Genomic DNA, 67055 nt, shown 5'->3' on the forward strand with positions numbered 1-67055 from the left:
ACAAGCACTTGGAAAGCTGCTCCTTTTCCTCGGGCAGAGACAGCCTCTTTTCACAGGTCAAGCACTCCAGCTTGTGACCATCTTGATTCTTCAAAAAGCTCTTTGGTTCTGCTCATGGTGATGTCCTGGCTGCAGATCTACTCTATGCAAAGTCATCTTTTTTCCCCGAGCCAGCAGAACTGTATTAGTAGTTGCAGGTGGCTGCACTGAGTTGCATAACTGTAACCACAAGTAGATATCAACTGAATTCTGACATGACAGTGATTCTGATTCTGGAAATTCAGAGTTGATCTCCAAAGCAGAGGCATAACTATTAATAAAGAAAAAAAACATGTGCAAAGCAGCTGTTGTAATGGTGCATTTGTCTGTGAAGTCTTTAGGTTGTAGCAAACCATTAGCCACTAGTCATTAAGCAAATTGATTGGCACTTAGTTATTTTGTCCTGAATGGCAGATATGCTTACTTTAACAATATAATAATAATAAAAAAATAAAAACAGCTATTGCTAACTGCTGCTGTCACTCACAGAAATGTTCAGAATGATCTGCACAGTCATGGAAATTAATTCACTCCCTGAAGCATTTGAAATGGAGCTGGGCAAAATCTATACTGTGTTTTGTGAAGAAAAGGCTGAAATTAGACTCCTGAAAAATGGTGGTAAGCAAGAAGTAAATTAAGTCTATAACTGCAGATAAGTCTTTATCTTTAGCATAAGTTTTTTTTAATAACTTCAAAGATCACTTATTTTCTTAGCTAGTATGCTTGAGTTTAATGACTCAAGTTTCAAAGTAAAAATAAAATCATATATTCCAGCGTTTTTAATTATTTTTTTTTTGCTTTTAAATCCGATGAAAAATGTGCATAAGTAGCATTTCATTTGCTTAGAAATACATTTGTTGTCTTTGAGTTTCATTTGTCTTCATTAATACCATTTCAGACTTTTGCAGAGTATCATTAGATGCATTTTTTTCCCTAATAGGCAAGTTCTTCTGAGTTTGGTGTTGCATATCTGACAAAATGCACAAAATGCACTTGTCCCAGATAAATCTATTTTTGTGCAACTTAATTTGTCGAAATACTCCAATTTCCAGATGCATAGTCCTGAATATTTAGAATGAAGATTATGCTGTCATATTTTTGGAAAGATCACTTCTTTTTTTTTTTTCTTTGAGTGCTGTATTTCTCCTCCTTCTGTGGAGCAGGCAAGGGAAGGAGAATAAATGAGACAGTGTCTCAAATTGAAAATCTCTCCCGTAAATAATTTTATCTCTATTCTTTGTTTCACCAGTAATGGAATTTAGTGGAATTATTTACGAGGTGCCTAGTTCACCTTAATATAACCACAGACATTATTTAGACAGCAGCATAATTGTGAATAGCATTTTCAGAGAAGTAAAGGTCACTGTCTCTAGCAAAGAGCTTCTAATCTAAATTAAGATGTGAAAAGGGAAGTTATTAGCCTTCAGCCTCTCCGTAACTAGAAGAGTGAAAGCCGTGTGTACAGACACTCTTACAACTCCTGCCTCTGCTTTCAAAGGAAAAACCTGGGAGAAGGAAGTGCATTTTGGAGAAGAAACAACAAATGGCAAATTACAGTAACTGGGGAGCAGGGATGCTAAAGCGCAGATATGGCATGCTAAGGCAAAGGCAATTTAGCATTTTTGACAACTGGTAGACTCTGTGTGATTGCAGTGTAGCTAAGCCTGAACTGGCAAGCCCAGCTGCTAATTCAATGCAAGCCAGCTTGCCTTGGTGCTGAGCTGGATGCTAGAAGCCCGAGCTAAACCCCAGTTTGCTGCAGCTCCTCTGCTGTGGGTAAGCAAGCTGGTGTGTTTGCCCAGACCTCTTACAAGCAGCAGTTCAAAAAGCACTGTACGCCAATCCATTTCTCTTTAACTGGCACGTATTTCCAAAGACTATTCAGATCAACATCATCACTTCCAGGAAGTTTATTTTCTTTCCTGAGTAATCGTTAATGCCTAGAATGGCATAATGGTCCTTTATAGTTATTAGCTTATGAATCAATACAATCAGGATTTCAGGCCAAAATCTTTCCTGATTCACAAACAACACAATCTCAGTAAAGCAAATGAATTTCCATGGGGAATCTATCAGGAGCAGTTTTGGCCTTGAGTTCTCCTATTAAGTAGAAAGCAGTGCCTAGAGCGATGCCTCTTGGCAGAGTCCAGCATTCCATCAAAGAGACAGACAATTAGCGAATTATTAGTATTCACAAACCACAAGAAGAAGCCAAAATTCTTTTCTAATAGGATACAATGACCTTCTTGGGGTAGCTTTTTGCCAGAAGGACAGTTTCAGTGTCGGGCTGATGGTGCTGGGGGGCATCTCCTGGTGACTTGTCAGAGACAAACCCTTTGCAGGAAGGTGACTGTGCCTTTACTTATGGCAGCAACAGGCAGGCAAGCGCTGGGTGTTGTGACAGTGGGCACGACCCAAATACTCTTCTGTTGTGTGAACTGTAGGGTGGGTCATTCTGTTGATGCATCTTCTTTTGTGACTGGATGGCTCTGTTTATGCATTAATTAAAAGCTTCCTTATATAACAGAAAGTGTAGACTAGGCCCTAGAGGGAACTTAGGCATTGCAATGCTTGGCAAAGTAGTGCATATATCCAGGTAGTGACTTCTGGACTACAGAGCTTGCTCCATGGGTTTCTATATGCATTTTAGACTAAATATTCCACTGACAAAAAAAAGGCATGAATAATCCCTAAAAGAAAAGACTGGAACTCAGGAATCCTCTGCCAAGTGAATGATCTCACAAGGCTATGGAGCCAGGCTTATTTCTGTTTCCTTTACCTCAACCAAGAGTCTTGAATTCTCTTCCATGCACTGGGCCAGCTTCAACAGAAAGCATGAATAATATGTCAGCTCCAAAATAACCTCTGGTCTGAAGGCTACAGGGATCTGTTGTCCTCAGAAAAACTGTGTCATAAAAACTAGGGTGAGGAGCACTTCTTCCCTGGTGAGTCTTCATCTTGAATCAGATGCCAAGCTGCACAGCTCCAACACAACCAAGGTCCTTCTGGACTACAGGGCTCCATCAACATGAGTGCATGAAGGAAAATCAAGTCATATACACAGACACTGAACTTGAATCTCTACACTGGTCCTAGGTATGATTTAGATGCAGCTACTCTGTTCTGGAGCTTGTGAGAATTGACACAAGGCCTCTTATGTGCCAGTTGGCCTCAACAATATAGAGACTTTGGAGTATTTAATTATATGTACATCTACTCTGGATGCTGAAGATGGACAGATTGACTAAATCACTGAGAGCTTCCTACTGGCACTCAAAATAACCTAATGGGTCAGCCGAGAGCAGAGAGCTACCAGTATCTTTCTATAGATGTTGAAGGAGCACGCAGGGACCCTTGAAATAAGATGAAAATGGGTGCTCCTTCTTGCTGTTATTATTGGTTAAAAGTATGCAGACTTTCAATGGCATAGAAAGACAGTGAGTTTGAAGCTGATAAAAGAACATTTTCTTAAATTATACTGAATGCTAGAGGGAGAGTGTGAGCATCCCATGGCATCACTAACCCTGACAAATGAAAATAAATAAATAAATATACTTTATTTTTAAAAAGCTTTTGTGCTTGAAATTATGCATCTGAATTCATACTCGGGTATTTGCACTGAGTAGACTTTTTAACATCCACATTAAAAATACAAGCCTAAAAAAATAATTTGTTGGGACATGATTGGTAGTTCTGATAGAGAAGACAAGCGTTGTCATTGAGATATTGAACCAGCTTTTTCCAGGTTAAGGAGGAATTTATTTAGGGACAGAATTGGCTACATGTGCAGCTCTGTTCCCTAACACCTACAGCACAGCCTGTCACCGCTGCACTTTGTTACTAGCTCTCTACTAGCTCGTTACCTGTTACTCAGTGCTCTGTTACTGGTGTGGTCCTGTGGTCTTGCTAACTGGCTGGGGCATCTGGAGTCAGGAGCTGTCTGAGTCTCAGGGTATTCGAGTAGTAAGCAGAGAACAGGAAGCACTTGAAGTTTACTGATAAGAAGCACTATTTAAATGCAAGGTATTAGCGAAAAGACAGGGCACTGTCAAAACATTGACTGATGCCAGACCTAGAACAGGGGCTGTGCAAGAACTGTCCCTCTGAGAGTTCCCAGAAGCAAGGGGAACGTAACAGACTTGAGGATAAGCTTCCCTTTGCTACTCAGTGACCTTACCCAGCAATTCAAAGGGATCCTGAAACATCTATTCTATTCTTTACATAAAGTATTCATATCCTTCCTAATTACTAATCTATTCCCACAAGCATCTTAACTTCCTTTTCTTAATAACTTTCTGGATCATTTCTTATTACAGCAAATAGACACCGAAACAATGACTGCTGACACTTTGTGCTGGATGAAGTATAAAAATAGAATAGGAAGCAAACCCTTATTTGGAAGACATCAAGATCTAAACAGATTAAAATAAATTGTGGAAGGGGAAACACTGGGGAGGAAGATGAAGTGACTTGCCTAATTACAAAATCAGTCAGTGGTAGAGAAAGAAAAAGGATTTGTAGATTCTTACCCTTGGGTATCAAGGATAGTTTATCATTTAACTTGCTTTGTTTATGTTACTCATTCTTTTGAACACATATTCCCTTCTTTCCACAGAACAAGTGCACCTACCCAATGTGCCAACAATTCCACAATATTTTCTGGCTGAGAGGAAAAGACTGACTGTTCCTTCTTCCCCCCCAGGTTGTGCTGTGCAGCTGTGATACCAGATCTTTAATCATAGTGACAAGCAGAGAGGCTCTATGCAAATGTAAGCAAATAGTGTTTGACATTTATATGAAGATGATAAAGACAAACATTGGGGGCTGTTTTGAGGGTGGAGAACGTTTACACTATTAGTACAAGAGAACATAGAGATTTAACCAAGCAATACTCCCAGGTCTGAGCTGACAGGAGTTCAAAGATGGAGTGACCTTGCTGGCTAAGTGGATGCTCCACGGGCTGTTAAATACATTAAAACTGAAGAGGAGCATCTGGTTTAGTATCACTCTTTGCAGTATACACCTGCCTTTGTCCTCCTTCTTTTACTATCTTTTCTGGTAAGAGATCTGTTGCATTATGTTAAACCCCATATTTGTATTGTTGTTTGTCAATTCCTCCCATGTGAATTTAAAGAAAGAGACAGAAAGGAGTTATGCATAGCTACTGCTTGTAAAATTCAGAACATCTGTGGCTTGATCTAAATGCTATCAAAGCATCTTCCTTTTTACTTCAGTAGGGACTACCTTATCCTATTTATATAGTATCTAACACGGTCGTAGACAGATCTCAGAGGAAATATGTAGGCACTCCTGTAATACAATAGCAACAATAAAAAAATAATAGACTCTCTGAATTAAATATATTTAATAGAACTAGCTACATGGGTATGGATTTTTCAGCTGCTCTTTTTCTGTAGATATTGCTGGTTTCTGTGTTTCTGTTTCTAACCTGAATATGAGGCAGAGAAGCTGAATATCAAAATAATGTTTGCACAAGTCTTCTTGATGGAATCATAATTAAATGCCTGTCTATGACCAGATTAACCCCCTTTCTCCTCCAATATTTCTTCAGAGGTAGCTGCAGTGTATACCCCTGCATTTGTAGTTCTGTCCTCTGAGTGCTGAACAGTGGAGAAGGCGTGAGGATAAGGTTTACACTAAGATCCTGTTAGTTTTGTGAATCCCACAGGGCACTCTGGGTCTTGCATGTACAAAAGTAAGTCTAAGATAACTCAGCTCAGTGAAGTAACTTTAATTTGGTTTGCAGTGATTGACCGGAATTTCTCTAGATGGTTTTATTTCTGTTATCACAGATGAGAGAAGATTTCAGTCATGAATCCTACATCATATTCTTTATGTCTAGAGATTTGCCTGTTCTTCTCCACCTTACTTCATTAACCTCTTGTTCTCAGCAGTTTATGTGTCATTTCCTGCAGAGATGGATGCATTACCTCAGAAATAGTAGGATGCTATCAGATGTTTAGATCCTAGTTGTGTTGCAGGGTTCCTTATCAGGAAGTATTTGCTTTTTCTCAGGGAGCAGGTAGAACAACCAAGTGGCTGGAAATGATCATGGTGTAACATATGCAACAAATGTTATTTATTTTTTAAAAAAAATCCATCTATTCCCACAAGGTGAACTTTTAAAAGCCCTTATTACTCGTTGCCTAGGACGTGTCATTGCAACCAATGGGTGAGCACTCTTCTTGCATTTAACTGCCTCATCTCCTCCTCCTTGCCCTGGTGCCCACTGATCAGTCAATGCAGGTGTGTTCCTGAACACACACCATGTTATTGCTTTAACAAGCCCATGTATCACGTACCTATGGAAAAGTGCCACCACCTACGAGTAAGAGAGAGGCCTGGTGTTTATTGGAGAAGCCAGAGGAGAAGAAAGACAAGTGTAACTCCAGACTTCCCTGCCTAGCATTTCTCTCATTCACCTGTGAAACTGTGACAAAATATAGGTCCTCCACTTTGAGTCTTTTGACTTTAACACCAGGGCAGAATTATGTGCATTTCAAGCAGCTATTATTTATCATTCAAGGAACAGCTACTCACTTGGTACCAAAGCCCTGGTCACCCTGGTGTGTAAGCTGACTTGCAAAATCCATTCTGACCATGCAGATGATGTCCCTCGTTATATGCATGGAGTTGCTAGCTAGGAAAATAGATCCATAATACTATAGTAAATATACTTTGTGACAGAGCAAAAGTTATGGAATCTGGTTTTCTCAGGTACATTTAAATTATTGTATTGACTGCATTGATCACATAGGAGAAAGAGGCAGTGTACCAAGCTGGAAGGCAACTCAGTCGTTTAGATAAACAACACCCTAATATGCACAGGAGAGCAATAATAGGGCAATGACTCACAGCTCAAAGTTACAGCTGAGGCTGTGAGTTAATAGATTGAAGGACTATAAAGAGATTAATGCAACTGAAGATATAAAGGCACACATTCACTCTAAGGTAGTGCTTCTCTATTCTTACAGAAATATGTTTCCAGAGAGCAATTCAGCTCATCATGGATAAGGCAGGTGGAATGAATCACCCTGCAGATATTTCTCACTTTCTCTTTAAAATAGTGGAAACCTTGACAATTAGCTTTGATTACAGAACCAGCTTTAAGATACTAGATCTCATGATGATCACAAACTACTGAATGGTATTTGAAGAATATTCAATATGAAGAAAGGGCAGTGACCTATTCAACTGGAACACATGTAAATTCAAGAAAAGTAAGAATTACAACTAAAGGTAGTCCACTAAATACACCCTTTTTCTGTGGCTCTGTGACTAAATTATATTATTTTAAGGTTACAGTTTACAGATGCTTTTTAAAATAACTGACCCACAGGAGCTTTGCAATGTCTCTAAAGTAGCTGTTAGAATCTATTACAGTAGATAACCTGGCAAAACTTTAGTTCACAAATCAATGTCCCAATAAAATCAAACAACTTCTTTTCTAGTTGTCATAGTTTATTGTATCAAGGCCCAAAGGAATGTAGTTTTAGTTGGTGTGTCATTGATCCAATTGATTGGAATGACTTGTCTTGAGCTTTTAATACTCACTAGATCTTTGTGCAGGAGAGGCATTATTCCTGAGCACTGGAGTATACAGTAAAGTGTAATTCTAGTTACTCAGGAAAGTGATTTGTTTGGGGTTTTTTACATCTGGTTTCAATGACTGTGAGATCCTTTATGGTATCATGTGCATGCATTAAAACCAGTTGTAGTTTCACTGAAGGTAGAAGCACTATCAGTTGTTTGACTAATATATATAAGGAATAGATATATAATACATATATAAGGAATACATATAATATATATAAGGAAGAATATAGAAGTATTGAATCTTATATGCAGGGAGGGAACTTGCAGTGATGTTGGTTTTAACTTGCATTGTCATCTAACTTCGGTCACAAGCAAGACTGGAACTAGGAGGTGGAAAAGAGACCTATGGCTGGTTTACCCTTTTATCTCTGAGATTCATCTTGGATGTGGACTGTGGCTGGAGTGGCAGAAGGATGTATTAAGCCATTTATAAAAAACTTGTTCTTCACAATATTATTTTAGACATTCTAACTGTGGATTAGCCAGTGAAAGCAAAATCCTTAGGGCTTTTGGGTTGCTCTGGATTTCATTGACTTACTGTTGTCTCATACCCCAGTAGAAATTCAGAAGCAGATTAATCTAGGAAAGGTCTCAAAAACTGTTTCATTTCCATCAGGCCATAGCTGAAGAAAAATGCTAGATGTATATAGGCACAAATAATTTCTTATATTACTCAAAACATGACCAGTTATTTGAACTGTTATTTGAACTATTAAAAAGCTGGATGTGTGGAAGTGGATATAGCCTCACTTGGATTTTGGTATAAGCCATAGAGACTGCAGGAAACTCCTATGATATGACTTATCTCAACTGATTTAAGCCATCTGCAGGTTAAACATAGTTTGTTAGTCATCTGGGCTCCCTGCAGACCTTCTGAGGTAGGTAGTGATGGGTGATGACAAGAACCTCTCTCTGGAGGTGTCTGTTTTCTCTGCCCTGATGATGGAGAATGATTAGGCATCTGTATTTTAGCCTTCATTAAAAAATGAATGACATGTTTCAGTAACTCAAACTGAAGAGATGCTTCCACAACCTGATAGAAGTATATTGAATTTACAAGAATTTGTTTCCTGCTATAGATTGGAAGAGCGTGGGATGAGGCACAAGAAATCTCTTTGAGCTGTAAAAAGTCTTCAGGCAAATTCCAGATCACTTTCAAGCATAGATAAGCCAAAATATTGGGAAATCCTAAATTTTTACAGCTTTGTTGTCTAGATATTTCTTTATTTAAAGTTTACTTCTTTTTGGATTTTGAGTTTAGTAGTTCAATTGGCCAAGTTCCCTGCAGCCATTTGAGAGGCCAGAACTAAGTAAGGCAGGATGCTTCAAAGATTGCTTAGACTGCTTTAACTTTTGGTAAGTAAAACTTTAATTAATAACTTAGAAACTCTTTCTTCTCAATAACATGAGAAAGTTATAAAAGCAAAAGCTGTAGTGAAGGCCATATCTTCTAGGGATGGCTCACTGCTGATGGGTAGACTCATTTCAGGCAGCAAACAAATGTGAAATGAAATCAACTTGGCTAGGTCCATCAGTGTTCTGAGACCTGTGAGGGAAAGGATGGTGGGAAAGAGAGAACAGATTCTTCTTTCATATAATTAATAATCTACAGGAAACAATGAAAAAAAAAAAAAAAAAAGAACAAACAACAAAGACCAAACACAACACACAAAGAACATTTTCTTCATGGAAACTTCTTCATGAATCCTTCCCAGCACTTACAAAAATAATGAGGGGTTGACACAGGATAGACAGGACCATTCAAGCCACTGCACCTCATAGTACACTGAACGGAAGGTTAGGACAATTATGGAGTAACCTGAGCAATGGGCTTGCCCTGTGCCCTGGAAATACACCAGCCATTACTGGCTGACAATCAGAAACTTAAGCCCAGTAAACATCTGTGTGCTCTAGAATGTTCTGTACTTTGATTCAATTACCTGTGTGATACCAGGTTACCAGGAACAATAGGACTCGAAGTATGGTTCTGAAATCCCTCAAGATATACAACTTCATGACATACTTTTCCTGGAGGGGAAAAAGAAGTAGAGAAAATCTTGGGAAGTTGATTTGGCTGCCTTTCTGAAGCCTTCTCAGCTGCCAGACTTCTGTTGTTGCTCAACCGATATTTCAGCAATGATCATATTTATTGTAACTATATGAAGTGGCTGAAGGCAATGACCCTTGGACTAGAACAGATCGTAAAAAAAGAAGGTTTTGTCATTCAGTGAGCTCTGAAATAGTTCACACAAGACAGTTGTTAGCATTTTTTTATTATGCATTTTTTTTTAATTAGTTTTTTTCTTCATTAAGGAAATCCAAGGGACAGTAGAGCTAGGAAAGTGATAGATGTAATATACACATATATGGAAGAATGTTATGAGAAAGGAAAACCACGGAGTTCTGGAAAGGCAGTTGTTGGACCTTTCCAAGTTTCAGAAGGCCAAAAGAGAAAAGCATTGAACATTTAGACATCAACGAACTTGACTTTTGTGTTTATTCCATGGTTTTATCTGAACAGTGAAGTTAACCCACAGAAGATATAGTCTAAGCTCTTCAGGGCAGAGACTGCTTTATATAGTATCTACCAAATCAGCCATGTTTGTAGCTTTCTGCAAATTACTATACCAGCAATAATAGTCTTGACATAGCCAGCTTGCTTTCCCAAAATTGTGGCATTTTTTAGCAGTCTTAGACAAGTTAAAAACATATTCTAGCAGATCTTTTGATTTTGTTCAGATTTTGACCCTTTAAGGTTTACTCTGTTCATATTTCCAGCATTTTGTGATAACTTTAAGAGCAACAAAGTGAGTTTCTTCCCCTTTATTTTATGAATGACAGTTACAACTCTCACTGTGTTCATGAGACTCCAGGATCTATGGTTTTAAGCAAAATGCCAATATATCATCATGAAATGGCAAACACTGGTAATTATGTGTTGGGAAAGCAGGAGAAGATGAGGGCTCCTCACCTTCAAATTACTGTGTATATAAATGTACATTGCAAAGAGGAAGTGTTGACTACTTCTAAATACCAAGATGAGTTGAATGCTGTGATTTTGTATCAGCCTTAAAGGCAAGATCCACTCACTACTGTATATAACATTTAATCAAGTACAAATGGATTCATGCTATGCCTTCTTCCTAGCTCTCTGTCTCTTTGCTTTGTGCCTTGGGGATACTTCCCCTCCTCTGCAAGAATATTAAAGTAAATATATATTCTCAGATTTCAGAGAGCAGTAATTACAGAATAGAGAGATCAAATTTCCACAGCTTGTAATTTTCATTACTTCATCCCTTGCTCAGTGATGTGAACAGACAAGCTCCGAAAAACAGCTGAAGCCTAGTGTGGGGGGCTGATTTTGCCCTGAGAAGAGGAGGGGGGATTAAGTGGAGTGGAAAGGGCTTGTGAATGGAGTCTGATGCACAGAAGTGGTGGAGAGGGGCAGAGGGAGGGATAAAGCAGAGCGGGGTGATTTTTGACATAAACCCAGAGAATTAGCTTCTCTTTTGATCACCCGGTCCTTTAGCACCCCAGTTAAACTGGTTGGAGGAGAAAAAATTGGTGGTGAAACATCCTCCTCCCTTCGCCCTTTTGAGGTGGTATGGGGTAGCCTGTTTTCCTGCTCCCAAACGTGACAGTGTTATTCCTCAGAGACGAAACTAATAGAATTGAGACCAGCAGATTTTTAGATATATACATTTGAAAATGAGCAGAAATTAAAAGACAAGTACCACCCATCTGTAAGCTGCTGAAATCCCTCAGCCCTCACTTTTCCTTTTGATTTCAGCAGGGTCAGAGGTTTCCATGCATTTCTGTATGATCATCCCCAAGGATGAGATGGGATTAGATGATGAGGAGACATTTAAACTCTTGCTTCCTCCATTCCTATCAACACTGTCTGTGAAGAGAAATGATCCTACCAGATCTCTGCTTGCTTCAAAGTGTTCCCCACTTTCTCCCTGGAAGTCCTCCTCTGCTCAGAGTGGGAGGACACTGCAGACAGGAGAATTGTTGTAGGACAATGAGTATAATTTAGCCACTGTGAACATGGTCTTCCTGTGGCCTCAATCTTCCCCACTCATTTGGGAGTTCTAAAGGGCAATTAATTTAAACCCCCAGAGACATTGTGGAGCAAAGCAGTAGTTTTGAGGGTTCTCATCAAAAAAAGGATGAACCAAAATTCATTCTAGCTGAAAACTCTCTGTATTAATTTGTATCACATTTTGAAATGACTGTGAGTCCTCAGTCCTGGACCTCAAAGCCCCTTATCACAAGGCACTGACAAGCAAAAGAAAATGCAAAACAAAAATACCGTCTCAGACTACAGCTCAATGAGTCCTTTGATGCAGAGAAACCCAGTGTTTGGAAAACTAAGTCCTTCAGAGGAGACAGTCAAGGTTCCTTCCCAACAAAAGGTTTGAAATATAAGGTACAATTTCCTGCACTGAGGGGATTCCTCCCATGTAGGGCTGTACGGTATCTGTCTGGAATTTGGAATGAGCATAGCTTGCCTCTGGAAAATTCCATTCCATGAAACATCAGTGGACCCCACAGCACAACTGATGGCCACAAATGCCCTTGTCCCATCTTCCCTCTTACCCCCATCAACAGAGGCTTCCTTCCCTTCATGTTGCACTGAATTTATTATTTGATGAGTTGACTGGACTGTGTGAGGAACACTCTGGTTTTCCTCCCTGATCTACACACATATCCAGCTTTGTAGAATGGGAACTGCCAGCATCTCTGGCATATCAGCTGGAATTTTCAGTTATGGTTTGTCACTCTCTCCAGGTTCAGTCTTGCTTTGAAAACTGTTCAGAGGTCACAGATGGGGGGGAAAAGAACCCTTTGCTTTATGCGTTAGTCATAGAAAATCCCTCAGTTACCCGCATTTTGACTTTTGTCTGAGATCTTGGACCTTTAAGTATGGACCCTCTTGCAATGGACATGCAAGATCCATTTGCCTATTGCCACACACTCATAGGCAAGACAACATTTCACATCTTCCCAGCAAGGCAATATGTGCTATGCTGGACACCTGACACTGTGAAGGTCCTTATACTTAAGAGCTCTGTTGTAGGACAACATCCTATTCCTCACTGCTCGCTCCCACGTAAGCTAATGTAGCACACACATCCCCGGCACAGTATGTCTCAGGATATGTTTTTGTTCCTGCACTGACACATCCTATTGTCTCTTCAGTCACGCTGGCATCTCTTGCATCACTGGTTACCTGGTGATCTGGATTCAAGAAGAAACCTGTTTGAAAAAAAAACAGACTGACACACGTAAGGGTCAAATGGAAGACAGGGAAGCAGAAAGGGATGGATTGAGTGGTGGAGGGTAGAATGGGGCAGGAATACTTGAGTTAGTATCACCAGCTCCAGTGCTGGGATGGAAGTGACACCATGGTGTCAGGGACTAGCAGGTCTGTGCTACGTAGTGACCTCTGTTCTGTATGAGAGACATAAAGTGCGCAGTGATTATAGATAAATATTCAAGTCTGTGTTTTCCTAGGTATTATATTTAAATACACCAGCTTGCCTTGGGTGTGATCTCCACAGCCGCTCACTGATCTGGAGGTATCAGCAGCTCTCAAAAGGAGAAATTATGTTGGGTACCACAGCTGTCATCACTTAAAAATCTTTCAAAATTCTTAAAAATCTTTAAAAACCAAGTCTTTGCTAAACAGAGGAAGAGGAGGAAAAATAAATCAAAAAGGGATGTAAAAGCAGGAAAGGCCTGTTCCCCTTTCCGCTCTGTGAAACCCTTTGCTGTAGGAGAGCTGGGGCTGGGGGAGGGAGGGGATAACTGGGCATAAAGGAGATCATCTCAGAGACAAGGAATGCAGATTTGTGAGGCGGAGGGACCCCAGAAGCTGGGGGGCACCGCACCCCAAGGCCCGAGGCTCGGGATGCTGCGGCATTTCCCGCAGCCTCCACCGGCAGATCCGCTCCTCTCTCCCCGCGGAGCATCCTCCGTCCCCGGAGGGCAGCGGCGAGGGGTGCCAGAGGGGGCACAAGCGGGGGCCGGAGCTCCGGGGCGGCGGGACCCCCCAGTCCCCGGGGCCGGCGTCGCCGCTGCCGCTGGATGGCAGCATGTCCCCGCCGAGGGACCCGCCGGCCGCCGCCGGGCCAGCCGCCCTCCGCCTTCTGCTAACAGCCAGGCAGGAGAGAAGGAGAGAGAATTAATAAAAAAAGCAAAAGTTAGTCTTCTCCTTTGCCAAAGTCCTCCTTGAAAACAGAATGAAAAGATAATTGTGCTCTCTCTCTCTATATATATATATATAAGTATTCAGTGTTAAATGTCATGAAAAAAAATGAGCCAACACGTGTAGCAGGTTTTTAGACGCTGCATCCCCAAAGGGTCTCCTGTGGCTGCCTCCCCATGGCTCACAGACCCTGACCTTGCGTTGGGTGGGGGTATCCTGACACACAGGTCCCTTTGCCACGGCCGGCAGGCAAGAGAAATGATGGCTTTTCTCCTAAACTGTGCTATGGAGCAGAGAGCCAGGGTTTCTCTTAAAGAAACGTGCCCTGCTTGTAGAAATCCAGCAGGCCTGAGTCTGCTTTTTACGCTTGGGGCAAGAAAGAAGGAAGAGGACACACAGGCCTTTCTATAACCTTTCCTCTTCTTCTTGCCCTTAGGCAGCCTGGGGCTGTCCAGATCTTAGAGCAGCTTTGAGAAGAGATAAGCCAGAGCACTCTGGGCTGCAGGTTCTTCCACCCCCAGCATGCCTCTGGGCTTTCACCCCCACAGTGGGGCTGGAAGCAAAATGGCTCAACGTCAGCTCTGTCCTGGGTCACTCTGCACCCTACAAAAGGAGCACTGTGCTAGACAGGACCTGCACTGGGACACGTTTGCTACCCTCCTCCAAGCTGCCACTGGCACTTTTTGCTCACCAGTGACCACAGCTCAACCTGTCATCCCAGACCACACAGCAAACCTGTTTTGCTGCAGGGACATAGCAGCAGTCAGCAGGAATTGGATATATTTGTCCTGACCCTGCCCTTTAGACAGCCATTGAGGGGGTCAGCGTATTCTCCCTTGCTCGTAACCTTGCCACAGCCATCTTCTTATGAGCTGTTTCCGTCCCCTCAGCTAGGTCACCTTATGTCGTCAAAGCTGAAGAAAGGGGTTTTAGTGCAGTTTGAAAGCCAATCCAAATTATCCTGTTATTACCATTTGTGCTTATAACAACATGAAGGAATGCACTCCTTTGCCCCTGGGCAGTAGTCCAGCCTGCACCTTGCCTGCTCATCTGCTGCCACCCTCCAGTTTATCAGTAGTGGCTGCCAAAAGCAGGATCACACAGGATCCATCCCAAATTCCCGCCTGAACTCTCAGGTCTTGGGGGGATGTGTCTTACGGCAGCTGCTTAGATCCAAGAGCACTGAACTTAATTAACTGCGGTTTCAGAGGGCAGAAGGTGGAGGGATGGGAGAAATGGATCACCCTGTTCTCTGCTGTGTTAATAACTTTCCATGGTTAAATCATCTGATCTATATGGTTCCCATTTTACATTTTACATCTGTCTTTCACAGACAGATGACTTGTGGCAGTGCTGAATGTGGAAATGACGTGAATTTCTATGTCTTGCATCATTCGGGTTGGATCTGATGTCCAGAGCCACCCCTCTGGCCTTAAATCTGCACAGTGGTTTGGGATGTGACACTCAGTCAAAGGAGCTCTGACACCCTTGCACACCTTAGCTTCATCCATAAGACTTGTGTCTCATGTTAGGAGAACTGGAGCTGACAAAATTAGCCAAATACTGACCCGAATTACATGTGATTAGTAACAGCACACATGGAAAAAACGTCATCTAGCCGTCATGCCAGCCATCATCTCCAGCAACCAAATAAAGACCTCGCCTTTGACGCACAAGGCAGTGCTATCTGTTGCTAAATCACAGGGAAAGTCTTGCTGATGATTGAGTGACTACTCAGAACGGGAAGAAAAGAAATAAATCTCTGTAACACATGCACTGGAAGAGCTGGGCCTTGTTGTAGAGATGGAGCAGACCAGATATTCCAGAAGCTGAACTAATAGGTCCCAAAGCAGGAGAGAGACAGTGGAAGATAGAGACTGTGCTGTAAATGCAGGAGGAACAGACAGAGACACCAGGAGAAAACGGTGTCTGGGGTAGGAGGATTTGGCTGTGTGAATCTCGCACTTGGCACATGAGTCCTGGCAGGTCTTGAAGGGGCACTGAATGCTGCTTGTATATGACATATCTGAGGACAGTGCTTGGCTCTACTGAAAATTCTTCCAGGGTGTGGTTCAAACACTCTTCTCCCATAAAAATGCAAGAGCACCCAAAAATACTTCATCTTGGTGCTCTGCAGTTTCTTCTTCTCCTGAAATGCCAGAAGTCGCCTCAAGGGATAGTGAAAACTGAAAGGAAAATGTTGCAGCTTTTTAAAAAATACCAGCTGCAGTTTGGAGTGGCAGCTAAAATCTTATTACTGCACACACCCGGCAGTGTAAGGTGCCTGGATGCTTGTTGCATACAGCAGCTATAAAATCACGGAAGAGCGAACAAACAGAGGGAACATGTTAGTCTCCAGGACTTCAAGCTCCAACACGCTCCCAGCCCAGCGAGGCAGCTTGCTGAACAAGGGATATTCAAAGTTTCGGTCTTCTCAGCACCTTCCTTGCAGTTGTTTCAGATGAAAGACTTGTCATGATTTTTAAGCCATGAGATGTTTGCTATTTGTGGAGGTTCTCTCTCCCTCTTTCCTGACCCAGTGTGGCCTTATAAAGTGACAGACTCAGCATCAATAGAACCTTTCTGTTCTGTGGTTCCGCCCTGCTTGTATCAACTGAGTTGGTTGCATCAAAAATAGCCCTCCAAGAAAGGCATAACAGATAACATTGGACACCTGTGCCCCAAAATTCCTTGTCATCAAAATTTCTAAAATTTTGCCTAGAAGAGCCTGCTGAAGTCTCCCATCTTTGGCATTGTGTTCTTAGTGGGTGAGTAACTGCACGTCAGAGCTGAGTGTTGCCTCAAGCCTGTACTATAGCAGCTGGTAAGTTAACAAACATTAAAAGAAAGAGGCTGGGAGGGAGGAAAATGTGACTGGGTGGTTCTGTATGACTGCTGATGTCAACTATCAACTGCTGACTTGGACTGTTATGCTGTACTGTTTCAACCCGAGTATATTCGAGGGACTGCTCATATTGACATTATCATCCAACTTCTTTAATCCCCGTGTCATGCTCACCACACCGAAGCTCAGCATCCCACAGGTGAGAGTCTTACAAGAATGTGGTGGCTGTTACTTCATTATGGGTGCAGTTCAGATTTCTGAGTGAGCCTCTTCGCTCACTTAAGTGAGAATCAACCGATTTCTGAAGCAGTTAAATTTTGGTTATGACCCCTTGCTGTTTAGCTCTTGAAATAAAAGTGCACTTCCATATGCACACAGGCAGATTTTAGGTGACTTTCTAGGTCAAAACTGAGGCGTGTAGAGAGTTTTAGATGCTTCCAGGTGGATAACAGCTGAGCAGAGGATGTGAATCTATGAGTTGGATCCATAGGTGGGATCCAGGTGTGTACATCCTTCAGTGATTGTGAGGCAGGACTGCTTGCCACACCTAAGGGCAGATGTTAGAGCAGTACAGAATGCAGGGACAAGGATGAGAGCAAGAGCTGAGTAGTGATTACTCTGTCCTCTTCGGGTTTGTTTGTTTGTTTATTTTCTTTGTATCTGTATTGTTTATGACAGTTTGCAAGAGGAAGATTTTCTGACATATCCACTGATGTCAGCTGAGCAAGGGCATAAATGGTAAATTAGAATGGAAACCAGGCAAAAATCCAGCACTAGCTTTTTTTTTTTTTTTTGTCCTATTTGGAAATGAGACAAAAAACAAATTACTGGCGTCAAAAATAACTACATCCTCTTGGAACCTCAGCACAGCGTACTGAGTTAAATTCCCCCAGGTACAATACACTAAAGTACGTTCTGATTTGCTTATCAAAACAAAGAATGAGTATGCACATGTCAGGGGTGGGGCGCTGAGTGGTGAAGGTGTCTTGCTGTGGGATGGAAACTCTGAGTTTGAGTCTTGCAGCAGTCTTGTGCCAAAGGCCACTCTCTTCTTCTCTCCAGCTGTTCCTGGTCTAGCAGGGTAGGAAAGTTCAAACAAGGCAGATGCTGTGCTAGTCACATAGTTCCCCTGACTCCTTTTGATCTACGTTAACATTTCTAGCCTGCACTGTACATAGGCTTAAGACCTTTGTCATGAAAGCTGAGCTAACATGTATAAAATGGCCTTGAATTGCTCAGACCTGTAGTCTCCCTCCTTCTTGTAGTGTGAAGTCAGGCCTGCTTGTGCCTGGCACACATTGATCTCAAGCCTTTGTTCTTCCTTGACATAGAATTGTTGTGTTGTCACATACCTCCTCTTCTTTCATTTGCTCTACCTCTGTTCCTGTGCCTGGCCCTGATGAAATGTAGAGCAAGCATGGAGCTATGAGCAACCATTTGGGGAGAAATCATGAAAGTTTAAAGGAGAGAAACCTGTGATCCCCAGTTTCTGTTGGATTTCTGCATGTGTGGCACTTGCAACATAGGCCGTTCAATTCACTGTGGGATGAGACTGTTCCAGTTTACCCCTTTCCATGTAATGAAATTTTACAGGTTGAAATGCTGGTACTTCATGTACCAATTCCTCGTGGCTTTGGTACTTGCCATTTACTTCAGACCTCTCTGATATTTTGTTCTGGTTGCAGATAATCCAAGGGGTTGATGTTATAACAATCCCCACTTTCCATTTCACCACTGACCCAGTTTGGTAATTACAACACTTCTGAGTCCCTCTCTTGGGTTTGGCAATGGATGTCATGTGCTTGAGTGATGAGTAGCCCCAGCTGTTGTGTTTCACTTTATTTATTTAACGCGAACTCATGTGAATTCAATAACATCTAATCTACTGAGCGCTGAATGAATCATGCAGAACAGTTTGTAAAAATCCTGGATATAAGCTTCAGAGTACGCAACCTATTTTCCTGGAAGATGTTGCGTAGAATTTCATTAGCTGCATGAGTCTGGTAGGAAGCTCTTCTTGTGTGATGTATTGTTTCTCTGGGATTTTTAATGTGTTGTGAAAGTCTGATGATGCAATGCTCGTCCTTTAATTTGACATTATAAAAACAAACAAACAAACAAACAAAAAAAGTTATTTTTATCCTGAATGGTTTTATTTGGAAAATATTATCACCAACTTATTATACTTCTTATTATACTTGTATACCATCTTCAGACAATTTTATGTTGCCAAACACTTCCGTGAATATGCTTTGACATCAGAGCTTATATATTCAGCCTTTGCAGGATGAGTTACAGATGCCCTGAGAGGATACTTTAGAGGAGAGAGGTGGCTCATGGAAAAACATCTCATCCTCCACAACAGGAGTTTGCCTTAATAGAGACCATAGAGAACTTAGAGCAAGGAAATGAAGCAGAATAATTCAAATGTTTTTATGGTTCAGGACAGGACGTGATGTATTAGTCAATTTACTACACTGTGCTGTTGATGTTCAGTAGTGACCACCCACAGTAAAAGTAATTGTTTGGGGTTTTTTGTTGTTTTTGTTTGTTTTGTTTTTCCTGATGATTCAGGCTTCAGGGCTGTTCTTCCTTTTAATTCTTTTAATTCTTCTATAACTCTGACTATTTTTTGTAAAATCATCCATCACAGAGATACCCCTTATTCTTTAAAAGATGGGAAGAGAACTGAAAGTCTTAAATACCTGCTTGTCAAGCCTTTGCTTGGAATACCTCTCTTGATTCCAGTACTTCCTAATGATTAGAGCCCAAGTAGCCAAGATCATTTTTTCATCTCCATCAAAGTTACGTCAACTGAAGTTGCAGAGAACCGTAAATTGCTTTTCAAATGGGAGTACTGACACAACTCCTCTCCTCTCCTCTCCTCTCCTCTCCTCTCCTCTCCTCTCCTCTCCTCTCCTCTCCTCTCCTCTCCTCTCCTCTCCTCTCCTCTCCTCTCCTCTCCTCTCCTCTCCTCTCCTCTCCTCTCCTCTCCTCTCCTCTCCTCTCCTCTCCTCTCCTCTCCTCTCCTCTCCTCTCCTCTCCTCTCCTCTCCTCTCCTCTCCTCTCCTCTCCTCTCCTCTCCACCTGTAACCAGTCCAACATGCCGGTTAGCAGGGCATGATTTGAAGAATCAGTGTAGGGTGATAATTTTTGGGTTCCATCATGGTGTGGGTCATCTTTTCTGAGTTTCTTCAGATATTTGAACTAAAGAAACTCAGGCTGAAACAGTAGCCAGGACCACGTTGTTATTTTTGGGGAAGCACTGTGCTGGAAATAATTTCTTCCATCGACCCAACAGCATCCAAGTTGGCTGTTATAAAAGCTGTTCTTCTGACTTTCACCAAGAAGCTCAATAACAACCAGTCAGCAGTGCCATACTGTTTGTATTTCTACTAGTATTGTCCTAGAGAAACAGATGAAAAATTGCTGTAGTTTTCACAGGCCAGATACTCTCATTTTTAAGAGGATTTTGAGGGACTGGTAGTCCTGTAATCAACATCGATGCTATAGGCCAGTTTCTTCTTTGGCTATACAACATGGTACATGCTTCAACATTTGGCTGGGCAAATTTTACCATTTAAAAAAAAAAAGTAATTTTTAGAAGTGGCAGGGAAGGAATCAATTCCTACCTAAGCAGGTATTTTCTCAATAATAATACTTGTTAAATAGCCAAGGAACATAGGCAGAACAGTCGGGGACAAAGCTTGTCTGCAAGGTACCAGACTGGAAAGCTGACATGTTAGTCTTAGCTACTACCTCATCTTTCAAGCAGTTTCTATCATAAATGTTTAATTTAGTTTTTTCTTCGATTACGTTCTCGCATGGATAGACAGGGAAAAAATGTCAGACTTGCAACATATTTTGACATGGTAATTTCCATGGGATAAAAATCTTGCAGGAGGCCTCTCTGGAGCAGTGTCTTCAGTAACTAACTGAACTGATGGGCTTTTAAAGAATTAATGATCTTGTGAACCCATTTTTCTGAGGATGGCTTTTGATATTTTACTGGTTTACTGTCTAAGGTGTTTTTTTTTCCTTCCAAATACCCTAGGTTTCAAAGGAGAAATGCAACATTTTAAAATTATATTTCAGAATACTTTACAGACATTATGTCCGCACATTTTAGAGGTACAGTGTGCATGTTGATGAGAAAATGAACTGCACAGAGCAAGTAAGCGACTACTCAGGAATGGGAAGTCACTAACGTAGTAGGTAACAGAACACCAGCCACGCTGTAACGTGAACACCTCTCTCTGTACCAGACTCCTCTATAAAACACAGAGGCGCTCATGAATTTTGAATATCTAACACCTCTTCCAAAAGACCTCTCCAAACTCTCCTCTCCAAGGATAGATTTGGGACTGTAATGATTTTTATTTTCCAAGTGCATGTCTATAACTTATGCTGCTTATCCAGGTTTCAATCTGTCACGCAGTAAACTTGATAACTGAGTGACATGAAAACAGCCTGTTCCGTAGCAGTGAATGGCTCATCTTATTCAGTGCTTTTTGGTCCAGCCAAGCCCAAGGACAGACTGGTATTTCACAGAAACACTTGGAAAGCAACAACTTTACATCTTCCCTCTGGCTTTTCTTTTGCTATGGAGCACCAAAAGTTCTTCCTATACTCTGGTTTCTCAAAAACAAGCACCCGTCTCTCACTTTTGCCAATATCTACCTGCTCTGCAGTACAGACTGAACTGCTGTCCCTTCTATTCAGGTGGTTCCCAACCATCCCCACTTCACTCTACAGAAATAAAATCACCTTTGCTCCAAAAAAAAGTTGTTCTGGGTGGTATGGAACAATAAAAATTAAGATAGTCAGAAATGGAAGGACTGTGAAAATACATAACTGTCCTTCAGCTAAACTCATATCACCTTTGTTTGGCATGTCTGATGTCCTCTTTATCTTTAAGCTCAGATGATCAAGAAGATTGCATAGTTTGCTTGTTTCGTTCTCTTTAAACTCTTAAATTTAATGAAATGAAATAACAATGCAATCATTCCGACCTTGCAGATTTCAGCTATGCTTCTCCCAGGTGTTCTGGGTCTACCTTCTACATGTTAGAATTGTTCTACTCAGTGCCACGTTTGCTTCCATTTTCTACTCAAAGCAACACAATTCACTTTAAAAGCACCCAGTGGCAAGGAGGGTTCATGACGACAGCTGTGCTTTGTGAAGGCGATTCAGCTACATAAGCCAAATTCAGTGTGCACAGAACTGGAAACTTTTTGTCTGAATGAGCTGGGGTCAGAAATACGTCCTACAACATGGTGAAAAAAGCAGAATCTGGAACTTCTTATGATTTCTCCTTTGAAGAATTATATTCATGTCAAATTTTGGACAGAGACAGGAAGAAGAAAGGCAAAATTTAATATTTTCTGTGCTCAAGAGAGAAGTACAATGAAAAAAGGGAAAATCTTACTATACTAGTAGTCTCACTGTACACATTTCAGTGACTGAAACAATGACTGCTACAGAAATCCATGAGGTAATGACCACTGTGAAAAAAGGCAGACTGGCCTTCTGATTCTAAGTAAGGTAGAGAATCTCACAGTTTCCATGCTGCCTGAACAATAATGTACTTAAATCTTCCATGCAAATAACTTCTCCTAGCAATGCATTCCAGTTGTACATCGTGCAGCAGATCAGACTTTGAATCTAGTATGACTGCTGACTCTCTGGTTACACAAGTAAGCAATTTTGTTCTTTTTTACCTTGGTCTATACACATATTTCCACTGATATGAAGCAGCAAGTTATGGCAAAATTAGAGAGAAAATTAAGTTCTTCCATTATGGCCTAGTTCAGTCAGAAGTCATGGACTTGTTGCAGTCACAGTATCACAGTATCACAGTATGTTTGGGATTGGAAGGGACCTCAAAAGATCATCTAGTCCAATCCCCCTGCTGGAGCAGGAACGCCTAGGTGAGGTCGTACAGGAACATGTCCAGGCGGGTTTTGAATGTCTCCAGAGAAGGAGACTCCACAACCTCCCTGGGCAGCCTGTTCCAGTGTCTGTCACCCTTACTGAGAAGAAGTTTTTTCTCAAGTTTAAGCGGAACCTCTTGTGTTCCAGCTTGATCCCATTACCCCTTGTCCTATCATTGTTTGCCACCGAGAAGAGCCTGGCTCCATCCTCATGGCACTCACCCTTTACATATTTATAAACATTAATGAGGTCCCCCCTTAGTCTCCTCTTCTCCAAACTAAAGAGACCCAGCTCCCTCAGCCTTTCTTCATAAGGGAGGTGCTCCACTCCCTTCCTGTGTGAAGTTTTAGGGTGTATGTCGATGCTGTCAAACTCATTTTCACCGGGGGCCACATCAGCCTCACGATTGCCTTCAAGGGGCCGAATGTCATTTTAGGACCAGATAAATGTGGGAGTAGTTACACTTATACAGTCCTAAAATGACATTTGGCCCTTTGAAGGCAACCGCGAGGCTGATGTGGCCCCCGGTGAAAATGAGTTTGACACCACTGGTGTATGTGATCCAAGAGGCCACAATCTGTAATGGTCCTTTCTAGCCTTAAAAATCTGTGAATCTCTCCTCTGCTCAGACACTCAGTCCTTACAGGAATGTCTTAATCTCTTAACGTATGTAACAGTCAAAAAATGGATGGAAGTGAATCCTTCTATCTCAAGATGTAAATTTATATATATATAATGTATGATTTATGCACCAAAATCACACTCCAGATAAAATAAAGCAAAGTGTAGACATTGATCATTTTTTTTTCAAGCCGTTGCTTATAAATTTAGTAAGCTGTCTGCCTTTTTATACTTTTCAGTCTGTTCTCATTATAGAGATGGCATAAGGCTTTGTAGTAAATTTGGAATTTGCTGAGTGAGAAAATGAAGATTTATACAAAGCTAAATTGAACAAATGGTGAATAATTGATTTAACTGACCTGACAGCTCACACTGTGCTTGTAAATAATACATAACTTTGGACTATACTGATAATTTAGTATTCTGTGCTTCTAGATTCCTTTTTGTAAGTTACTGCAAGGAGCAAATGATCTTTGACGACCCTAAAAAGGCAAAAATATGCTTACCAAGCGTATTATAGTACCCCAGTTGTAGGTTCAATAGTCTGATACCATGCTGATAAAGCATCTTCTTAAAGACTCTCTGCCCTTTCGTCTTTTGTCTCTAAAATATTGTTGGAGAGATAACATCAATATAACTATTTCATACTATTCTGCTAGCCAGCAGCTCCTGGGGTCAGATAGTCTCAATGTAAATTTACCTACAGCACTGCAGTGAACAGAATCACAGTGACTTGTAACAGCAAATGCTTATGTCTATTCTGCATTTCCTTTTCTTTCAACATGTATGTTTGAACTCCTAATCAAATGCATAAGCACAAGCTATTGTTAAACTGGTTCTTGAAGTACACATACAGTGCTGAGCTGATATATATGCCTGATAGCTTCATTGCCTTGTAACTACAGTAATAGCCTATATAATAAGGGTGTGAAAGACAACCACTGGGATCTGGCAGCCTTCCATACCGACCTTGCAGGAGTGCAACTGGTTACAGAAAAGCACAGAGCAGTGGAAGGTTTCCCCTGTTTTGTGTTAGGATCTCTGCTCTCACCACTGAAATACATCCCCTTGGAGAAGGCAAGCAGCATTTCTTTAAGACAGCAGGGAATATAAGGACTTAACATACAGTGATACTGCATCACGTGTGTGTGGCAGCTGCACATTCCCTCTTTCTCCCGCCTTCCTTCGATGTGGAAGGTGCATGCACATCCCCCTCCCCCTCAAAACATCCCCCCCTCTCCTGCAATGGGGCAGTTAGTAGCTCCTTTTGTTTAACCCTCTGTTGGTTAGCTAGGAGAGGGGAAGAAGTGCCGAGGAGTCAGGAAGTTTTGGGGTGCCCATAGCCAGAGTGGGGGTGCAGAGAAACCAAGAAGCTTCTGGAATGCCCACAGCCAGATCTGACAAGACTATAAAAACGGGGTTCCCGACGAGGATTCCCTTTGTGTGCGTCCTCTCAGAGCCACGGGCCAAATGCAGCCGAGAGACCCTTCCCTTAGACCGGAACGCTGTCTAAGGTAACCTCCCAGGACTGGGACTGCCTCACCTCCATGTGTGGGTGAGTGATACCTTAATAATTCCTGACCAGACTAGCAAGTGTATTTTCCTTAATAATACCTTGCCGCTCAGATGAGTGTTTGCCTCACTAGACAAGTGAGTGTATTTTCCTGGAGTCAGGGACGGCTCTGGCATTGTTTTTCATGAGCAACGTCTATGCACACTGTGGATGTCCATTATTCTTATTTGCTGTACCCCAATAATTTCCTCAACTGATATCTGAACCTGTATTTGATGTTACCAGAGTGCTAACTGATTGTATAAACCCCATTTCTAATTGGTTGTTTTGCCGGACTTTCCCAGCAGAATAAAAGTCTGGTTTGGACCTTGGTTTTCTGCCTAAAACTAATTTTGGGGTCCCTCTTTGACAGTGTGATAATACAAATCACTGTCAGAATGACCAGCTGAAAGGCCGGAGAGCTGAGTGCTGTCCATGGATCCAAAAAGACATTCTCAAGAAAATCCAGTGAGAAGCACATGCTTTTCCAAGGATGGACTACAGATCTCATTTTTGGGGAGAGGACTTGTAACAACCGTTTCTAACAGCCTTATCTGTGGAAAGTCACTGTTAATATATCGTGGCTGTGAGCTGAAGCACATACATAGCTAAGAAATGTGACATTGTGATTCCCAGTGCAATTTTAGGCCAAACTGCTGCACTTATTTCATTTTAATACTGTATCAATTTTGCGTCTTAAGGTTTCTGTGCAGTGTGGCTGAGTTATGATAGATGCAGAAAATTTCTGTACTTGGTTCCATCTGCTTTCTCTGAAAGCAGAAGACACCATTCTCCTCTCTGTCAGGTGATGTTTATGTGAGGATGTACCTAATGTCCCTAAAGTTCATTCTGCCCTGTGACTTCTTAAATTTATCCAATCCTAGCATGTGAAAGTCCCAAAGTAGACTGCACATCTGGCATATGGCTAGGTAAGGACCCAGGCATTGTGTGCAGCAGAGAAGCATGACTTGGAGGACCAGGTCCCATGAACAGGGAGATGTTTCCTGGCTGCAGTCCAGTGCTACAGCATCTCTCCTACCTGTCCCCATGCAAATCAGGATCTGACAAGTGAGTCATGGAGCAGAAAAGAGCCTGCAGCATGGTGTCATATAATTTCATGAACTCTAGTTTGAAGCGCAGATGGAGGGAATTCATTGCACAAACCTCACCTTTGGTGCTGGAGACTCAGCCCTTGGTCCCTCTTTCCCTTTTTTTCTTTTTTTTTTTTCCTTTCCTGTTCCTGGCTTCTCAGTTTTTTCTTCCCCATTCTAACCTTGATGAGGTTTTCCATCAAACACACTGAGAAATGGAGAAGGAAATTAGGGTTTACAGAACTGGTCCATATCTAGGCTCAGTGACATCAATGTGACGCTGGTAGAAGATGGAGCAGCCAAAATTAGAGTGACCAGGTTTATGATGAGGCAGATCACTGCAAAAGCTTTGATTACATGGAGCTAAAGCCCAACAGACTGTGGACCTAGAAAGCAATGGATGAGGAAGAGAAGAAAGAGAGAAATGTGCAGCAGGGAGAGCTGTAGATGTCTGTGCTCCCTGTGTGCACCCCACAGACACCAGCTTCAGAGCTCAGCAAACCCTCTGCTGAGCCAGACCTTGCCCCTCTGGCAACAGGTTCTCAAGGGAAAGTCCATCAGAAAATAGTATGTCTTTTGCCTTTCCTTTTATCGTGGTCTGGGTCAAGCAGATTGGGCAACAGACATGACAGGGACATTGACTTTGCAATGATGAATTTTTCACGCTGATTTCTCAATAAAGATTAGCAAAATATTCTGAGTTTGTTGCAACAGCCTTTTATTTTATGTACATACCTGACATTCTCCACTACACCCCATCATATAAAGATTCCTGCTCTTCTCACAGTAAAATAACGTTGTCTTGTTATTCCATATCTTTCCTCATGTCTGATTTCATGCCTGATTTTTAGGATCTCTGCCGCAAAAGCAGTTCTTAACCTGGTAGGTCCCTTCCTCCACAGTAGCATGAATAGTAGTAGCTGCCAGTAGATTCCAGGGTGAGTTGTATTAGTCTGATCCAAAGTTAGATCAGTGAGGGTAAATGTCCAGGTTTGTTTCTCTAGGGTTATGTTTTGCTTTTATCTTTTAGGTGTTTATGTTTCCTGGTTCCCTGTTTGCAGGCAGGAGTGAATGAACAAAGTTCAGATCCTCTGGACTCTGACCCCAGAGGAGTGACGGCTTCCCAGTTACATGGAGAGTTTGCAGTAGTCCAATATTCCCTTCCTTCCTTAACAAGAAGGATAGTGTGTACTTTTCTAACAAAACCTGTGTTTTACCTAAAAGTTTTTGAATCTTGCAAATGTATCCCAAAAGCATTATCTACCTCAACTAACAAAAAAGTTAAACGTAAAGTGAGTCCTGAAGAGGAGAATGCACAACTTTGGTACTGTTGAGAGAATGACAGGGAAAAGGATCTGATGTTATTTTAAGATCATAGTGGAAAGGAGAGAGCTTGCAGTGAATTTACTGGTCAGTTTGGAACAAGGAAACAAAGATTTAAGAGGACTAAAATGTCTTTTTTTTTTTCATTTTTAAAAATCCTTCCAGCAATCCTTCCCTTCCAATCCCTAACATTCTGTGATTCTGTGAAAAGACAAAAGATCAACACATCCAAACTATATTCCCTGCCCTTGTTGTAGGTGGGGACATGCTTGACCGTCAGAACCAGCCAAAATTCTTGTTCAAGTGCTCCTGTCCTTCATATTTCCCAGAGACCTTTGTCTCTTATTTCCATCTGGTTGTATTGAAATAACTTATGTGCTCCAGGCTGGAACACAACCGTGCCTCTGTTTTCCACTATGCAGGAAGTTTGGGGCAAGCTGATGATCTGGTTGAGTCTGCCTCCTCCAGGACAAGTGTGCAGCCCTCCAAGTCCAGATGTTTTGTCCACTCTCGTTCATTGAATCACAACACTCCCTTTGAAGCTGTCAATCTTTTATCTCTCAAAGCTCTGAGAGATGTTTCATCCAGTCTTTTCCTCCGATACCAGCTGCCCTCAACCTATCCTCTAATTCACGAGCAGGGACACATTCATTTCCATCTATGCTTGGATGGGAAACCTCTTTGTTCCATTCTCACTCTGGGGCCACCTCTGTTTTGAGACTGTGTTGGGAAGCACAGCAGAGAAATACTGTCCTTCCCATGGTGGAAGCCCCCATGAGTAATTTGGAAGCCCCCGTGAGTAATTTGGGGACCATTTTGTTTCACCGCACCTAAAATGCTTTGCTTGCTCACAAAGTTTCCCTGGGTTTCCAGACATTTCTACTTAATTACAGGCCTCTTCATGGGCAGGATTTTGTTCTGTTTTGATAGGATGAGATTACTTCTCAGTACTCCATTTTTCATTTGTAAAGAGATGATTTATTAATTAGTATAATTTAATATTTATACAGCATTCTAGAGGTGTCTGATGATTTGGCAACGTGAAAGAGACAGTCCCCAGTCTTACATGTTTACTGTATGTTTTTAGATGACACTGTAAGAGACAAAAAAAACAAGCCAAATTAAAGGCGCAACCTGAATTATGAGAATACAAGAACATGGGGGTGTTGGACGTTCAAGACATATGTCTTCCTGATTTTATTCTTGTATGTAAAATAGATTTGTGGTTTATAAAAAGGTATTCCAATATGTATGCATCACTTGATAGAATAACTGGACATAAGAAATGTGTCACCAAAGCAAAATAAAATAAAGCTGGTATCAGACTTTCAGAGGTTTTAGCACAACCGAGAAAGTAATTCCTTTAGAAAGGAAAATCTCAATGACCTAAAGAGTAGATATGTTTCCACAAATTATGAAATCCTTTTAAAAATTGTAAGATTTAAAACCAAACAAAACTCCCACAACTTTTGACTGCTTTTTCTTTGCACCAGGTTTTCTGAAGCAATGTTACATTTCATAACTTTACTGAAAAAGCCTGAAGTGCAATACCATTATTTTTCTCTGTAAATAGGAGTGGTGATTCCAGGGTTTACAGGTCAATCCAACCTTCAGGCTGTAAGGACAATATAAAGTTTATGGGACTGTAAGAAACATTCTTGCAATTCTGAACACAACATTGTGGGAAAGGAAGAAGTGTTACATGAATGTGAGTGAATGAAAAAGTAAGACTAAGTCAAGTGGGGGTCTGAGTTAATCAAGGCTAACTAATCAAGAAAAACAAGGCAAGTAAAACTAATGGCAGCTGTAAAAGAGTTAGCAAAAGAGACAGTTTTGTTGCAAACAAGGAGTAAGAATGGGACAAATTTAGATGAGTTCTGGAATTCCTGGGGTTTGTCTGGAAATCATATCAGAAGGTATTAAGCGTTTGCAACCAGAATGGAGCAGTGAAGAGTTCTGCGTCTTTTAAAATTTAAAATAAATAAGATATTCAAAGACATACGAGCCAGCATTGAAAACGAAATACAAATTGTGTAGAAAATATTTCCTGAAGGAGAAATCAGAGGTCATTATAAGGTTACTTTTAACTAATGCTACTTGATTGGTTGTTAGTGTTCAGCTTCCTCTGAAGTGACAACACGTTAGGGTGACCATTGCCCTCTTCCAGCAATTATTGGTGCTCCGGCAATTGCACTCAGTTTTAATCAATTAGAGTCCTGAATGGTGGTTTTCTTGGTTTCAAACAAAAGAGCTGACTGTTGGATCAGAGCTGTCCACTTCTTTTTGGCAGCTTCCTGTTTTCTTTTGGAAAATTTTTTAAGACCCTGTTGTGTTCGGGAATGGTTATGATGAAGCCCTTCTTCCCTTGTATGGGTCTCATTATATGATCTGCTTTCCATCAGAAATACATATAGTCAATAGCAAGCAAGAATAAAAGAGCTGCCATCCTGGAGCAGAGCAAAGGTTGATCTAGCATTTGGTTCCAAATCCCCACCAAGATCTGGGGATAGCTGTCTTAGAGGTTTAAGAACCTCATAGCTGGGAGGTAAGGCATAATAGTTCTAATTTTCTCCCCTTTCCTAGTCTGGTAGGTCTGTTCTATATCTATACTATTTTGATTTTGGCTTCAGTTTTGAAGAATGAGGTTGAACAACCAGGATATATCTGTTAGCAATATTTATAGCTCTGGATATTCTTGTTATCTGTATGAATACAAATCTCATCACAACCCCACTTGTTCATCTCTGGCAGGAGTTCCCAGGTTCAGGTGCCTGTGTCATAATGATGCATAAGCTGTCTCAAAGACAGAACAAACACTGGCTCAACAGCTGAATGTCCCCAAGGAAAACATCCATGAGTAACCTCAGATGAACACGGTAGTGCTGCACAATTACCCGTGTCAAGTGGTGAGCCAGGAGACTCCAAATCAGAAGCAAACACTCTGGTTTCAGAACACAGTTTTCACCAACATGATCAGCTTGAAGTATTCTTATTTTCCTACCGTGTGTTCCTGCCCCATATTTTAGCCTAGTGTCTTCTCAGCTATGATAACACAGCAGCTTGTGTAGTCATGTTGTAGTGGCTCTGGGAACCGCTGCAGATTGCAGAAGACCAGGCTTGGAAAAGCTGGCTTACTTCCCTGGTCCAGTTCACAGCACAGCCAAGCAAACAGCCAAGCCAAGCTTGGACAACAAACTGAGACTAGATGACTAACTTCTCTACTACGGTTGTTTCATGGTATAAATATGAATCTCCTACTTTTTCCCTCCACTCACCCATCTGTATCCATCTATTGTTTTATTCAGAGTGGGAGAGGGCCCTTAGGTTTGTGTCCATAGCGATTTGAGGGCAATGGAGGCTGGTCTCTTCTTGAAACTCCTTCAAGTCTTGTATTAATTGCAGTAGCGGAAAGACTTAACCCAAGTTTATTGGAAGGCCATGAGTTATAAAACCAAATCCTTCCATAAAAGTATTTTTTCCCTTAAATTTACTAATCTAAATACCTTTTTCTGTGTAAATCTCTAAGTGAAAATATTTATGTATATTTTTCATATGAAAAATATTAGTTTTGCAGAGAGCTGATTATACAGTATGTAATCATAGATAAGACACACAGGAAGTATGGTTAAAAAAAAAGACAATCTAAGGTAAATGCACCAGAATAATAGATCTGGCTGATCATTTTCTGCCAGAATTTTTCTTTGATTTCCAATACGAAGGGGGTGCTTTGTTGTTGTTAAAACAAAGATTAGTTTTGGGATTGAGAATTCCTAAAATCTTTGAAAGACTAATTTAATTCAATACCAAGGAAAGCTTTTTCATTACATATTTCCTTACATTCAAAGACTTTTGGTGGAGCTCTCCCATCCAGATAAAGTGACTTTTTAAGACTTATACTAAAAAAAAAAAAAAAAAAAGAAAGAAAAAGAAGAAGAAGGAAAATTTTCAAAATTCAAAAAGAGAAAAATGTGCCAGTAAAACTGGGTCTTCTTCTGAGATTTCTGCTGCAATACACTAACAGACAAGATAAAAGGAGCAGAGAGAAACAAAGAAGTTGGGTTTGGTTTTTATGGGATGGGATGGGAGCTGTAATTAAGCAGTTTGCTGAACTCTGTGGGTGCAATTTCACAACCACCCTCCTTTACCCCCAAGCACTCACCAAACTCAAGTTCTCTTCCCTCTGTTTCTTCTGTCGGCACAAGTGTGTTTGTGGAGGTGCGGAGTCAGATGGAGAGACCTGAGTGTAAACTATTCTTGCAAAGAAACCCGTGGTAGGAATTGCGTGAAAGAGATGACAAATGCCTTGAGAGAGTGATTTTCAAGAATACTCTTCTTTCAAGGACCAACCTGTATTTTGTCTGGTGTGATGTGACTGTGCGACTTCTGTGACTGGCCTGAGCAAGAGTTTTGTTCCTGCCCAACAACAGCTTAAACTCCTCTGCTGAGAAGTGTCTGCTCATTAAACCACAGGGACTCAAACACTGAGACTGAGTCTATAGAGAAATTCAAGACGAAAAGCATTGTTTCTGTGAGTCTTGCAGGAGAAAACACATGTCCAGGTTTTATGATCTATATAAACTTATGAGCTTGGATTTAAGATTTAATAAAAATATACATGATGTAGCTCACATTTAATGGATGAGTAGGTCACAAGGCAGTGTATATTAGGGATAAAAATCAGAGAATACGGTATTAACTTTAACTACTCCCCAGAAAGCAAAAAAAGCCTGTTCATCTTCCTGTGCTACTGTTTGCCTTTCCCACCAGATTCTCCCCTGCTGCTGAAGGACCACACTCCTGGGATGCATCCTCCTTAGTTTAGTTTAGTTTAGTTTAGTTTAGTTTAGTTTAGTTTAGTTTAGTTTAGTTTTGTTTTGTTTTGTTTTGTTTTGTTTTGTTTTGTTTTGTTTTGCTTCATTGAAATTGTATTTGAAATTAACTTAGCAGTGCAAAATTCAGTGGCACCCAACTCACAGGTTCATAGCATTTCTGTATTTAGAAAGCTGGTGGTTCAAAAAACAAAAACAACAACAAATTAAACCTCAGATGTTTAAAAATAACCTTTCACAGAGACAATCTCCAGTCTCTAGGTGTGAAAGATTTGGTAGGTAGCTGACAGAACATTCAGCTTTGTGCACTGAATAGTTAAGATGTAGTGAACCATATGCCAGGGAAAGGAAGCCTTTAATTACCAAATGGGTCTTTAGAGAGCTTTCTGTTGACACCTGGCACCATCAGGAACACACCTGAGACTGACCTGGACACTGTGTTTCTTCAAGCTGTACTGTGTAGTGGTGAAGAGATTGTTTTTATTGCTTTACAGCACACAAAGAGGTCTTGGTACCTGCAATATCTTAACTGGATCTTCAAAAAAAAGTCTTAGAGGGAAAGCAGATGAATGGCTAATTGAAAAATAATAATAATTATTTTAAAAAACCTCTAAAATCCCAGGTTAATTTTTGCAGAAGGTGTGAGGGCTGGAATTTAAGGTGATGGCGATCAAGATGCATTGGTGTGTATTTGTACTGACCACCAAGACCATTCTTATGTTACCAGTTAAATAAGGGAAGCATACAGTCAAAATAGAGGATGGTACCAATTAGTGCTGCATCGTAGGAGCAGATCCAGACAGCATGACAGGCACTCATTGTCTGTATTTAGGGGTTTTTCTTTGGACTACCGTGAGTCTGTGAACTGAATCACAGTACTTAAACTATGGGTACATTTTCTTTAGTCTTTGGTTGAAGGAGACTTTCATATCCCAAACTTAAGGCTAGAAGGTACACTCAAACACAGAAAAGTCACACAATGAAGAATTTCCAGCCTGTGTTGGTATTCCAATCGAGACATCTGTGTCTAAAGAGTCCCAAAATAAAATAAAATAATGATCATTTTGATAAATAATGTACCCTTCTGTAGGAAAGAAGAGGGAAGTATTTTAAGGATTGACTAAGAGGTTTCTCTCTGCTGCATAACAGGAACTATCTCTAGGGGATAGGAAAATCCTCTAATCTTCATAGAATTTCAGCAGGCTTACCTTTCTCTGCAGATGCTCTATTTTTATTCCACAGAAAGCCATTGGGTCAGATCCTGAAGCAATTGCTGCATATTAGCAGTAACCCAAGATTCAGTCCCTTCCACTTGTGATTAAGGTGGTTTTACCTTACAGATCATGACGCTGTGTAAACGCTTTTAATAATAATTTAAAAATATATTTTTATGTATTATTGGTTTACTTATTTAAAGCACAATTCTCTTTTCAGCTTCGATGGCACAAATCTAAAATGGAATTATGCTACATTTACAGCCGTCCTCCTGGGTCCTGAATTTGTCTCACTGTGTTTGTGTGAAAAATGTCTGCCACGTGCTTCTTCAGATCTCTTTTTCCTCCCTAGATAATGTACACAGGAACAGTGTGAGAATTTCAGTGATGATTTTCTGGGCATCACGCAAGTGGTAAGCCCTGCATGCCTGGTAAGTGCAGAAGGGAGACACACAGTGTGAATTGTGAGACCCTCCCTCACACATGCTCAAGACTCAGATTGACAGTTTAACATTTAATCATGAGTTTTCATTTTTGGAAGCCATCTAGGATGTTGAAGGGTGAATCAGGAGCTATGACGAAAACATCGAACAGCAGATCCGTGGGTGAGAGGCTGTGTGGGTCGGTTGCTAAAGCTGTGCTGATGTGACCATACTGTATAGTTCGGTTTTCAGAGTCAGAGTACAAAAGTTCTCACTTGCCATATACCTATACTGTGAAACCCATAGTGGGGATTTTCCCTTACATTTTCCTTGGCTTCTAAGGTCTTCGGATCAAGACTGTGTGCCACAGCTGACCATGTCCAGGGGAAAAAAAAAATAGAGAAATTCAGTGTTAGCTTGATTGCACTAGTTGACAGTCACCTTTGCAAGACCCGGACTCTTGAAAATCAGTGAGAAGCTGCTGGTGTGACCCCCTGGTGAACTGCAGCCGGGGGGGAAGAAGCAAATATTCCAAGGAGGTGAAGCAGGAGATGCACTTGCATCTGATCCGCAATAACTGCTGTACAAAGGAAAAGGGGATGTAGACAGCATAGCCAAGCTGGTATTTCGTGACCTTCTAACTGCAGAGTTCAAGATATCTGAATTCCTTTTTTGCTGGAGGCTTCTAAGTAGGGGGAGGAGGAGTTAGCAGTGGTGAAGCAGGAGAGAGTAAATTTCCTTTCTAAAAAATATTCTTCTTCCGGGGGAAGCAGTGTATTGTTTCTTGAAATGGGCAAAGTTATTTTCTAACTTCCCTGTATCCTGTCACCTGGCCCTTCCTTCCTCCTCCTGATACCGCAGTAAAATACACAAACATACGAACTATGCATTATTTGCATCATGGCAGGATTTGTATTCTGATTGAGGGTGGTGATTTATACTTGTCGGACTTTCTACAGACCACATTCCAGATGTGGAATGAATTTTACTGGCATTTATTAGTCACTAGGGGTGTCTGAGGATGGCTTCCTTTATACCCCTGACATTTATGCTCTGGTGTAGCTTCCCTTTTCCTTTCAATGATGCTTTTCCTTTTAAAAGAGTAAAAAACAAAAGGAAAACAAAAGGAAAAGAAGTCCATTCTATAGCAGTGCATATGGGACATATTTTGTTTATGGATAAGGACATTTGGAACAGAAATTCCATTCTTCTAATAAGGAAAAAACCACAAACAAAGCAAAAAAACCCCCCAAAAAATGGATTACCTTTTTAACAAGCTGTTGTTGATGCTTCCAAGATTATAATCACCTTTACAAATGTTGTGGTGTCAGCACTGACTTTCTAAGCCTGTCTGTTCTAACAACTGGGCTTTAAAGCAATAGTGAAGCCTTAACTATGTCTTTACAAAGTAAGAGCTGGATGAAAAAATTAACCTAAAGGAAAGGAAATACCTCTTCCCAAAAGGATTAGAAGTTACCACTTATTGGATGTTTCTTGTATGTTGAGTATCAAAAGGTTGATTATATGGCTAGAGTAAAAGAAATTTAGGCTTGAGACACTTCACAGGCTGCACGAAGCAAGGACCATGTTCAGAGTGCCCGGTGTGTGGAACACAAGTACCATGAGTTCAAGACAGCTAAAATGGGAAATTCAACTTGTATGTGGGTTTCTTGAGGCTCATGGGAAGCAGAAAGGAGCTGCTCTCTGTGGGTGTGAACACTGAGTTTTTTCACCCTGTGTTCTGAAAGGCCATTAAAAAATGGTGAGTGCCACATGCAACCCAAAATTTACAGAGCAGCATAGAAATTGACCATGGAGAAAGGGAATGGAAGAAGGGGGAAAAATCCTAGGAGAGCAAACTGTTTTGATAAAATTAAACAGATTTGGTAGACAGAGATGGGATTAAAAGCCAACCTATGTTACATGGGGGTTAATCCACCCACTGCTATTCCTCCCAATTTGAAATTTGATTTCCACAGTGCAGCAACTGTCAAAGTCCTGCTTGAAAAGTTCACAATATTCAAGAAGAGACTGGACAACATCCTCAGACACATGGTGTGAACTGTGGGGTTGTCATATTCAGAGAAAGGAGTTGGACTCAATGATCCTTGTGGGTGCCTTCCAACTCAGGACATTCTATGGTTCTGTGATCTGTTTGCTCAGACCTGGCACACCAAGGGTTAAGAAAGGTCTGTCATTGGGTTGAACACTATGTCTGGTAGGGAAGTCCTAACATAGTCTTGTAAAGCAAGATTTGCTTTCAAACTAAAATCAAACTGTATAAATCTGATATAAGTTGAATGCTTGCTGACAACCAGCAGATGCTTGACGTTTTACTTGATTCTTCTGTGTACATACTGCCTTTCCAATACTGCCTTTCAGAGGGGAAATGAGCTGCCACAAGCATAATTACCAGTGAAATGGGTAAGAGGTTTCCACAAACATTGATGAGGGTTTGGTCCTGGCTCTTGTGCCACTGACAGAGCCCAGAAACAGTGACCACAGGAGACACGTACACCTATTTTATGGCAATCGGATTAGGTGGGGTAAGCCCTGTGGAAGCAGAAAACAGCTTGCTGAAGTTTTTCAGGGCTGGACTCAGTATGAGAGCACAGGATAAGCATAAACAAATAAGTAAGTGAAGAAGTGGCTGGAGCAGATAAGAACAGCTTAGGGAATTATTTATAAGACATGAGAAAAGCGGGCAGCATACGTGATGGGTATAACTCTGATGGACCCTTTAGCTACATGCAATACTGAGTTTAAAGAATCCAAAATCCCTGAGACAGCTGAGATCAATGGGAATCTGTACTCTTTGGTATTTATTAGATGAAGGTTAGGTTAATGGATTAACTTGTCAGATGAATTTGATAGTTGGTTCGTACAGCAAATACAATCTCTTACAGAAAAATAATAGTTGACTCTTTTGACCATGACCTAGCACATTAAAATAAGGCAGCTCCTTGTCCTGTGTTGCTTTCCAGAAAAATAAACAAAATGTGAGTGGGTTTGGGAGTCTGATGTATATGTTTGTGATGTTGATGAGATTATTTCTCATGGCCAACAATCAAAAAAATATTAATAACAAACAAACAAAACAAAAACAAAACAAAACCAAAACCAACCAACCAACCAACCAAAAAAACACCAAAAAACCCACAAAGCAGCTGACGCTGTGATTTTCCCTTATAGGGGTGGATTCAAAATAAACATGTTGCCACATGGGCATTGATTCACTGATCCACTAAGGCCAGTGTGAATCCTCGTTTTCATTTCAACCGGCTCTAGATCAAACCGCAACTTCTCAAACACTCCACTTTGGCTCAGCTGGTGAAGTTTTATTCCCATTACAGTCTGTGGGTCAGAATCAGAGTCAAAGTCAGGCACCAGGCAAAGCAGATATCTGACTGCTGTGTGAGAAAATTCTAATGGTGCTGGTGCTTAGTTTGTGTACATCAGGACATGGGATGGCAGGCTAGGGTCATGGAGGGAGTCGGGATACCTGTGGAAGGGGAAGAATAAGCAACACTACTGCTGCCTCTCTGCATCTACTTATTTATCTGCATCCCCTCAGCACAGCCTTTCATCTCCACTCAACCTCTTCCCTACCACCTGCAGTTGGAGTAGACACCTCTCACCCCTTTCCGAAGGGGCAGCACAACTCTGTTTCACCTCTGAAAAGCCTTGAGCAGGCCTGGGTTGGAAGCAGCTGTGCTAAAATCAAGGCAGGACAGTAATGTTTATCTGATGGTGATTCTCATCCCTTTTATTTAAAATAAAAGGCTGGTGGTGTGCAGTCAGTGATGAATTATTTCTTTGTTTCTGGACTAACAACCCGTGCCACAAGTGTTGAGAATTCCAGTTCCATTAACAGCTGGGTCAAGGTGCCTGGTGCTTTAATCCTGTATGTTTTATGTATTAGCTCTATCACAGTCTGCAATACTACATTCACGTTTCTAGCTATCTATATACTTGGTGTCTTTTCCATATTTTCCACCCACGGCATGCCGTGGTAGTCAAGATAACGCCGCATTTAAAAAATACGCTTTTGAGATGCTGAGGTCTCTCAGTCCTGAAAATGAGTGGAGTTGCTAGTAGGGATTGACCAGGCTTTATGCTTTTGATGTGAAAATTGCAGCAAGCCAAACGTTCTTAATCATCCCCAGAGGACATTTCCAAGGGAGGAAGGACAGCGGCTGGCCAGTCTCACTACAAAACCACTCAGTCAAGAGCTTGAAAGGAACTTAAAGCCCGAAAGTGAACATACAGGAGGCGATGCCCACCTATTGCACACCGTGGCAGCGATGACCACCTGCTGCCATGGAGTACGTTGAGGCACCAGAGCTGAGACTGCCGTCAGGAGGCTGGCAGGGGTTTGTGCTGGATCCCAAAGCACAGGAGGAAGCAAACTAATAAAGCCTGCTGGGGCTTGCAGCTCTCTGCAGCACTTCAGCACAGTCCCATCTGCTCAGGAGATGTGATCTCCCATGGGATTGTCCCAGAACTCCCATTCTTCCTCTCTCTCCAAGCTCTTGTGTCAGTGTCTGAGCACTTTGCTATTCAGAGACTTCAGTGTGTAGATCATGGGGTTGTGAAGACTGTTCACCTCTGTATTAAAGCAAGAGTAATTCTGAAGGAAAACAACTTGGGAAAGGTATTTTATTTTTTTTTATTGGAATAAAAAAGAAAATAACAATACCTGAGGCTGTGATTTTAAAGGAAATGCTGACAGTAGTACAAAAAATTACACAGGAGACTGAACTCTCCAGATGGCAGGCTCAGGGCCTGGGTAGTCCTTTCTGTATATCCTGTAGAATGCAGCTTTGATGTCCTTGCTTGAATGGTTTATCTCCTGCATTTCAAGCACAGGCTGGAAGGACCCCAGTCTACAAGGGAGTGTGCAAACACATAGACATCCCCATACCTGGAGATTGCCACAGCAGTGGTGTGTGTAAGCAGACAAGGCAGTGCTTTATTCACGTGGGTTGCCCTCAGAGTCAGCTGGCTTGCGGCATATCTGAAGTCAACTTTGCACTGAATGCTGCATTTCTTATTCTCATCAGAGGCTGCAGAGGTATAAAACACAACCCTGCTGCCTTTCTTAAGACTTTCCCAGGCTTTCTTCAGAAAGATAAGTGGGGCCCTTGGGGTATTAGCAGAGTTAGGTAAAGTGTATTTCTCCCTTGGCATATACAGTCAGTAACCAGCCAGCATCTGTCCTGGAGGTGAGTTAGAAAAGGATTGTGACAGAGGAAGATGCAGAGGCATGACCCAGAAGAGATGACTAATAAAAAATGACTTAAGAGCTCTCCTCCAAGGATCAAAGGTTAAGTCTAGGTCAATTGTAATAACTACATTGCTTCACCAGTCAGGACATGTGCAGTCTCCTAGAGGAACATCTAAAGCATGTTCTCAAATGGCACTAAAGTGGCTGCCACTTGCAAAAGATTTGGTTCCTCATAAGTTTGGTAGGTATAGTTTTACATCAACCTGAAGCCTCTCAGCAACAGGGTCACAAAATGTTTTATTTTCTCAGAATGCTCCCAGTGAATTTTCTCTGGGTAAAGCCAAGATCATTGAATTCCCTGCAAGCGCCCTCTCCTCCAGCAGCACACTTTGCAAAATGTGGCAAGAGAAATGGATAAATGCTTCCACTTCTGTGTCTTAGACTATAATTGCGGCTCAATAGGAGCTAAGCAGTGTTTATTTACTTATCCTAAAAATGGACAAAAGGGTGCAGGAATAGCAAAATGAAGGGAGAATGGATGAATAAAGAAAGTAGGAGTCTGTCTGCACTTTATAGAGTAACACTCTGGAGAGACACCCAAGCAAATGCAACACAGGCTACCCAAAGAATCAGAAGTAGGGCAGTATCCTGTACAGCAAGGTTTTAAACACCAGGATCTAATTCAACTCCCAGGCATCCTTTGTTCTTTGCTGCAAAACTTGGCAGTGCTGTTGCATGTTTCAGTTTCACACACTGCTTTGGGAAGTGCTGATTCAGTGGGATGTTTTTCCTGCCAGTGCCTGAGCTTGCTGTCTCTGTAAATGGGAGTTTAGTCACAACATTTTGCCTGATACATACCTGCCCACCCTGTTGTCATTATCAGTTTAAGTATTTCCGTCTCACACAGGGGCACACAGTAAAAATATATTACAAAGGCTAAAAAAGATTTAGTCATCATCAGCATTTCAGTTAAGCCTACATAGTTGACTGCTCAAAAGAAATAAGATTCTTAATTGGATAGTTTTCTATTTGAAAAAGCAGTATGGCTTAATGTGGAGCTTCTCCTAATGAAACAAATGTCCAGAAGCATCAGTGGGCAGCACAGAGGGTGGCTAACAAGTCATTGCAAAACCCTTCTGTCTGTCAGCTATTTACCATTATCTTTTTAAGAATTCACTTTTTTTTTTTCCTGTACAACATTGATTAGCACTATTAGGCACCACTCATTTGCACATTAATACGAGAATATGTTTCCTTTTGGTCTGGCCAGATGATAACCACGTGCATTTGCAAGGTGAGCTATCTATCTGCAAGGCTACTTCTAGCATTTAACAAAGATGGGTTAATAGCTAGATGGAGCTATAGTATGGACTATTCTTCTGTATTCTGCTTTGCACACTTATTTCTTATGCCCATTTGCCTTTAAATAACCTTTTATTAAGAAATTGTTCCATCCATGTTTATGTAGTGTTTGCTAAACACTAAGTGTGGGGTGAAGGAGAACCACAAGTTATTCTTATTGTAGGTACTACATGCGGTATGAGTGAAAAAGTCCTGTTCTGTTATTTCCTATGATGCTAATCTGGACTGGGGACCTCACTGGAAGAAACTCTATTTCATTAGGAAACTGTGATAATTAAAATGTCTCTTAATCTTAATTCTCCTCACAGAACTATTAGTCAAGACTTTCCAGACCTTTATGTAGAGAATTTTTGCTTCCATTTACTCCAGCAGAATAGTATCTGGCCAGTGCTGAGTGTGTCTGATAATCACCCTATAAATACCTGTAAGAGAGAGTCAAGAGTTGTTGGCAATTTCTTCACTGTGTGAGGCATCCATGGGATTATTCCAGATTTTAAAGCAAACTGAAACTTAGCCTTAGACATTATGATGAACGATGTAGAAAATTCCTGCTTTTTTCCTGCTTAGTTTGGGAACAAGCAAGTATTTAGATATTTTTTTTCCTATTTGAATTTATTTACTTTATTTACTGTGCAAGTGAATGCCAGACCAAATACTGTTAATCAGTTATGTATGACACATACAACAGACATTGAGAATCAGAAGTCAGTGTATATATTGTTTTTCCTGGCTACTGGAACTACATACAATTTTCTTTTTTTGATTTTAAAGTATTATAAAATGTTATAAATTGGCTGAGCCCTCCAGCAACTTGATGTGGGAAATTATCTATTTGAAGAAAAGGAAACATGTGTGTGTAGGAAATAAACAGGACTAAAAAAACTGGAGACATGTAAACCCTGTTCTTTATTCTTTTATGAAAAGAAATAGAGAATCTAGAGATAAACTCTGTGTCTGGTTAAGCTGTATCAGTCTCAGAAGTCCTTCCTCTCTGGCAGAGGGATGGCAGGAGAAAAGCTAAAGAACTTGAAGCACATTATTTGTTGGTGACCAGATTTTATGTATGAATACTTTTTATAGCAGCTTTTTCCCATGATTGCCTCTGTATGTTTAAGTGCAGTACTGTTTTCAATGTTTTTTTATCTTGTATAACTGTCATCCCATTTGTGGGCAAAAACAGTGAAATTTCATTTTGGGGAATTTAATTTTCTCAGCCAGTATCAGGTTTGGTATATTAGTAGGTCCCAAACTCTTATGCTAGTAAGCTCATGAGATGTGTTGCCTGAAATGTGCCCACCATGTGCTTGGTATTTTCTACATGTGGTTGAGTTTACGCTTGCAATTTGCGGGTGGTTAGTGATCAATAAAGGCTTATCCACCCCTGCCTCAGTGGACCTAGCTGCCTTTCTGCTTGATCAATGACATGTCTTGCTCACGTCTTGTATCTGATCTCTACATGATGAGATTTTTCCACTCTTCTGAGTTGCAACCTTCTCAGTAGTGTCCTAGAACTCATCAGGTGACTGAATAATCTGAGGGTCATGGCCACCACCTCAGGCCCCGCTTGCAGAAACACTGCCTGTGGTCTCATCTGAGTGAAGCAAGGGAATGTGATTACAAGTTTCTGCTGTCTGGAGGATCCTGATGCAGATTTCAAGTTTCTGAGATCTTCCTGAAAACTACCCTGCATTCTGGTAAGCTTTCTGCTAAGAATAATATCTGAAGAGCCTAATTAGTTTATTTAGTTCCACTACCCTAAAATGAGGTTCTAGGGAACTAGCATGAACCATGGCAGCATTGGGCTGAAAGGAAGTTACCTGGTACGTACAGATACCCAAGGCAGGATCTCCTATACCGAGGCCACTCCTGATAGATCTGTGTCTGACCTGTTTTTGAAGACCTCCAGTATAGAGGCGTCACAGCATCCTCAGGCAATTCCTGTGCTTTGCTGTTCTTATCATTAGAAAGTATTTCCTAATGTCTGACGTAAATCTTCCTTGTCACAAGCTGAACTCATTAGTGTTGTCGTGCCCACTATAACCAGAAGCTACTTCAGTAGTTACCTACTCACTTCCATTCTCACTGAATGCAATTTTGTCCTTTAATTCTTATGTAAAGGTGGACAGGGACTATGTTTACAGGAGTGGAACAGATGTATTTACAAACATTTCTCAAATCTTTACTGTTTCTTGGCACTAGAGACCAAGGTCATCATCTCTAGTGCTGCTGTGTTCAAAGTGCAGTTGTCTTCATATGTACAAGGATCAGAAGAGACTTTTAAGGCTAACACAGGAACAGACAATACAAGTGGAATAACAATCATCTAGTTAGGTAATGTCAAAAAGGTAGAAGGTAATTTTATTTTGGCTGGTTGTGTACATCTGGTATTTGATCAAAAGTCTATTGAAAATAATGAAGGCACTTGTACTTTGTCATAAGACTGGGGCAAGAGGTCTTCCAGGACTTACCCACACCTTTAAGCTTTCGTCAAACCAGGCCTGCCTCTTGGAGCAGCAAACTCCAAGTATGCTGAATACCTTAACATGAGTTCAAGCTCTTTTTCATGCAGCCTGGACTTGAACAGTCTTAAAACATTATAGGCACATCCGCTGCCAGGTTCCTCAGTTCAACACTTTCTAATGTAGCACAGACGCCATGGAAGGAATCCATCTCTCCTAGCATTAGGTGACAACAGTGTAGTTCCTAAGTCTGAGCTGCTTATCATAGAATCACAGAATGCTTTGGGTTGGAAGGGACTTTCAAAGATCATCTAGTCCAACTCTCCTGCCATGGGTAGGGACATCTTTTACTACATTAAGTTGCTCAGAGCTCCATCCAACCTGACTCGGAACACTTCCAAGGATGTGGCACCCACAGCTTCTCTGGGAAACCTGTTCCACTATCTTATCACCAGAATTCTAAAAAAAATTATTCTTTATATCCAATATGAATCTACCCTCTTTTACTTTAAAACCGTTACCCCTTGTCCTGTCACTACAGGCCCCAGTAAAAGATCTCTTTCCATCTTTCCTATAAGGCCCCTTTATATGTTGAAATGCTGGAAGAAGGCCTCCCCTTCTCTGAGCTAGACAACCTGAGCTCTCAGCTTTTCTTCAAAAGAGAAGTGTTCATCCCTCTGAACATTTTCGTGGTCCTCCTCTGGACCCGCTCTAACAGGTCCTTGTCTTTCTTGTACTGGGGACCTGAGATGGATTCAGTACTCCAAGTGTGATCTCCAGAATAAGTAGAGGGGCAGAATCACCTCCCTTGCCCTGCTGGTCATGCTTCTTTTGATGAAGCCCAGGATATAGCTGGTTTTCTGGCCTGCAACACACACTGCTGGCTTACATGTAATTTTTCATCTACCAATATATCCAAATCCTTCTCTGCAGGACTGCTGTCAATTCTTTCATGACCCTGCCTGTACTGATGCTGAGAATTGCCCCAACCCAGGTGCAGGACCTTGCCCTTGATTTTGTTGAACCTTATGAAGTTTGCACAGGGCCATTCCTCAAGCCTGTCAAGGTCTCTCTGGATGACATCTTGTCCCTCAAGCCTATCAAGTGTACTTGCTAGCTTTTTCTCACGGGCTGTGTCAATACAGTCAGTCAAGTCCATGTGACCAAACATAGTCATCTCCTTGAGATGCATCACATGGAGTCTGTGTTAATTGCATTGACTAATTCTCTTCTCTGCGAAAGCAGCCCAAGGTGACTTGTGCAAATGTGGATTCCTTCACCTGAAACACCTACAATTAGTCACAGATATCCCACATGTAAAACAGAGCTGCAAGTATTCAATGCAAGGCCAGAGCCAACGATATTGATAAAAAGTGTATGAGTGATAAGGTTTGCTACGCTTTCACTTGCTATTGACTCATTTGATAGCACAGGCACAGATGGAGAATCTTTCCCTGTATTTCAGAGGGCTCTAGTTCACAAAATTCAGTTTGCAAGAAGTCTGTTTGTCTTTGAATGAAAAAAAAAAATGCTTTGTGGAATAACTTACAGTACAAGGGTGCCTCAGAGTCCCAGTTAAATCTAAGAATGGATGTGAGGGCTTGAGGGCTTTGTTTTGCAGAAAGGTGAACTTCACTAGCAACTTGACTCAGAATTTCATGTAAGTGGCTTCTGCACTGTGATTTTTTCCAGGATGTGTGGTAAGTGTGGTAAGATTAGCTGCAAAACAAGTCTCATGATAGTTTACGTGTACATTGCAAACTATGATTGATGTTTAATGTGGTAGGTCTTCCTTGTCATCTCACTTTATTTTACAATGATATGACACTGAAGTCCTTAAGTTTCTGCCCAGCTATTTTTGCAGCTGTGTTTAAATCAAACATTAACTTTTTTTCAGCAACACAATGACTATGTTTTTGCGACCATTCGGTAAGTCATGGATGTTTCCTGGAAGAATGATCTGCTTGATGTCTGGTGTTTGTTTAAATGAAAATGTTGTTGCTATATCTTTTTTTCCACCATGAAGGGGTTTCTCTACTTATCTGTAATCAGGTAGTTTGGGTTCTATATGATGGGTTTTACTACTTTTCTTCATTGTGTTTCAAAGCTCATTTTTTTGCAGCACACTAAAACTGCTGCAGAAAATTCTGCTCTGTGAGGCAGTTTACCACCCACTCATAGGGAAAAATCCCAAAGTCTAGAAATACGGATGAAAACTTTTCATCAAAGAGTTAAACAGAGCTGAGCAGAAAAATCTCTGTGCTTTCTGCTTTATTGCATGCAGAGACTAGGTACAATATTATTTTGTTAATGCTGCTATTTAGATAGATCTTTTTGGATGTACTTGAAGCACTAAGTATCTTGACTCACAGATATTTTCTAAGCAAGGCTATTTCTGTGACATTGAGCTGAACTTGGAGTTGGAAGTGTCAAATGAAGCATCTTGCTGTTTTCTATCTAGCTGGCTGCAGTTTGTTTATATGAAATCTGATCTCATCATCCAAGGACCCTAACTGGAGCAAATGAAATGTTTTATCACCAGGAATCACTTGAGATGACTTTCCAGAAGGTGTAAAAGGCTGATGTGGTGGGCTGTCCTCCTTGTACATGTGGATGAGATATTTTTGCTGCAGCAGATCTGCAGTGTTAGGATGCGTGTCTGTCTTTTCTTTATCCAGCTGTGTGTTTCTGCTGGGAGATGAAAGCTCCTCATTGCACCTGTGATCTTATTTTGGCCAGATCCAGCAGCTATCAACCACTTCAGACTATGAAATGGAGTAGGATATGATCCCCTGACGGCTTCACAGTGTCCTGCTGTCCTTCTTAGCTCTGTCAAGAAGGGCAGAGCTGTCTCCAAGGCTTGAAACTCCTTCCTGCCTTCCAGCACTGAGAAATCCCAGAAGCTGCTGCAAGTTGTCCCTCATCTCACAATTCCCTTACTCTTACATGACTCATATTTTGGCCTGACATTCAGAACTGATTTTATCAATTCTTCTTTATCTCGGCTCCTTTGTCCCCCTGCCTCTTCCTAACCAGCTTACTACGGAGATGTCCGGGTATGGTTTCCAGCTGGAGATCGTTTATCTCACTGCATCTCCTCTGTGGGTGAGTGGGCATAAGGGAGGTTTTTTGTCATTAGCCTGGGACTCAGCTGTGCCTCGAAACTAAAGTCCTGTGGGGCTGGGAAAGGAGGAAGAAAAGTAGATTGATATCTAAACATCTGAATTTTATTCATTCTCCTTTTTTTTTTTTCCTCAGGAAGAGCAATTTTAAAGATCTGAGGAGACTCAGTCCTCCTGGCCACTCATCTGTGCTGTTGCTTCATGTCTGAGCTCTGGCAAATGGTGAGCAGATTAAAATGATAGTCCCCATCATGTGCCCACCTTGGAAGTAGGTTGATTATTTCAGTTCCATCTGCAGCACTGGAGAAAGGCCTCAGTCATGACTTCAGGTGAGGGGAGAACAGCTTAAACCTGCCTTCGTGATGCCAAGCTCAATGAAAACAAGATTAACCGCAAGACAGAGTAAGATACAAGTTGCTTCTCAGCTGGAAACTATGGAGAAACTGTAAACATAAAGCCTGTTGCTGCCAGGGAGTTGTTTGTTTGTCTGTTTCCTTAACGAAGCTGTTCTTCAGGATGGAGCCCTGCGCTGCCCATCGCGCAATGGTAACCTTGACCACAGCCCCTGTTGTGAAAAACACAGTGCTCAGCGAGGGGCAGGATGTGACAGTCACCCTTATCTTCACCTGTGTATTTTTAAACATCAATAAACAGATGTTTTTCAGGGCAAAAAGGAATGTGAACAAGCCCTGTTCGCAAGGCTTTTCCTCATGGTCAGGCAGCTGCTCCTGCCTTTGGCATCATAGAGAGAAGTGGGATGGTGGGCAGGTGTTTCTGGCTCCCAGGTCTTCTGTGTTTCCCACAAAGCATGTTGTGTATTTAAGAGGCTGGCACTGTCAAGTTCATGCCATGCTCCTGCCTCCTGTCAAATTTCCCAGTTCTGCATATGGTGAAAATTTCACCTCGCTAAAAGGCAGCTGCTGGGATCCAGGACATGCTTTCATGGCAGCAATTCAAATTTCCTGTTAGGTATGAAAGCCAGGGGCTTCTTCTGAGCTTAGCAAGGTCCCCAAAATAGTTTTCTCCACCTCTAGAGTTAAGAAAGAGCAATAACTTTTTGTTAGCTCCTACTCCAGATCTCTCTATGCCAGAAAATAAGGAAGTTAATTTTCTTCCTAAGATTGCTGTGTGTCACACCCTCATTACAACATCCTTCTACAGGAACATTCCTGTGCGTGAGAAGGAGAAAACTGAATCTGAAGTGACTTTACATGGCCTAACTCTGGTCAAAATTTCTGTCAGCAGTTACTCCCATGCGTAGCTATTGCTCACAGGTAGATGTGAAATGGGAGTTAATGTTCATCTTCTGCTGTCAAAAGGGCTTGAAATGTCAGAATCAAAAGACTATGTCTGAGAGAGGAACACTCTCTGTACTGGTGAGTTTGCTTAATTCACAACTCAACAAAAGAAATAATTTCTATGCCATGCACATAAACACCTTTCGTGAACCATCCCAGTGATTAATACACTGAAGAACGTGTCAGTTGCAGCTGGAGCCATTGCAGTGTTACAGTCACTAGAAGGGCTGTCATCACAAGTGACGATCTTAGGGAACATTTCTCAACTCTGCTTTCTGGAAGAGTGGGATTAGACCAGCCTCCTGCCCCATGCACTCCTAGCAGAGCACCCGGCTGCCTGTGTGCAAAGGGATGCTTGCTCTCTCTTTGGGAAGTGAGCCACTAGCACAAGGCTGTGGTGCCAGCCCCTCAGCATGTTAAATATATTTTTGTCAGTCTGAGACTTTGAACAATGGCTGTGATGAATGCTGAATTTTAAAACAGGGCTGTGCTTTCATTCAAACTATATTGTCTTAGGAAGTTTTAAAGACCTGCTTTGTACTCTAGGTAGGAAAAGCCAACACTCATAATTTGATGGAGATTCTATGTGCTTTCCCTGAAATAAAGACCGGAAGCAGAAAGCCAGGTGGAATCTCATCTTTACCAACGCTTGGAAGCTGGGTATGTTGTACCAATAAAAAGGGGACTGTTAGATACCTCAAGGGGCTAGCACATGTGTAGAACTATACAATGACACAAAATGTTCAAGTCTGACCGATTTCCTTCAGAGGTGATATTTTTTCAAGATGTTATTTTCAGGCTGCACAAAGAGCGGGAATCTCACATGTAGTGTGGACAAAGCTGCCACTTTAAAAATCAGCCTCATGGTGCTGCTTGTCATGTGAAAGTTTCAGCTGAATGTTAATGAGGAAAATCTGTTTTCAGTTAAGCCAATGTAAACTCAGGGAAATTTAACCAGGATTGGTGAAGACACTTCAGATTTGCACCATAGCACAAGTTTGATTGGAACATTTGCTTTCATGTAACTTTTGCGGCTTTATTCCATTCATTATATATGACCATAATTTATGGAGGTTCCACATGCACATGCAAGTTAAGGCAATTTGGTTTCTTTTATTAAGCTATGAGTCTGTTTTATAATCAAAGTAAATCAGGCTCATTTGCACACCAAAAAATCTTGGTGTGGATTTCTGTCTGTGGGAGTGGAGACGAAGTATCTTGCTTGCTGACTCTAGCCAAACTGCACGTTTAGCTTACCCAGTCAATTTTTACGGTGACTCAGTGCAACTCATTTGCTCTAGTGAGATATGCAAATGCTAATTTTTGAGTGCTGTATTCAAATGTCATTCTTACCAATGCACGTATGAATTAAAATGAAGGACTCCAGTAATGTTACACTGGAGTTTCACCATGATAATTAAGATGCAAATATGGCTTGACACAGTGGAAAGGAAAAGCCATAAAGCAGATCATATCATGAAGCTGTAGATTTCCACATTATCTTTGTCCTGGCTGTTACTTAACACACTCTGACCCGCTGACTGTCCCAGAGCAAAAGCACCAAGAGAAGATGTCTTCATCAGTACCACTTGGTCTCCTTCCCCAAAGGTCTGAGCGCTGACATGCATGACAGAAAACCTGAGGTCCTATCTCATCTCTGACCCTTTAAATGCTGCATTGACAAAATATATATAAGCCCTGTTCTTTTGAGCCTGCTGTGTGAGCTAAAACACAGTAGCTCTGAGTTAGTTACCAACTCATTGTGATTCTGACCAAGTGACTGTGTTTCGCTGTGTTAAGGACTGGGTTGTTCCTTAAATGATGGATTCTGTGCTAGGAACAGTAGGAATTTCATTGCTGAGGATGTGGGTCCATCTGACTTTTAGCTGAAGGGAAACAGCCTGCATCCTTGTAACTCCTTTATGCGCAGGGGAAACATGTGCCCTTCTTGCCATGTGCTGCATTCTGTTGACCTGCCCCTGCCCCTGCACCCAGACCTGCCCCACGTATCTCCCAGATGGGAAGGAATGGAGCAATCCTGTTTTTCCCCTAAGCAGTAGGATGAAGGGTTTCTGGCTCTAAAGAGCTTGGTTGGAGTTAGCTGATCCATGTCAGCAGAACCATGAATGCATTTATGAGTTTAGTGCAGAAAAACATCTCTCAGAGGTTCCTGAGATCTCTTTTTTCATGACATGTTATCCTAGATAAAGTTTTAAGAATTGACAAGCTCTCCGTCGACTTGATGTCAGATTGCTATCATGTCAGGGATATTCATACAGAGGTAGCATACTTCTTTCCAGGCTCTGAGGTCCGTGGCACCTTTCCTTCTTTATCAGAAACTTTAACCTTTGCTGGTTATTTTGCTATTCCACAAAAGGAATAACTCTTCGACACAGAGGCCTCTCTGGGGCTGTTTGCCCTTTTCTGTGTGGTAAAATGGGTTTTCATTCCTTTCTCCTTTGTGATTGTAGAAAATTTCCACCCCCTTTCCAGGAAAACAAGGAGAGGTTAAAAGACAACCATATTCAAATTTTAGAGACAGCAGAGATTTTTTTATTAGTGAGGCCTTTTCACTCCTTGGGAACTCTCCTGAGTGGGGTCAACATCTGACCATTGCTGCAGATTGCATCTCAAAAAAAACAATTTACTAATGGAAAGACATCTTTCCACAAAAATCATTCAAAGATAGCACTGTCTATCGAAACAATGAATATGTGAACAGATAAAAATGAGAGACCATAAATAAAGCATGCAACATCTTATTTCAGATTGCCACAGGTCAGCCTGAAAGAGTTGACAGCTCTTGGAAAGGCTTTGCAAAACATTAGACAACTGTAGCTTCAACTCCTAAATGCCTTTGTTTATCTGGGCCAACATCCAGAACTCATACAAAATAATTATCTACCAACACACAGACTGTTCTCTTGCAACCCCTAGACATACACATATAGCCATATCAGATCCTTATTATTCCTCTTAGAAGTCTCCTGTAGAGATGACTGTTGACTTTGAACAAGGTTAATGAATGCTTAATCCTCAAGCTAATGGCAACTCCATTCTTGAACTAGGATTTTTCAGATAAGACATCCTATTTTATTACTGAGAAACATGTCAGGAGAAGATATTTACAAATTCTGAAAACCTGACATTTCCTCACTGACTCTTCCCTTTAGAGTAAATATATTTAAGTGGATGATGGAGCGATGTAACAGAGTGTGGTGCATTATTTGCTGCTTCTGGATACTCCTGCTACACTGGTTCTAATATGTCTGTATAATAACAGTAGTCCCTACTGAGTAGCTCATACCCCCTTCCAAATCCTTGTGACTAGTATTCTGCAGGGGAAGAATTATGCAGTGGGAAACTCGCATTTTTCACTCGTTTTTTTAGCTTACTTTATTTAGAGAGACTGGGACTTTTCAATGCCATCTGGATGAGATGTTCTTCATTCCTAACACTCTGTCCTGCATGTTGCTTTTGTGCTTTTTTGTGCAGCCATGCTGAGTTTCAGATATGACATATGAAGTGCTTACAGCATAGATATAGCTATGTACAAAGCATATAGGGGTCTGGAAACCATCTTGAAAGATACAGGAAGACAGTGAGCACAGTGAGCACACCACTGGAGTAGGATCTGGGAGACCTGGCTTTTATTCTTGGTTCCGCCATAGACCATCCATGTGATAATAGGCATAGAAGTCACTACAGTTATCAGTCTCTGGTCTATTCCATTTAGGCTGTAGATTGGTTTCAAGAACTCTGATATTTAGCACGGTACTTAAAATGGTGTGTCACCTTTTCAGATGAGTCCTCTATACATGATGTTGCCAATAAAATTCTCTTAGAGTTCCATAATCATGCTGCTTGCTCATTTCTTGAATTTAATACACCATTATCATCATAGTCATTATTACTGTTAAATTCTAGACTTAGATTTTCTTGAGAGATATTGTTCCATTTTCATTGTTTTTTTACTCAGGATGAAGCTTCCTTTTAAAAACTACCAGTTATTATCAGTAAGACATCAGCTGCCCTGGATGAAGAAGATACGCCATCTGAAACTATAATCACTAGTGAATTCCCCACCAAATAAACGCAATAGCTACACTGTTGATGCAAAAGACCTAATGTAAATGAGAAAAAACCTCACAACTGCAGCATACTGTGTAGTAAAGACAAGTGTCAATATAACTTTGGAATATTATAATTTTCTGGTAAGGGAAAGAGCATGGATAAGTCCTGCCATGCATTTAATTTCATGCACATTCAAATGGCATGCTGGGCAGAAGAAAGACATATATGAATCATGTGAGAAAAATTTTAGAAGCCAGCTAATTGGCAAGACAATTAAAACAGGGGAAAACAGGTCAGAACTAGTCTGAGCTACTATTTGTTCAAACTATCTGAAGGTAGGTTTAAGAAGAGAATAAACTACATTCAGGGTAAGGACAGGATGGATTTAGGTGTACTTAGAATGTGTGTCATTCTCTGTAAAAGAAATCACTACTAGGGCTGTAGCTAATAATGAACCAAATCCTTGGCCTGGATTTCAAGGCACACATGAATACACAGGGATGGGGAGAGTCTTTGAATTTCATTTCTCACTTTCTCTTCTATGAGAGCTGTGTTGGTTCCTACAGATATTTTATTCATCTGGATAAACATTAATACCGTGGGGAAACTCTGTCTCAGGCATAAGACTTCCAATATACAGCCTCAGTGTGCAGTTGAGGTAAAGTTACAGACTGCTATTAGGATGGGATTTTAGACCATCTTGTATGGGTCCTACTTGGCAACTAGGCAATCTAGCCCCTTTCCTGACAGGATTTTCGTGGAGTCAAGTAACAGGAAAACATACTGAGGTGGCTGTTCAGGTCACATTCGAGCAGGACCTGCAGGACTCGATCTGGAACATGAGACATCTCACCAAACGGGCAGAGTACAAAGCTCACACTGATAATGGCATTTTTGTTCTGTTACAAATTCCTCCTATATTGAAAACTTCAAAACGTTTACAGGATTTTTGTGAAACTGGCATGACTAGTGATGGTGCAAGATTTGTGTCAAAACCACATGACATCTGTGATATTTTGTATTTGAGCGGAAATCTCATTAAATGTAATTTTAGGAGTAAGTCTGAATTTTTCACTACTCGTTCAAAATTTAAATTAAGAAGCGAATGTCCAAAGATCCAGTTCATAGGTTGCTAATTCAGGCTTTGCTCAGATAGAACCCCACTGCCATAAATGCTGTCATACTACAGTTACACCAACGTAGATCAGAATAAGGTAAAGACATAAGAATGAAAACTGGAGGTATTATTGAGATCTCAGCATGATGCATCTCAATTAAATGTATGTCAAACATGAATCAAATGGATCTTCAGTAATAATGCATTCTAAAACATCCTTTGTCTAAAAAGGAAACTCACTAATTTATCATGCTTAGATATAGTCTTTCTCTATAGATCAGGAAAATTAGAATACTTCTATCAACAGTAATATTTAGCAATCTTTACCAACAGTGTGAAGAATACCTATTTCCAAATTCAGTCATTTTCCTATTTAGATGTAGTTGAGATCAAGCTTGCTGTGTCACATGGGTACTGGGGAAAAATATTTAGTGTACATTCCATACAAAAGACATAGAAGCCATTACTTTCATAGCATAAAAACATAAAAAACAATTGTAGAAATTATCTTAAATTATGTGGAATAGTAAAAAGCAATCTGACATACTCTCAATTTATCCCTGTGATTATCATCTTTGCACTGGATTGCAAAGTTATTCTTCACCACTGACAAAGTACAGCATATTATTCCCTTAAATTTCCATACATGCTCAAGATTTACTTATTCGTAAATTATCAACTGATAAGGATACAGCACTTCAACCAAATAAACGAGCTCAATCCATCAGACCAAGCCATGGCCCACCAATATAGAGGGTAAACTTTTTAACTTAAATCTTGTAGGGAGAAATCTTGATAGTACTTGGTAAAGATTGTTTATCCTGACAAAATGAACACTGTGGCGAGATGAGGTGTGTGGCTATAAATCTGTGTTGGGGATCAGCTTGAGGACTGTGAAGAGCTATTTCTGTTAAAAGAAACACAGGTGTCAGAAAAAGTTAATGTTATCCTTAAACACATTAAGTCTAGAAATGAGAAAATGGTTTCTGAACTTCAATGTAGTAATATTCTGGAACTGTTTTTAAACAGGAACGATCACTTACACCCTTAGCGTTGTGAAAGTTGCTGCATCATTTTGTAGAAGTCCCCTCAAGTATGATTGCACCTGAAGAACAAAAAGATGTCCTTCCAGTCCTTCTCCTAGCAAAACTTTGGTGCAGCATGTCCATGTTACTACTTGGAAACAAATCTTTGAAGATGTAGCTTGGTATATGAACCTATATGAAGCTGACGGGTGTTAATTTTGAATGTTTATGTTCTTTTCACTGAAGTAGATTTAAAGATCTTAGTAGGGATGAACATGGACTTGAAATAAAATAGTTACATTGTGGACTAGTTGTGATTTTATTCTGTAAAAGCTTACATAATGTCCTTCCTCCTAACCTTTTGGCTAATTTAATTTTGAGTTCTTGATTAGAAAGTGCTGAATGATATTGAATATGAAAAGAGGACAAATTCTCATGAAGAGAAGATTTGAAAACAAAGCATATTTGCTTGACTGGAACTGAGCAACGTTACGAAATTTTACATCTGCACTTGGTTACTGGACAATGTTTTGGGGTCAGTGATGTTCAAAACTTTGACTTAATGTGCCAAACTCATATAACTCTAGAATGAGTGAAGCTGCTCTTGTTGCCAGGCTGGTCTAAGTCTGAGATGAGAGGTCGACTTAACTTGCATTCTACCTTAAATGTAAAGTGACATAATTTGAAGGGAGTGAAGAGTTGACTACTGTTTTATTTTTTATTAGAAAAATCCCAGTTTCTATAACTGATAAAGCTACAGGCAAAGATAATGCTGATTAACGTTTCATTATGAAAATATTTATGAAAAAGTGATAGCTGTGTTATTTTATTTCAAAATTTCAAACTCTCATTGACTGAAAGGTGAATTTCCAGTGGAAAACACTGGAAAGGTTAATATTCCAGTCATGGCTTAGAATAATTTTAAAAGAAAAATTCCCTTTTTTTTTTTTTCAGAATACAAAAATCTATTTCTTGCCCAGCTAAGTAGAAATAACAAATATTTCGAATATCACTTCATTTCTGTTTGGGATGTAAATGAAATTCAAATTCAAGTCAATAGAGATACAGACCTTTTTTTTTCCCTGGAAAACAGAAATTACACCATGGTTTTGCCAGGTAAGTAATGTTCTGTGATGTTACTAGATGACACATTTAAGTTCAGTGAAATGTCCTGGGATGATACCAGAAGGGGTTGCACGTGAAAACACTGTCTGTAGCTCAGAAAGTGCAAACAGCTGATGATGATAAAGACTGACATTTCAACAATATTTATGTCCTCTGTGTGCGTGAGAGAGAAAAGGAAAGAGAGTGGTAATAAGGGGCCAGGTCATTCTCTATACAAGAAAAACCTGTTTAAAGGATAGGAAATTCCTATGAGTTTCCATTCACAATGGTTTCTTAAAAATTATCTCACTGTGGGCGACAGGTTAAGTTGCCCTCCTGAAATTCCTATGGGTTCAACCTACTAAAGTAAGAGATGTGTACTCAGCTCCAAATTTCCTTCCAATGCCCTTTCCTGCTCTACTATCTTCTCCCCCCTGCCCCGGCAACACAGCTCTTACAAAGCTAGTGTTCCTATAGGCTGCTATTTTGAATAGGCAGCATTTTCAGGTCCCTTCCTATATCTAAAAGGAGGTCCAGGCTTTCCAGCTCTGTCCTGAGAACTTATGTTCCTAAATATGATGAAGTGGGAATTTTTCAGCTGAGAAATCAGAAGAAATCTGGGTCTTCTTCACCTAGACAGGGAAGAGAAATTCAACCAACAGAATGCAATTTACCTGGCTTGTCTGTATTTTAACTTGAGCATACTGGCACAAGTGAAATCCAAGGAATAGAGAAGTAAACAAGTTCAGTAGACTTGCTTTTTAATCCTGGTCTCCTAAAGAAGTAAAACTCATAGGATCTTGATTTTTGTTTTAGAAGCCTCACTGTTTCCCCCAGATTTGTCAGCATGTTAACAATCTTGAGATATTTTCCTACAGGATTAATAGAAATGGGAGGATTTGAGGCCATAATAGAAGGGAGACTGTTGACGTGACAGCTAAGGAAAATGCTGCAACATAACTCCTCTGCCAAAAGTTTCAGTCTGAGCTCACACTGCCAAGAACCCCTGAGGAGCCATCTGATCATGACACAAATTCATAGTAAGCCCAACCTTATTTGTTTCAGTGCTTAGAGACTTAATTGCATGCTTACAAAAAACTTGTATGCAATCCCCAGATTAGTAGGTTTCCCAAAGCCCTAGGTCTCAGCCCTTTTCCAACAGGGCCAAAGGAGATTTTTACCACTAAGTTCAACAGGAGCCTTGTGAGATGGAGGTTATAGTAACACACAGTTGTGTTACAAACACCCTGAGCATATGAAATACTTAAATCAGACACATTCTGAATAACCTGATGTGATTTGCACTTGTGCTGCAGAAGGTTTTATGGCATAAGAATGAGGTGGTAGATGCACATGTTATTTATGCGGGCAAGTAATGGTTTATATTTTCTAAAACCTTGTTTATCATCACATTCCACTTCTTAACTGGCTTTCTCTTTGCTCAGTTGTTAACCTACAGGACTAGCCATTAGCAAAAGACGCCACCAACAAAAGGTCAGGAGTATATTCTCCCAGCGCTATTTCATATCCAATCCAGACTTCCTCTTGCTCCATTTACTCAGAGGAATTAAGAGCTCGTGAAGGTAGGGTTATGTGCAACTGATAACATCAAGAACTCACCTGAAAATAAAGTCGTGAATGAGTAGTTTTGGCCTGATTGCCCTCAGTCTGCCAGGTATTGACCTGTTTTATCTGAAGTAAACCTGAAAAGAACCATTCCAAACTAAGGAAGAACAACATTATGGAAATGCCAAGTTACTTATTGCTATTATTATTATTATTATTATTGTGTGGCAAATCTGAATGAGGAGAGCAAAAACACAGAGTAGTTTCAGATTGTCCTCTGTTGCCTTTTGTTCATCAGCTACAGTGTTTTTCTTCCTTCTGGTTAGTGCACTGTATTACTTGTGTACTGTAAACAGATTGCAAATCACACTTTGTTGTGTTGTGTGTAAGTCTGGAAGGCTCCCAATAAGCCTGAGAAATAACCCTGCTAATTCTAACTAACTGCTTAAAGAAAACAATCAGACCTGTTTCTTCTTTTTAAGATGGTTTTCGTTTTGCTGAATCTGTACATTTTGATGTAAATGAATGAACATAAGGGTCCAGTATGCAAATTTCATCACCATCTTCCTCTGTTTTTCAGAAGATTGAAATATATTGAAGAAAACACTATTTTAAATATTCCTTAAGAATCCATTAAGGCCATTCTGAGACTTTTCATCCTGACCAAAGCTAAACTTCTATTACCTTCACATAGGAGGTATCATCTCATGTTTGCAGAGCTGTATACAGACGTTGGTGTCAAAGGATAAATTAAAGTATTGTGAATAAATGCCCAATATAAGCTAGTCTGTTCATGAACGCATTTTAGTTTTAGAGAAAACCTGACCTTTAATGTTAATGGGTAGTGTACAGCTGTCATTTTTTCTTTTCATACTCATTTTCATTGTGACAGACAGTTAACTGTTATAAATAACTGTAACATGAGAATATCCATTGAATTAGTGTTTAAAATACGAAGAGGTACAATTTTCTGGTGTTAGAAACCTACATTGTTGTCATTCCTCTGTTCAGAAGCACGTACAAAGAAAGGACAAATTAGGTTTGACATCGCATTCAAACTACAAATCCTTTTTGACTTGCCTTAGTAATTTATTCTTTTCCAATATGTGCATTAAACCATGCTTTAAATGAGCCTTAGATTATCTTCATGTGCTGAAATGATCCCTTTACTTTCTAGCAAATATTTTGACTGTTCTGTTTTGTTTTGCTTTTTGTTTTGTTTTGTTTTTAAAATGAAAGCATGTACACAACACAGATGATTACATTTTATCTGTTGATCATCTAATGTTGCAGTCCAAGTTGAAGGCAGTTTGTACCAGCCTATAACACACATTTCTCAAACTTATCAGTCTGATGAGAAAAACATGCTTTATTTCACATACAAACAAGAGAAGACTATGAGAACAACAAATACAAAATGTTAATGAGTGTAGAAATGTCAAATATTGATCAGGAAAATTCTTAGTGTACTTTGAGTACAAAGAGTTCCCCAACTAGTCTTTTTTTTTCTTGTCTGATGGAGGGAGGGGAAGAAAAGCAAGTATACATTATAAAGAAAAGAGTAAACACAACTTTTATGGGTTAAGTGCTGTAAGTAAAGAAGGCAGCTAGTAAAACATCCTAACTTTCAGACGCCTAGGAAGATTATTGCCAGCATAAATATTCTTGGTGTATGAAATAATCCTAACTCTGTTTAAGTCTCTTTCTCTCCATGTTTTTAATGTATCCACATGTCAAACTGATTTTTGTCTGCTTGCACAATGCTGTTGTCATCATTATATTTAGAAATACCTTCAGAAAAAATATTCATTACAGCCACTTTGTGCAGGGCATGTTGCTTCTTTGTTTAGACTTTAATTTACCAAAGGTTTTCCTATTGAGACTACCTTAGATCTTCCCAAAGTTTTTCTTCATTGAGTGAGTACACTGTCTGCTTCGGGCAGCTGAAACAGTGTATAGCATCTAGAAAGCAGTAAATTATTGTAATTTAATCAGCCTCAAGGATGTGGGTGAGGCTGTTTTTTTCCCCTGGGTACCTGTCACCCTATATGGAAGATTTTGAGTGACACCATATTCTCCTGTGAGAAAGTATGGAGAAAAGGAGGGTCCATAGACATAGTGGAGATTTCCTAGCTGAAAAAATCCAGTGAGGACTATTGCACATGGAGACATCAGCACTGCTTCAGCAAGTCTCTGAGCTGCAGATTATTGAATGCTGGAACATGTACAGGGAAGTATTTCTGGATGATTTATGGTTTTTATATCATTTCTGAGATATCTGCTACTGCCTACTGACAGAGCCAGGAGAAGGGACTGGGCAGATATTTGGGCTGCTTCGCATTGGCTCTCCTTGCAGTTTTAAGAACGGAGAGAACAGCTTCCCAGAAAGTCTCTGATTCTCTATGTGAAAATGTTGCTGTGTGATTCGCATCCTCCCTACTTTTGTACTGGCAATGTTTTGTGCATCATCGTGTCCTACACAGTGGCAGAAAAAAACATAGAAATGAGAAGCTGCTGAAGCCAAACAACAGTTTAGTAACAGGAGAGCTTTTCTACCAAAGTAGTGAGGGATATGAGGATGCAGTGATTTTTTAATTTCCACCCCAAAATACTGCAGAACTGAGAAATGCTGCCACTGGTTTTCCCGACTAGCTGCATCTCCCTGATAGTCTGTTTGATGTCTCCTTTGTCTTCCTATCACTGGCCTAAGGCTATTTCTTCACCTTCAAATTTCTCCGTGCAAGACCAACTGTTCCTTTTCCCTTGCAGATGCTGCACTTTCAGGAAGCTCACTTACCTCTTTTCCATTTTTTGGAAATAAAAGAGAAAATAGTCAATCCTTTCTCCTGCTTCAGTATTCACAGAGCCTGGATGGTATCAGCCTGGAGACTGAAATGTCAGGTTGGCTCCACACTCCAGGATTTCCAGAGAATCTGAGCGCAGCCACCTGCACCCAAAAGAGACATGGTGGCCTGACTTCTAACTTCTGTACTTCTAACAGTGATGGCATCTGACCATAACAAAGTTTAACCAGAAAGTGCGACCAAGTAAAATGCATTACAGCAAATAAATAGTTAAAGTATTTAGTCATGCTGATTGTGCAAGTTATTTATCTCTTGCTATAGCAGCCTTAAGCATTTTCATGTTGGCATTTCTTGGAAAAACCGCTGCAGTCATCTTGTTTGTTATGAATGCTATTTTTTTCCCCACAATAGGGACAGTTTGATTATAGCTCCATTGGGAACTATGAGAGCCCATGGGTTAAAAATTGTAATTAAATACTCAATATTTCAATAATCACATGTAATTTTATTAGGTGTACCTCTCAATCCGATTTCTGCTCTGCGAGAGGGATTCTCAATTACTCTGTGCATATGTAATTATGTATGAGAATGAGTATCTTTCACAGAGATTTAATCCCCCAGCTTTCCCTTAAAAATGAAAATATGAGAAACCCCCAACAGAACATCTCTGCATGACACATTAGTCACTAGTGAGAACCAAAGTTTGTTCAGAAATATTAAAAAGAACCATATCAGTCTATGATGAACCAAAGCTCTGTGCACGCCAGCAGTACTAGCCAGAGTCACTCCCCCATTCACTGCACACAGAACAGGGCAACAAGTGTTAACTCTGCATCTCTTTGCATTAATTGCCAAGTGTGGGAGTGGATCTGCTGGTATGCTGATTTCTTAATGCAATTTAATTTTTACTTTTGCCTTTCCAATTCCCTTCTTATTTAGAGACCCTGTTAGCCAAAGAGGACACTGGGGATATTATATATTTAGAACACAAGTTATTATTAGAATATCCTACGACATTAATTTTAGAGTCTGGCGGTCAATTCCTGAGCATATTTATTGTGATCCTTACGAAGTTTCAGAACTGAAAATCTTAGCAAAATCACTCCTTGGCACTCTTAGTGTTCTCCTGGTTGCACAATACCCTTCACTCACTTTTACCCTTTATGCACACTAGCTGCCCAGTTTAAATAAAGAGGAGTTGACTGTGTAACCTAATTTAGCTGCTTGTCTTCCTCTGATTCCTTTATATGGAAAATCTGGGATGTTACAGCCCTCAGTTTCAGAGCCTTGTCCTTTAATACTGTGGCTGTAGAAACTCACACCATAGGCTTCCAGAAGCTTCTGTTTCAGTGACACTGATATTGATGAGCTCATTTTATTTGTTTGTTTGTTTGTTTGTTTGTTTATTTCTCTAGGAAGAAATTATGGTTAAAAAGAACATCTTCTAAAACCTACTTCAACCTGATTTTTTTTTAACATTTTCAAAGAAAAAAAAATCATCTTTTTTTTTATAAATTTGGATGTTTTTCCTAATTTTCCTTGTTCTGCTTGCTTGTTAAGACAGTTCTGTCTGCTGTTCGCATATAAGTCTCCAGTGTGAGCTGTCAAGATGTAAAGTCCAATGAGTTCTCATTTTTGATAAGACATAAGTGTAATGATGAATTTGATGTCATCAAAACAAGGTCTGAACATAGGCAAGGTCTGAACTTACACAAATTTCTTGTGATTTAAAAGCATTAAGGGGCATTTTATGTGTAACATAAAATCCTTGGGACTTCCTGTTGATGTGGAAGAGGTAAATGAACAGGTAACTTCAAAGCCCTGAATTTGATGTTCAGACTTTTCTTGAGCTATTTTCCATCCCATTTAAAAGGAGTTGGATATTAGGCTGGAATTTTTCCAGCATAAAGAGAAAACATGCTGTCAGCAGGTCTGGCAATAGATCCTTCAGAAATTTCTAATGTTATTTAGGAAAACCAGCATTTTTTTATATTTTCTTAAGCACACTACACTATCCGTTCCTCTGTAAGTATACTGGTAACTTGCAGTTAAAACACCTTATCCTGAGAATCTTAGTGCTATAGGCTTCAAAATGACTGAGATAATTTAGAAACAATTATATAAATCTATAGAAACTTATTTTCCCTTGGGAAAAATGCGATCTGTTTGGAGTAGCCAAACTGTCTATCTCTATAAAGTGAGGTCTAATTATGTGCGTGGGTGAAGTTATAATAACATATTTTTTAAAATATGTGATTCTTTTTGTTCATGCAATTCTTATGGCAATAAAATGGTCAGATAATGAAGTGAGAAATACCATGACAGGAAATTTCCTACCTATAGTTAACATCTGACTTTGGACACAAACTGTCCAAGCTTATATTCTGTGGGTTGGCTTGGCACTTTTTTGATAATACCACAAATGTAGATTAACTCTCACAAAACGAAACCTCTTGAATGAAACATATATAACAATTTTATCCCTACTGTTAAGCAAAGCTTAATCTTCCAGAGTGGAATCTCTCTAGAACTGTCTGACCTTTGCGTCTCCTAAAACGCTTAACAGCATTAATTAATAATCATGGCAACAAAAATTAATTACTTTCCAGGTGAGTCGCCATTGTGATCCCGTATTTCGTAGTATTTCTCATGAAAGATGTAGCCAAAATCTTCATTTTTCCAGATCAGACTGCATTACATTATGTCTGTTTCATTAAGATCTTAGTGATGAACAATCCACTGTGACTGAGAATTTCTCTGACATGAATAGGACTATTTGTGTGCTTAATCATGTGTGTGAGTGTTTGCAGAATGAGAGACATAACTGTTGCAGCTTGTTTTGAATTTATAGTTGATGCTGACAAGACACCTATAGCCTGTAATCAGTACCTGTTACTGGAAATTTAAATTAACTACTACCTAGTTCACAAATAATATTATCTGTCTTAAACTTTATATAACAAAATCTAGTTTTCATTTCTATGGCAAATTTAACATTTTCTCCATATATATTTCTTATCCAGACTCCCTACCAGGCAAAGACACACTGAGTTACCATGTTTCAGGCCTGGACAAAAGGAGGCTACATCTATTTAATATGCCTCCCAATATGCCTGATTTGCTTTTCTAGGCAGATCTAACGTTTAACATCTCATTGTTAATTTATAGCAAAAGGATATTTTTACTCCTTTATCTTTTGATAGATTTAAGACTCTGTCCTTCATAATTTAGTACCCTATAACCTCACTGCTGAACCATTTGTGGATCCTGCAGTTTAATCACAATATACTATCATGAATACTATAATGAAGCCAACTGATGTACTGAAAAGAATAAGTCTTATGACAATGAGTCCGTGTAAAGAAAACACACTTCAGCTGTTGCCGCTTCTCTTGTTGAAGTTAGCATATTCTCCTCCAAGGTTATTTGATTTTTAGCAGATAACATGGAGTCCAGTTAATTGTCCATATAAAATATACTAATTTCTTGGATAGAAAGTGTGAGTGTTCATCATAATGCATTCATACAGTAAATGAGACAGAAAATGAACTCGGCAAAAAATGATCTTGTCTCTCCCACAGTGTACCAGGTTGTTCCTCTAACATTTCTATGCTGACAATACCAATCTTGTCAGTCTGTGTTTTTTACCGTTAGACCTTGACCCAAAATAAGGATGAAGACATTTCAGAGTTGTACAAGATTTGTTCTTATACTTGTAAGAATGTCTGTTGCTCTGATCTGCGTTTTCTCTTGGGCAAACAAAACAGACATTCACACACTAGGTATAGCTGAGCCTGAATTTCATAATTCAGCAACGACCTTAAGATATTTGCAATTAGATTTAGTATTCTGGTCTTGTTACAAGATGACTTTCTAGTTGTACAAAACAGGACAATGGCTTGTTGAATGTCTTTGAAAAATAATTCTATGTTCTTTCTATTCAGAGTGCTCTTTGGTGCAGTTGCTGTCTTCCCTTGCATGAACAGCATCTGGAATGTAAGATACTGAGTGCTCTCATGTAACAAAAAGCAAGTAGCAACCTGTAAAACGGATACTTGAACGTGTCCTAAGTTCACCTTGGCTTCACCTAGAATTTCCTCCGTGGTTGATGGAACCCCACAACCAGCATGAACGCTGCTCCCGCTCTACTGCTCTTGGCTTTGCCTACACCATAATTACAAACCAAATTGTGAGGCACTGCTTCAGATGTTCTTTTTCTTGTGTGTAACAGACCAGATCATGTTAACATCACGAGCAAAGGAACTATTCTACAACTGCAATTGTTTAAAGCTGTCATATGGTTCCCTAATGAGTTATGAAATTATTTTGATCTGGTTTACACAGGCAAGACCCAACTTGCATCTGTTAGCATAACTACACCCTGGCCAAATTAAAATTATTTGTAAAAGTGGTAGATGGTAGGGTTTAGCAAAGCAGGTGATCTTCTCTCCAGTAAGGTACCTGGGAAGTGCTATTCAAGAGCAAGTGGAAGGCTTTAAAGAGGAGAGTGGTTTTACTCCTGACAAAATCATCTACAATGATTTGGGATGGTAAGATTTAAAATATCATAAGTTTCAGCTGAGGTACATATTTTTCATCTAAATATTTTCAAAACAATTAATTATCCAATTAGTAGCAGATATATTAAATCAAGACTATAAGTTCATTGGAAATAAATGAAATTTTAATGCATCTTATTCTTATTTTAATGCATCTTATTCTTATTTTGGGATTATTCTGGGTTCATAATGATCTTTGTGTGGTTGAAGCAACATTTTAATCAGCTGATAGAACAGGGAGCAAAACTGAACACTGGACCAGTCCTTCAGGACATGAGCATCTGATTCATTTTTGTCTCAAAGTAGAGCAAAACTTGGTAAAAATTCTGAAACATGACAAATTTGTAATTTTTTTTGTTTTTCTTTTTAGAATTTCTATTGGCAACATAAGCTTTTTTGTTGTGATATTTTGGGTGAGATAAAATGTTCTAATGTTCATAAAATGTAAGGATTTTCTTTTACTTACTGAACATTAAATACTTTTTTTCCCCCCAGGTATTACATTAAACACTATCTTGTCCCATAGTGGTAAGATGCCTTGAAGACGCTGGTATTTGGGAATCTTGTTTTTTCATTCTTCTTTGAAATCTGAGTAACCACTGATGGGTCACTGGAAACCCACAGTGTGTTGTGGGAAACACAGTGCTCCTGGGAGTTGAGACAATAGGATTGAAGGGGGACCTAAATTACACCTCATGTAAGTCTGCATGCTAATAGGGAAATGAAAAGTAATGATTTATAACACTGGTACCAAATAAAACATTTGGCTTATTAAAAAAGAAACATTCTGATTTAGGGTAAATAATTTACTAAAAATATTTTAATCCAGGGAAAGCTTACTAGAAATGTTTTGGTTTTACGAGATGAGGGTTCAATTACTGAGGTTTCAAGAGGAAATCATCCTGTATTATGGAAACTGGTAGATCATTCCCATCAGTAACTCTCCTTTCTTTGTGACACCAAAGAACTTGGACCCTGTGTCCACTGACTTCAGGTTTTCAACCACATTTCCTCTTCCTCAAAGATAAACTGCATCTTTGGAATAATTTGCACCCAGCTAAGCAAATGCTATGCACTCTAGGGGCATGTTGTGTTTTGTACAGGGAAGCATCCAGAGCAAGATGTAAACCTGTTTTACAACACAAGGTTGTCCCAAGGGAACAGACTCCACTGCTTGACAAACTCCTTTTTCATTCTCGTTAAGACATCACTTTCCATCCTTAGCTTTCATCGCATTTGATGTACCATGGATTTGGGTTTCTTCGTATTTGATATGGGGAGGAGACTCCTTATAAAGGAACAATAGCATCAAGAACCATCAGGCATAATCATGCCAGGGTAATTCTTGCACAGAGGCAAGCTTAGTGATTCACTGTCTCTCCTGCCAAATGCTTTGAATCAATGTGAAGCATGCAGGAATGATAATCCTGTCCTAGCTTTTTCCTAGAACATTCCTCCTGCTGTCAGTGCTCCTCAGCAACATCTTTTGAAAACTCAGGCTAGCAGAGCCAGCACAAGCCATGATTGCTCATGCATGCTCCAGGCTGCAGGGGTGTTTGAACAGGTACAATCCCTGCACTACCTACATTTTGCACAACTCTCATAAGTACCTGTTTTGTGTTTGCACACCTATGCATTGTTTAACAGACAGTTATGGGACTGAAGCAGATGTGAAGAAACTTCTAGCATCACCACAGCTGACAGAAATGGAACAAATGAAAGATATCACTGTTCTGTTGTACCTGGCCAAGAGTCTTTTTGCACAAGAATTATAACCAAAAGGCTGCTGCAGGCATAATCCCTTCAGCCAGCTCTAATATCAACCTCAGAGGAATGCAGGACCACACTGGCATGCTTTTGAAATTGCCAGGATGGTCTTCTTTTCTGCTGTTTTGATCACCCACTGTAGTCCCCATGACTCTTGTTCCCTCAGTTGTCATTCACCGTCTCTTTCCTTGGTCAGGTTAGAGCTCCTGCCACCCCCTCAGTGGTACCACCTTCCTCTCTCAAAGATCCACAACTTTCCTGTCACTCCCAGCCCTGAGTCACAGCTTCCTCAGGAAGCAAATGGGAATCTGTTGTATGGACAGACCAGGCAGGCACACAAGACAGGCAAATATCACCTGCAGAGGTGGATGATGTTAAACACTCTCATCGTCACATCCTGCACCTTCAGCACAAGGAAAAGTGGCAGTTTCAGCATTGCATCAGCACAACTCATAACTATCCAATTTATCTTCAGGGAAAATGATGTCTGTCCATCCTCATTCTAGAGAACAGGGAAAAAAAGTACCTGTTTCTCATTTCATGACCGCTGTGAAACTTTTAGGTTTAATTAAGATAAAGCAAAAGCTTATAAGAGCAGGCAACTTTCACTTATGCTGGGACACTCTTTTCATTTCACTCAGCTCTATGAAACCTTGCAGAAGCATATGAAGGGCTTAAAAGAGGGGTGAGGAGTCAGGATAGAGCAAAGCAGGGTGCATCAGCATACGTGATAGCATTTAACTGCATCTGCAAGGTCACTGTGGTAGGGATGCAAAACCAGACATTTCCAGGGCCTGTGGTAGAGAAAGGTGAAAGAAGACAGGAGAAATATAGACCTTGACATCTGGGAATAGGAGCCAGGTTCAAAGAGTTCTAATAAATGGAGTACATCAGGCTGGCAGCCAGTCAACTGTGGGGTACTCCAGAGCACAATTTTAGGGCAAGTGCTCTTTAATGTTTTTATAAATTATATGGACACAGGAATTTAATGTATGTTAAATAAGTTTGCTGATGATACTAAACTAGGAAGAGCTGTGGACTCTCTCAAGGGTAGAGAGACCTTACAGAGAGATCTGAATAGACTAGAGAGCTGAGCAATCACCAGCCATATGAAATATAACAAGAGCAAGTGGAGTACCTGGGATGGAGTAATCCTGGCTATATATACAAACTGGGGGATGAGGGGCTGGAGACCAGCCCTGTGGAAAGATACCTGGAGGTCTGGGTTGATGGCAAGTTGAATAGGAGTCAACAGTGTGCCCTGGCAGCCAAAAGGGCCAACCGTGTTCTGGGTTGCATCAAGTACAGCGTAGCTAGCTGTTTGAGATGCGTGATTGTCAAAGGAGGTGGGGGATATGGCCCCATCTAGAGTACTGTATGCAGTTTCGGACACCTCAATGTAAGAAGGACATCAGAGTGTCTCCAGAGGAGGGTGACCAAGGTGGTAAAAGGCCTTGATGGTAAGACTTACGAAAGGAAGAAGCTAAGATCACTTGTCTTGTTCAGCTTGGAGAAGAGAGGGTCCATGGACGGCCTCATTGCAGTCTACACCTTCCTCAAGGCAGGCAGTGAAGGGGTAGATGTTGATCTTCTCTCTCTGGTGACCAGTAATAGGACATGAGGAAATGGAATGAAGCTGTGTCAGGGGAAGTTCAGATTGGACATTAGGAGAAGGTTCTTCACTGAGACAATGGTCAGTCGCTGGACCAGGCTCCTCAGGGAACTGGTAGTTGCACCAAGCCTGTCAAGAGACCAAGGAAAGTCTGGATGATGGTCTTAGTCATATGATTTAGATTTAGGTAGCCCTGCAAGAAGCAGGGAGTTGTACTTGATGGGTATCCTCTAACTCAAGATATTCTATGATTCTATC

The 67055-nt window shown here is 40.5% G+C and overlaps 2 long non-coding RNA genes across 2 annotated transcripts; one reads left to right on the forward strand and one right to left on the reverse strand.

Annotated features, from left to right (window-relative positions):
- The first annotated feature begins 16729 nt into the window (after nucleotides 1-16729).
- LOC135578701 (uncharacterized) lies at nucleotides 16730-53594 on the forward strand. Its single transcript, XR_010470792.1, has 2 exons — nucleotides 16730-16914; nucleotides 46008-53594. It is a non-coding gene; the product is annotated as an uncharacterized LOC135578701 (long non-coding RNA).
- Nucleotides 53133-59794, reverse strand: LOC135578700 (uncharacterized). Its single transcript, XR_010470791.1, has 3 exons — nucleotides 58853-59794; nucleotides 56110-56192; nucleotides 53133-53267 (listed from the first exon to the last, which is right to left on the reverse strand). It is a non-coding gene; the product is annotated as an uncharacterized LOC135578700 (long non-coding RNA).
- Nucleotides 59795-67055: the final 7261 nt, after the last annotated feature.

The sequence above is a fragment of the Columba livia genome, chromosome 2, assembly GCF_036013475.1.
Source record: "Columba livia isolate bColLiv1 breed racing homer chromosome 2, bColLiv1.pat.W.v2, whole genome shotgun sequence".
Classification (NCBI taxonomy): Eukaryota; Metazoa; Chordata; class Aves; order Columbiformes; family Columbidae; genus Columba; species Columba livia.